Genomic DNA, 72,089 nt, shown 5'->3' on the forward strand with positions numbered 1-72,089 from the left:
TTATCTTACTTGATAATAAATAACTTTTATATGTTCTTATACTTGCCAACACTTATTTAGTATTTTATCTCAGTGTCCATACATGGTGTATCTATGGTTCCCTGGATCAGGAGAATACTTTTTTCATAGAAAGAACTCAAAAGAGAGCTATCTTTCTCTGCTTTTGGAAACAATTTACATAGCCTCTGTATAAGTTTTACTTAAAAGTACTGATATAATCCCTTTAGAAAGTCATTGGGTCCTTCTGGCTGTTTTTATTTTTATTTTTTTAATGATAGCATTTGTTAATAATTTATTCAGTTTCTCTACTCTTGCTCCTTATGTCCTATCTTTCCATTACAACTGCTTAAACTGAAGCAAATTCCTAGAGCTATCTTATCCTAATTGGGTATTCAAATCAACCCCTTCTTCCTTTATAATGGCCTATGCCAATAGGTCTCACTGAGTGTAGTAACCTGCATTCTTCACACTGTTCAAACTAATTTGTTTTTTGGTGCTTATCTCATGCTCTCAGGTAGGCGTCCTCTTCAATTTGTCCAGTTTGGTGCTTGTGTTTATTGGTTTTGCTGAACTGTTTTTTTAAAAAAAATTCTTTGTTCTAAGGATAACTTACTGGGTGGCAACAAGGAGAGACATATTTAGAAATGAAAGTGCAAAAGCAAAAGATACCAATGAGAAAAGCTAAAGAAAGTTGGGGGATGAAATGAAGTTGTGAGTTTTTAGAGGAAAGATAGGACATGTTTTAGAGTATAAATATTTTAGTGTACAAGTAAGTCAAATTTTGAGCACTAAGGAATAGATCAGAATCTGGTAAAATACTCATGTGAGTCTGATTGAAATCACAGGACTTTTTAAGGCTGAATGTACCGAATGAGTAATCAAACTTGGTTTTAGTTCACAAGAATTTACTTATATGCAAACATATGCAGAGATAAAATCAGACTGAAGCAATAATCATAGCAGATGCCATAGACACCTTGCCATTTAGGAAGTTCAAAGCACAGAGAAGACGAAGGGGAGGAGGGCTCTTGATATTCATGACTGTACAATTATTGTAATAACTATGCTAATTTAAAACACATTATAACAATAATCATAATAAAACTACTTTGAGTGAAAGTGTTTTATGGAAAGAAGTGGTGAAAGATTAAAGGCCACATAATGGCAAATGCATAAAGAATTTCAAATGAGCACTGAGAAGATTCACTCGTATTTGACACAAATCACTAATCCAAAGACCTCAAGCTTTCTGGAAATAATGACCTCATTACACAGCAAAAAGGAAATTCTGTTCTGAAAGTCATTTTCCCCACATAGGTTGCCATGTTGTCTTCTGATTAATTCAGAATAACATATAATGGAAGATAAAGAATGAGCCACAGCCTGTTTTCCATGATCTAATAACCTGCCACTAAAAGTAATCAGATATGCCTCTCTACCACTCAGGCTATCGTTAAGTGATATGAAGACTTCTGATCTGGAATTTTTAAATCTGGGAGCTCTGCACAAAGTTCAGATATTTGGGAAGATTCAGGTGTTTGGAAACATCTACATTGTTCCATTGCTATTTGAATATTTAGGGTCATGTAGATAAAGGAAAATATTTACTTCCTTCTCTTCTTGAGCTGCCAAAGGGGTGAAGGATATACTGTTCATAACTGCTCTGGCAGCACAAAGCTGGGTGGGAGGTAGGATTTTCTGATACTTTAAAATTCAGATAGACGCTGCATAAATCATTCTAAGAGGTGACCGAGAACTGGTCCATAGCCCCATCTCTGAGAGGGTTGTTAGAGGAAAGGAATCTACTTTAAACTCAAACTGACATGGGAACAGTTAAACTTGATTTGTGAGCTGTTCAAGTGTCATCTTTTATTCTTTCTGAAGACCTTAACAACTTGAAGGTGAGAGCAAAGGATGGCAGAGAAATGGAGAATCATTTATTTTTTCTGATGTAGAAATTAATGTTAATCAAAATACTCTCTCTAATGACTTCCACGGGTCTACTAGGTAGGACATAAAAATGCTCAGAAAGTTCTGACATATTAGGTCACTTTTTCCTTTCAGCCCTGGAGAAAATAAGGAGTTCTCTGCATTCCCTTTGTGTTGGCTGGCCCTGCACCTGTATGCTTAAAAAGGGACTTAGTGGCTTTTCATAAACATCCTAGAACATCTGGAGTTGAATCAAGGAGTTGAAAAGGAATGTAGAAATCATTAGACCAATTCCCTCAATTTACAGAGGAGGAAACAGGTGACTTCCCTAAGATCACAAATGGGGCAGCTAGAAATAGAATCAGGCCTTATGCACCGGCCTTTGTTTTGACTTTGAATTCCTTCACAATGCCTGATGACTTGCTCCCTTTCTCAAGATTTTTCCTGGGTCTATTTCTTATTAATGAATAAATCTATCCCAATATCTGTTTACATAAAAAATTCCTCTAAATTACAAATATAGAATAGCAATTTATTTGTTTCTATCTGGATAAAAAAAAATGCTCTCACTTCTAAGAGGCCTGAATGCTACTGTGAATGAGAGAAGTTGGAAATAAAGGTAGGTGGGAAAACCTAGAGAGGGTTAGGAATAAATTTATTTTTCTCAGGGGGCTACTTTGAAGGAGGTCATTAACATTTTGTCCCCATTTCATGTACCCATATATATGCATATATATGTATATACACATGCAAACACACACATACACTTGTACATGAAAGGCTTATGGAGATTAGAACAGTTTTCTAAACAGCCTCCTTCTTTTCTGAGCCACTTAGTAATCTTACTTCTTGCAGCAGACTTTCTAATTTCAATTTGGAACTTCATTTTTACGTTTGATTTTCATATATTTAGGTTTTTCCCTGGGGGAATTTTCTGCTCCACAAGATGAGATTATAGGGGGGTGCAACTTTAACAACTGATTTCCTCTTTCTTTGGATGGTGTGGGGCCTGCCAACAGGCACCCCTGGGAATGAGGATATCCTCTTAAGTTGGCTTTGATGGTTGTGTGGTAGCGGCCCCTTTGTACTAGTCTCCTGGATAAAGGACAGAGGATTTCTTAGGCATCTGCAAGTTACTGGACAGTCCTGGAACCTAATCTCCATAGAGAGAACGTGGGGAGTGGGGAGAATTCTTGGGTAGTAACAACCTCATATGGAAGAGAGGACCGTGCATGTAGCTCTGCAGTCAGGAATGTAGCAATGGGGTTAACTATGAATTGAAGAGGGAGAAAAAGACCTGAATTTTGGCCTACGCTCCTCCTGTGCGTGTGTGTGTGTGTGTAAATATACATACATATATATTGCATGTATGTATATATGCATACCACCACACCCAGAGATACATGTAATATACACATATGTGTCTATGCATATGTATGTATATATGCATGTCTCTCTGTGTATATATGTATACCACACACAGAGATGCATGTAATATACATATGTCTATGCATATGTACGTATATATGTATGTCTCACTGTGTGTATATAGGCATACCACCACACACAGAGATATATGTAATATACATATATGTGTCTGTGCGTATGTATGTATATATGTATGTCTCTCCGTGTGTATATAGGCATACCACCACACAGAGATACATATAATATACATGTATGTGTCTATGTGTAGGTATATATACATGCATGTCTCTCTGTGTATACATGTATGTACACGTACACACACATATATAATGCCACAGAATCTATGCTTTTGAATTGTGATGCTGGAGAAGACTTTTGAGAGTCACTTGGACAGCAAGGTGATCAAATCAGTCAATACTCAAAGAAATGGGGCAGCTAGGTGGTGCAGTAGATAGAGCACTAGTGCAGGCATCAGAAGGACCTGAGTTCAAATCTCACCTCAGATACTTGACACTCTCTAGCTGTGTGACCTTGGGCAAGTCACTTAACCCCAGTTGCCTCATCCTGGATCATCTCCAGTCATCCTGATGAATATCTGGTCACTGAATCCAGATGGCTCTGGAGGAGAGGTGAGGCTGGTGACCTGTACAGCCCTCCCTCACTCAGAACAAAGTCACATGCAAGTCATGTTATTATTTCTCTGATGGTATGGTCTTCTTCGGCAACGAAGGATGAACACACACTCAAATAAATTAACTGTGACTATTCATTGGAAGGACAAATACTGAAGCAGAAGCTTATATACTTCATCCACATAATGAAAAGACAGTACTCATTGGAAAAGACCTTGATGTTGGAAAAGATTGAAGGCAAGCGAAAAAGGGGACTGCAGAGGATGGCTGGATAGTGTCATGGAAACAACAAACGTGAACTTGGACAGACTCTTCAACATAGTGGAGAACAGAAGGGCCTGGCATGCTATGGTCCATGGTATCAGGAAGAGTTGGACACAATTGAATGACTGAACAACTCCTGTGAGTTATTTGAATTGTCTAAAGAGAAAGAGGGTTGCCTGCTTGGTTACATCAAATTTGTTTTCGTTCTGGGGATGTAGGAAGATAGGGAGGATACAAATCATTAGTATAGTACCCTAAGCCAAGACTCCTGTATGGGTCCCTGCAATGATGAAGAACCTCACTGGAATGTTGCGGGTTTGGCTCTCTAGCAACCCCACAAGTATTTCCTTTCCATGAGAAGTCCAACACCTTAAGACAAAACCTTAAGTGTGGAGGTCTCAATATATCCATGGGATGAAAGTCAAACTCATTGGAGAAGGTGGAAAACTGTATTATTTATGAGCTGCTATGAGTCCTTTGCTTTCAGCATTCAGTTTGTGGGGTAAAACAGAAGCTGTCCTGAACCCATTTTGCATTGCTACCTTGAATCCTCGCATGGAAAAGTGACCTTTTAAGAATTTATATCTCTTGATACCTAGACACAAACTATATATGATATCTCTTCTGAGATTTATCAAGGAAACTCTGGGTGGGTACCAAATGAGACCAAGAGACATAATTTTGTGGGAGGGGGGAAATTTTTGTTAAGGCTGAACTTGATGTGTGTAAGATCTGAGCCTAGAATATTGCCTAGGGCCAAGGAGGTACATACCCAATATGCTGTTCCAGTGTCCATACAAAATTGTGCTTTTCTTTATGTTGAATTCATAATATTCATCTCCAACAAAGTGACACATCATGTTGTCTAAAAATTTAAGACTTAAAATCACCTGAATTTTTTCTGCTTAACCATCGCAGAAGAGCAGCTGTTTCCACAATGAGTTTCAGTGACATCTAATGAGACATAATACTCAGACTTGTACATTCAGGGTTGAGTATGACAGGATTCACTGTTTATCTCTGACAAAAGCTGAATGGTTTACCTCTGTGAAAAGATATCTTTTCACTTTTTTTTATAGAGGTAAGTGTCAACATCCTCATGCAGTGCCAAGCACTATAAACAATTAGAAAATGCTCAAATGTTTGAAGAATCTGGAGTCTTTGATAAACTGCTCTGAGAAGAACTAGAAAACTCCAATTTTCAGTACATGGAAGACATGCTACTACTAAATTCACTGGGAAGAAAACTATTAGTCCTTCCTTAATTCCTGTGCCTTTCAACTTCTTCATTTAAAAACTCCAGCAGAAGCCACTAGGGCTCAATTCTGTAAGAAAATCCCATATAATATAGACTGCTTATGCATTGAGATCATTGACTTTCCCTGATGCCACAGTGCTTTGTGCATTTAATAATTCTTAAAGGAAATCTCACTACTGTAGACATTTCTCTGCTGGTTCTGATCACAGTCCTTTCTATGCCTTTGTAGGTAATTTCTGTGAGGTGCTGGTGCCAAAATATTTACTATCTGCCAACCAACTTTCACAGGATCAAAAATGGAGGCTAAGGAGTCATCCATTCCAACTTCCTTGTTTTACAGATGAGGAGACTGAGGCCAAGAAAGGTTTAGTGACTTGCCCAAGGTGACCAGGTAGTGTGTGGTAAAACCCAGGTCTCCTGACTCCAAATCTAGATTCCTCTCTATTGTACCATATTGCCTCTCAATCTTCTTCTCGCCTTTTTCATATGAAGGAATTTACTGAGCATCTCCAAACTTAGCTATTTTGGCTCTGGATTGACAGAGGACCTATAAAACTGTGCTTTTTCTCTGCTTTTGAGAAAGTCCCATACCATAACAGAGCATCAGAACAGGATAGAATTTTACTCCAGGACATCATTGTGCCTGCTTTAAAAATGCTGGGTTGGACAGTAATAGACTATCCTATGGTGCTTAATAGAGTTCTGTGTGTTTTGTCAGTGTTCATTAAGTTTAATGAACAAAAAGGATGCTTTGAATTACAACTGTATTTATCAGTACTTTTAAGTTAACATACATTTATTATGTACCTATTATGAACCAAAAAAGCATAGGTAGCTCCTTTCTAATGATATAGATTTCCAAAGCTCTTCTTCCAACACCCACAAGAAAATAAGATAGCCCCTTTAAAAGAGTTCATGCCCAAAACAATCCTGATGATTTGAATTTCCTGTCAGAGACAGAGAAGAATGGATTTGAACACTCACTTAGCTCTGTAATCTTGGATAAATACCTTTCCTCCGAGCCTCAGTTTTCTCATTTATAAAAGGAGGATATTAATATCATAGTATCTCATTTGATCTGTATCACAGCTCTGCTATGGTTGTTCTGCAGATGGAATTATATAATGAATGTCAAGCATTGGGAATATTTTTTAAAATTTTATTAATTTGTTTTTAGTTTTCAAGATTCACTTCTATTAGATTTTGAGTTCTAAATTTTCTCCCCCTCCCTCTGCACCCTCTTCCCTAAGATGACATGCAATCTGATATAGGCTATACATATATAATCATATTGAACATATTTTCACATTAGTCATATTGTAAAGAATGAGACAGAGAGAGAGAGAGAGAGAGAGAGAGAGAGAGAGAGAGAGAGAAACAGTATGCTTCAATCTCCACAGGTTCCATAGTTCTTTCTCCGGATGTGGACAGCATTTTCCATCATGAGTTTTTTGGAATTGTCTAAGATCCTTGTATTGCTGAGAAGAGCTAAGTCCATCAAAGTTGGCCATTGCCTGTTGTGGCTGTTACTGTGTATAATATTCTCCTGGTTCTGCTCCTTTAGCTCAGCATCAGTTCATGTAAATCATTCCGGGTTTTTCTGAAGTTTACCTGCTCACCATGTCTTATGGAACAATAATATTCCTTTACATTTATACACTTATTCAGCCATTCCCCAGTTGATGAATATTCCTTCAATTTCCAATTCTTGGCCGTCACAAAAAGAGCTGCTATAAATATTTTTGTGCATTTGGGTCCTTTTCTCATTTGTATGCCCTGTATCAAAGGGTATGCACATTTTTGTAGTCCTTTAGGCATAGTTCCAAATTGCTCTCCAAAATGGCTGGATCAGTTCACAACTCCACCAATAATGCATTCGTGTTCCAATTTTCCCACATCTTGTCTAACATTTATCATTTTCCTGTTTTGCCAAGTTAGTCAATCTGACAGGTGTGATGTGGTACCTCAGAATTGTTTAAATTTTCATTTCCTTTTTTAATCTTTAAAGCATTAAGTAAACGTCAATTATTCCTGTTATTATCTTTTCATCTCTTTTTCTTTCTTCTCTGTCTTGTCAATACTTTCCCTCACTCCAAACAGTTTGGGAAGGCTCAGACTTCCCCCAGTACAGTACTCATTTCCGTCCTGTCCTCCCTAGGCTATTAAAGTCTCTATCCTCCAGATCTTTTTTTATCTATTTCCAATAAAGGCTTTGTCTTATGGTCCCCAACTCCCCTAAAAACTAATCTGATAATTTCTGAGAAGACAATTCATGCTCAGTTAGCATTAAATGAATGATTACTTTAAGTGGAGTTTTTAGTTTTTCTAGGGAAGATAGTGCCTTAACCCAGGAATGACTCCTCAATCTTTTGGATTGACTAGACCTAATAGTCTGGTAGACTAGATAATAGAATCTAGAGATGACTAAAACTTTTGAAAACATCTAATTCAATTCTCCCATTTTACAGATGAAGACACTAGAGATCCAAGAGGGATGATGTAAAAATAACAATAGCTAGCATTTATATAGCACTTTGAATGTTACCCTGCTATCACTCCTGTTAGCCCTATTATCATCCTCATTTTATAGATGAGAAAACTGTGGTTAAGACATTTAAGTGACTTTTCCAGTGTCACACAGCTAGCAAGTTTCTTAGGAGCAGTCTAATCAGCACAACACCTCGTTAAATGATTTGCCAGGATTTGCATTCAATTTCACTAAATTCAAATCCTACCTAATATGTGTGACCTTACGTAAATCACAACCCTCCCTGCCACTCAATTTCCCCATCTATAAAATTAAGTGTACGTACACATGCACATTTGCAATTCAAAGAATACTTTGTTCCTTTATAGGCTTAATGTGATTTTGCAGTCATGAATGATCTAGAAAAAGTATGGAGCTTAAGGTAACTGGGTATTAGATTTTTTTTTTAAAGGATAAGATGATTAAACAAAAGTCATTTATTGCTCTACAGAGCAGAACAGATAAATTCGAATTCTTTAGTTCAACGACTTTTAAATAAGCTCCACAAATTTACAACCTAAGAGGCTAAATTTATGCATCATTATGTTTTGATGTAATTGGTTTGGCTATGGATTACCTAAAGAGGAAAAAATACTTATGTTGTTTGATATATAATATATGCTTTTAGCCCCATGCTATAGCAAATATCTTTGACTCGTTTGTTGTCCGAGAGCTCACGTGAATACTACCGAAGATTTATTTTGTAATTTTCAACATGCCAACAGAAAACAGGCATTTGACCATCTCTTTGCCATCACATTGGAATAAATTGCCTGTTGATGTAAAATGGTTGCCAAGGATAGAAACTTTCCTATGATTGATGGCTTAGGTGTTAAACACACCCTGTGTTCCTGTGTATTACTTCTTGTATATATTGTGCAGATGAACATCAAGGCACTCACTCCTTTCCTTGTCTTTTGGTTACCCTTGGATTTGAGAAGTGTTATTACTATTGTGTATTGACTGTCTGACATAAAATATTATGAAATTCTAAAATTAAAGGATGGAGTCCTAACTGCTGGATTATCATATATAGAATTTGAATAGGAAATTTCCTAATTATTTATTTTAATAAAGCAATTCTTTTAAAATTATTATTTTTTTAATTTATGGAATAAAACAAGCATTTCCATAACATAATATAATAAAAAAGATGATTACACATTAAACTGCAACTCTATTATATACAACTTGCTCCTCCTTTTAGATATACAATAAAATTCTCGTGTAAATTTCTTTGTTTTCCTTGAGGTTTGGCCTGAGTAAAGTGTAGACATCTCCATGCCATTGAATCAACAAGCAGTAGGTCCTGAAGACAGCTCCCTTAGTAGGAGGACTAGCCCTCAAGAAATCTCACCTCAATTTTCACCTCACTCAAGGTTTCAAGAAATTTCCACCTTAGTTCTTAGTACATTTTGTTTAATGATGAGGTTAGATGGGTTAACAGTTCTGTGATGAGAAATCCCCTTCGAATAAGATCATGCCATGTCCCTTAATTAATTGACTGATAAACATTTATTTAACCATCAATAGTTATGTACCTAAGTCCGATAAGTATTGTTATTTTTCACCTTTCAAGGTTCTGGTGAAGATCCTGTAAGATTATACACACACACACATATAGACACACACACACACACACACACACACACACACACACACACACACGGCGCTTTGCAAACCTTAAAGTGCTATATAAGTGTTAGTTATTTTGACTGTGCCAGATGAAATATGATCCAGTCCATGCCCACAAGAAGTTCATATTCTACTCATGGATAGGCACTAGACTTGTGATTTAATTGATACTGGTAACTCTTGAATGAGGAAATTCCCTCTTTCAATGCAGCTAATAGTCTCCAAGAGTTCATTGAGTTCTGTGTGACCCTGGGCAAGTCACTTACCCCCAGTCTTTGAGAAAGTCCATGACTGGCCTAGGCCAAGGCCAACATGCTGTAGTGGCAGGACTTGAAAGTAGATCTTCTTGGTTTTGACTGTATCCACTTCTCTGTGGCTGCTTACTTAGAAGTATATAATCTACTTACTTTGAAATATTTAAGAAAGGGATAGGTAATATACAAGGATAACTACAATAAATGGTGATAATTAATCAATCAATCAACAAACATTCATTAATCACCAGTTATATTCTAAGCACTGTGTTACAGGCTTGGGATACACTGACAGAGAAAAATGAACTCTGAAGTTTATATTTCTTTAACAAATGCAAGGGAGAAGTTGAGATAAAAGTACAAGCTATTTGAAGCATTTCTCAGTTTAACTGGGGGAGATTAGGAAAACTCTTCATGAGGAATTCTCCCCCAACCTTGACTTTAATGATGGAGGTAGAGGATTACTGTCTTCTTGTACTGTGCTATTTCACCTTAATTTGTTTTTTACACCTTAAGTTCCAGTCAAACAGGACTACTAACTTCTCCTCGATCTAGGTCTGCACTTTCTTTTTTGGGGGGTGGGGAGAGGGTTGGTGGCAATTGGGGTTAAGTGATTTGCCCAGGGTCATACAGCTAGTAACTGTCTGAGGCTGAATTTGAACTCTGGTCCTCCTGACTCCAGGACCAGTGCTGTGTGCTCTGCACCACCTGACTGTTCCTAGTCCTGTACTTTCCTAGCCCTGAATTCTGGCATGCCATTTAGCACAACTGAACCACACTTCCTCCTCATCAGTGACAAGCTAAAGTGTCACCTTCTTTCAGGGTTGGAAGCTTATCTTTGAAGCTTTTCCTGATCCCTCAGGTAAAAGTTATGCTTTCCCCCTCATGTGTTTCAAATTTGAATGATTTTTAGATAAAATTTAATTTATGGCTTTAGTTTTTGCATCACTTATTTCTGAATATAATCTTCCTGCTGAGAAAAGTTAAAGAAAAGTTAGAAGGATGAAAACAGAAAAAAAAAACCAGTTATGGATTTGTTAATTAAAAGTACACTGATAATCTTGGAGATGAAAGTTCAGTATTTAAAAACTTCCTGTGGCTTTCCATTGATGAAAAAATGGATGGTAATAACAATTACTGATATTCCTATATTGCTTTAAAGTTTGTGAAGCCTTTTTTTATACATTATTGCATTTAAGTTACATAGCAACCCTACTAATAAAATTTCAGGTATCATCTACATTGTACAGATTAGAAAACTGAGGCTAAGAATGACTGAGTAACTCCATCATGGTCACCCAGCTAGTAAATGTCAAAGACAGATTTGAGTCTAGATTTTTCCTGACTCTGATAAAAAATGCCTAACCCCCAAAAGATCAGGAAATTGAAAATGTATACAAAATAAGGGCATTGTATGAATGTAGGAGGAGTACTGAGGTCCAGAAAGGGCTCAGGATGGGATCGATAGACAGACAGATGATGGGTAAAAGCAGCCTCATGGCACAGTGGATAAAACACTAGACCTAGAGTCAGGAAGACACGAGTTAAAATCTAGGCTCAGACCCTAGTTATGTAAACCTGGGCAAGTCATAACCTTTGTCCGCATTCGTTTCCTCATCCACAGAATGGAGATAATAACTGTACTCCCCTCCCCCTGCACAGGTTGTTGTGAGGATAAGGTGAGATAATATTGATAAAGTGCTTTGGAAACCTTAAAATGCCATGTAAATGCTAGCTATTATTATTATTGTTATTAAATACTTATGTTCTGGGCACTGTGCTAAGTGCTGGGGATATATATATATATATACACACACACACACAAACAAACAAAAATAAATAGTGTCTATGCTTTTGAAGATTACATTCTAACGAGAAAATTTTAGGTCTTGTGGCCTTTCCCCATCTCCCATAATGCTAGTGGCTTCGCTCTGTTGATTATCTCCAATTTACCTCACCTATAGTGTCTTTGTACATAGTTGTTTGCATATCCTTTCCCCCATTAGACTGTGAATTCTTCAAGAGCAGGGAACATCTTTTGTCTTTCTTTGTATCCTCAGTTCTTAGCACAGTGCCTGGCACATAGTAAGCATTTAATAAATACTTATTAACTGATTCAACAAGTGAGATATCCCTTCATGTTTTGTGCCATCTGAAAATTTGATAACCAACCCCTTCTATGCCTTTGTTCAAGTCATTGATAAAAAGAGCACAGGTCTCTAGAGCCTTCCACTAAAGACTTCCCTCCAACTTTGACTCATCAAGGGCTACTCTTTAGGTCCAGTCATTCAACCATATCTGAACACAGTTGTCTAGCTGACAACTGTGATGTATAAAACATTAGAGAGACACAATTTCTGGGTAATTAATCATTTTATTAGTCATGCTGGCATATCATTAGTACAGGGGGTCAGTGACACTCTCAAATGCCAAAGACCCCTCATGGAAACCACTCAACACTTATATACCCTTGGAAGAGTGGGTATTCCTGAGGGTGACAATTTATTCTGATAGGCTAACAAGTAATGAAAGGGAATGGATATTATAATGAGAGGTGAGCTTGTTCAATGAGGGGATGAGAGACAAGTCTCTGAATGAGGGGATGAGAGACAAGTCTCTGATCACTCAGTTTTGGTCAAAGTGACTTATTTATACTCATATCTCCCATCTAGGGTAATCTAGACAAAAGGGAGAATCCACGTTATCCCAGACCTGAGTAAAACACAATGGGCTAGATTCATCAGTTCACCTAAACTAAAATTTCTTTACCTTTTGAACAGATCTGAATTTTCCCTCTCATTATCAGTCCTGCACTTCAAAGACTGTTAGAACCTACAGGGATTGATTTTTGAATGAGAAAGCAGTAAAGAGTAAAAACTTTAGTCCTAATTCAATAATTGGTTATTAATAGGAAAGAAATGATCATTTTTCTCTGTTTTATCTAAAATTATTTCATGAGAAACTTATGTGTTTTGCTAAAATCTTAGTAAGATATACCTACAACATTATCCTGATCTACCAACCTAGTGATTCCCTATCAAAAAACAGGGAATTGGGTTAGTGTGGCAGTTTATTGTGTATCATTTTTGTATTGGTCCCACAGAAGCTCATTAATATATACCTTGGATAGATACATGAAGTACATAAATATTTCCATTTCTTTCTTGGCTTAGAATAAAAAAAAATTATTCCTTGGCCTGCTACTGTACCCCTCAGATTGCTTACACCATGTAGTTTTAATTGTTCAGCCTTGGTGTTCAATTACATCATGTTGTTGTTTGATCATTTACAGTCACGTACAACTCTTCATGAGTCCATTTAGAATTTTCTTGGCAAAGATACTGGAGTGGTTTGCCATTTCCTTCTCCAACTCATTTTACAGATAAGGAAACTGAAGCAAATACGGTTAAGTGACTTGCCCAGTATCAAACAACCAGTAGATGTCTGAAATTAAAGCTGAACTCATGTCCAGGCCCAGCTCTCTATTCACCGCACACATTGTAATAACCAGTTCCTAATGGGTCATTCTATCAGTATTACATGCTGAATCATGCTTCTTGGTATATAAAAGGTCCCCACCCCCATTTATCCTGTTTTCCCAGGCACAGCTGTTGACCCTGAACAGTGTCTGTGTATTTCCCAGTTGGCAAATGCTCCAGAGATAGCTGTGCCACCACATATCTCAAAGGTCAAGTGGTCTGTGACATGGTGCTGACTACATGGGTAATGGTAACTTCATTTCTATATATAGCTTCCCTTTGCCTTTGTCAATGCTAACCATTCAGAGTAAATGTTCCTTGCTGCTATGTTCCTTGGCTCAGCTTGCATTCCCTGAAAAAATTTTGGTTCAATTGATATTGTTTGATAGAGTCAATGGCTGCCATCTGAGCCTTTATTGCTTCCTTTTCTAGACTTTCATTTACCATCCCCTTTGATGATATGTTCTATCATTTTGCTAGGCATGGAAAGTCAAGCTCACTGGCCTAGGGTTTGCAGACTTCAGTCTCTTCTGCCTTTTTTTTGAAAACTAAGAAAATCAATTTTAAAATAAATTTTTGAAAATTAATTTTTTTGAAAATTAATTGAAAATTAAGAGAATTTGCTCTTTCCAGGTCCTGAGGTAACTTTCTTAATCAACGTAATCCTTTGATGATTATTGGTAGTCCTTAGCAATCAGTAAAACCTTTAGAACCATTGGATATAGTTCATTTGTATCTGGTGAGCTTAGCTCATCAAGAGACACTATGGACTTTCTTTGTTTTCACGGTTATCTCTTGTCTCAACTCTCTATTGTCCATTTCTTTTCTGTTCTTTCCAGAGCATTGTATCTGGCAGAGAAAACAAAAATACGTTGAGTTCCACTTTCTCTTCATCATTCATTTTCACCTACTCTGATCAGTGATTCTAATCTCATCTTTGGTGGTTCTCTTTCCCCCAAATACACTCACATCCCTTTTTGTTTTCCTTACTATTCATCACTAGAGGGAAGCCACTAGCATTATGGGAGATTATAATTTTTTGCAGCATTGTTCCATCTTCCCACTCATCCTCCATGTCATTTTTGTCCATTTTCAGTTAAAAGGGTCTTTGAAAAATACAAGTTAATTCATAAGTTCCCTAAGAATTCACCTGGATCTTTTTAGATAATTCCTATTTTCATTCTCATCATGTGTTTTTTTCTTTGTTCCTTCAATTAATTTAGTTCTTGAGAGCTTTGTGTCTTGGATAATTCTGTAAAAGAGTAGACCACCAGATCCTTCTGGCCTCTTCTCTGAATCTTTTGCATGGTGTTCTTCTAAAATCTGGAGTGCACGTTAGATGATGCCAGACATGCTACTTTTCTCTATTGTTTCTACTTCAAAAATTAGTGATTTTTTTTGCTAGAATCAGTTCTTTTTCAAAAAATTTGATTAATTTGTTTTCAGTTTTCAACAATCACTTCCATAAGTTTTGAATTTTCTCCCTCTTCCTCCCCCTTCCCTACCCAAGATGGCATGCAATCCTATATGGGTTCTACACTTACATTTTTAGAATCAGTTCTGCTCATAATAGATCTAGCTAGGACAGAATTATTAGAATGTCAATTCCTCTAACTCGCTCCACTATTTTTTTTGGTAGGGCCAGATAATCTTATCATTAGGGCAAGCCAAGAGTATATGCGCTGTATTGCTTTTGGCGAAGAGAAAGATCCAGCAGATACCTGGAAAGCTGAAGGTTGTACATGATTATAGCATCTTATCATACCAGGCTTATTTCAACTTTCATCCATGTGGTCTGAATTATAACACATTGATGACGTTGTTTCTCCCTGTTGTCCTCCATCCAAATGTGCTCCGCATGGATAAACTTTCTTAATATACAATGCTACTCTACCATCCCCTTCCCCTATCTGCTCTATTCCATTGAATAAGGTATGCCCTCTCAGAGATGTACTTTAGCTAAAAGTCCTATCCTCCCAAATCTCAGTATTATTTTTTTTCTTAACCCAGGGTCTTCTGGGTGAATTTCTTTAAAAAAATAAATATTATATGTGTATACGTATATGTATTCATGAATACTCACAAACATATATGTATTTATATTTACATACACCTACAGAAATATATTGTATTTGGCATCACCAGACTGCCGAGGAGGCCCATGATACTAGAAGGTTCAGAATGTCAATGGGAAGAGCCTACGGATGAGGACAATGGGAGGCTGGCCTCTCATCAGCATGGCTGGACTCCAACACATCTTTGGTGCCTAGGCCCATGCCTTGCACATAGCAGGAAATTAATAACTATCTCTTGAACTGCCCAGACAATATGGCATTTGAGACAAGACCCCAATTGTTATTTCACTTAGGGTGGGGAATTCAAAGTGAGGGAGCTCCCCCTACTGATGCTGATGGCATCAGTTCCGCCCCTCACAGAGTTGCCTGGGTCACTGAGGTAGCAGGTCTATGACTTGCCTAGAGTCATCTGGCCAGCATGTGCCAGGACCCAAACTTAGGCCTTCCTGACTCAGAGACTGGCTCACTACTCATGATGCTGTGTCACCATCTTAAATCAAGAAAGGCTGCAGAAAACATTGACCAGTGCATTGTGATCCTACCAGCCATCCTAAACCTTAAGCAGGCACCATCATCATTTTATCCTTTATCAAGGATAAAAAACTTGGAATAAAATTCTTTCAGAGAGAGGGCCTTCTAGTTAAAGTAGATTTAGACTCAGAACCACAGGGAAACGAGGTCTTCCCAAACAAAGCAGGTCCTCACTGTCTCTTATCTGACTCCAGAGTGGCTGCTGATGGCTTTACTGGGCGAGCTACCCAGAGTCATGACTCGTGGGGCTGGTGCTGGGTTCAAATTCCATCTCGGATGTGTCTCAATATCCTTATTTGTAAAATGAGACGGGTAAGGGAGATAGCTTCCAATTACCCTTCCAGCTCCGCATCCGAGAGAAGTCAGCTATCAAAGACTACCCCTCCACTCAAGTGGAGAATGTTTGATTGACCCTGGCTACTAGAGGCTACTAGAATGGAGAAAGCCCTCAGAGCCCAGAACAGCACATCCAAGAAGGACCTTCCTACGGAGAGTGCTGGGACTACACCTTCCCGTTACCCCAAGACCTCAGCCTACTAACTAGGGCCTGGATGAGAAAACTCAGACCCAAAAAGTGGGAGTCATTCATCCAAAGTCCCCCAGCACAGTGGTGGCAAAGCTAGCCAGGCTCCAGGACTCCTGGAGACCCTCTACCCCAAGGGCAGCCTTTGGGACATGGACGTGCTCCCTCTTTCCCCTCACATCAGTTTGTCCAAAGCAAAATTTTTATTTTCTATTAGGGGAGAGAGGGAGAAGGTGTGAGGTGTTCTTGACTGAAGCATGACAAACACTGGCCCAGGACATCAGGGAAAAAGGTTAGAAATCCCAAAGGGATTTTTTTGTTGTTGTTCAGAGCACATTACAAACATATTTACAAGATGCCAGGCTGAGATGCTGTCTGCAAATTCCCTGAAGGGATGGACTCTCCAGAAGAGCCCCAGCCCCCCAGGGTTCTTAGGTGGGCCAGTCACTAGTAGCTGGAGGGCATCCTGCCCCACAGGCCGGGACCCCACACAAATAGTTTACTTGATCTAGCACTGTTTGTGTGACACAGCTACACCTGGTACAGGATTTGCATTTCTCAGTGGGTTAGGCCCCCAAGTTCAGTCTCCTGAGGTGGTCGATCTTCAGCTGCCCAGGGGCTCTGGTGAGGACTTCAAAGTCCTCACTTTGGGCTACTGAGTAGCCCAGAAACTTTCCACACCAGCTTCTTGCTCTGGAGTTTGCTACTGATGTCCTCGCTGATGGTCAGCCAGTTCAGTTTGGGAATGAGCAGCTGACTTAGAAGGAGACAACACTCATCAATGAGGGTCTCATCAGTCTCCAAGGGGTGGTCTTTATCCCCACAGCAGGACCAGAGTTTTGTCAAAAGCTGAAAGAGGAGAGGCATGTTGTCCTGGGTGTCAGAGGTCGCAGTGTAAATGGGCATGCAGCTCAGTTTCTATAGGCCCTGGATTCAAATACCGATCATCAATCCTCAAAGCATGCCCAAGGAAGTCCCATCGTGCAGAAAGCTGTGGCCTGGGTGGACAGGAGAGCCCTGGTTGGCAGGCTGGCAAATAGGTAGAGCACAAACTCTCCCATCCACTGGATGAGCTGCTGCAGGGACTTCAGAGTTATCATTTCTAACACAAACTCTTCTGTCTCCAGGTTCATCATCACCTTGTCAATATCTATGTTGGTGATCTTGGTGCAGATTTCAGTCAGCGGGTCCCCAGGACTATTGTCTGGTGTGTTCAGGAAGTGAGGCCTGAGCTGCAATTTCAGGGTCTAGCTGATGGCAATCAGGAAGAGCTTGTCACGGTAATCACAGATCCAGATCAAGTGCAGGGAAGCTTTCATGGCCACAATCCCAGTGGAGAGCACCTGCTGGAGAGCTGTACTTTTCCTGGAGTTTTTACGCCAGGTTCTGCACCATGTCAGGCTGCACATGCAGCAGGATGTCCCACCAGTCATAGCTGGTCACCATGCAATCCTCCAGCAAGAAGAACAGATGACACAGGGACATGTTCATGTCCAATGCATGACCTATGGAGGACTAGATGCGGAGCATGCTCAGCTTTCCATGGTTATTGATGCCTACAAGGTCCAGTGAGGTCCAGGAGAGCTGCATAGCTTTAAAGAGGATGGAGGGACCAGTCCCTATGCTGCCTTTTGATGGCTTGTTAGTCCACTGGGCCCTGGGTGGAGGAGTCATAGAACATGGCTATTGTCTGCAGGGATGCTGCCATTGTGAAAGGCCGGTGCCAGACTTAATCCTGGGCAAAATTTGGTGTCACTTGCCACTTTTGGGTCAGTATTGGTGAGCGAACTGAGCAACTTGGGCAAGGCCATGGCAGACAATCAGATTATTGGTTGCTGAAAGAAACCGACACTTGAGGATCATCATCATTGTTTATCTCCAGCCACAGGGGAGATCTGCTGGAAGATGTTCACAGGCAGGCGATCCTTTCCCAGGGACCTGCACTGCACTGTGCTGTTCATCTGTCTGGAAGCACACAGCAGCACCTGCTCTGACATGTCTCTAGCAAGGAATTTCAGGTGTGTGATGGCAGGATACTTCTCCTTCCAGTCTGGATCTGTCGTACAGCACATGAAGAGAGATTGTGGAATCTCAGTGTCCATCCTGCACTTCTCATTCACTACACTGGCATACACCTTGTAGACCTGGACAGGGGAAGTGCTGCCATCTGCCCCAGCTGGTGAGGGCAATGTGTGCCAGGGCCACAAGGCAGCACAAGCAACATAGGCTCTCTGTGGAGGTCAGCCCCTATCCATTGGTCTTAAGCAGGGGGACAGTCACCAGCCCACTGATGGTCATGGCAATCCAACTCTCCATGGGCTTCCACCTAAAAGCATCAGAGAGGGGGAAAACTTGACTTGAGAAAACTTGTTGCCAGAACTTGAGGTACCAGGCTTCTCCACATGCAGGGCAAAATTCATGCCCTTAGGTACCTAAGACAAAGACAATACAGTATCACCTTCCACCATGTTGCCCGCTTTGTTTGTCCAGTTATTAGCTAGATGGTCCAACATACTCCAGCACTTTATGTGCCCATGGGCATAGGAGTTAATGGAGTACACATTAGGGGTGCTGGGTACCAAAATATGAATCGTGTGAGTCAAATCTTTCTCCTCTTCATTTTTCAGGTCTGAAGGTTTTGGCAGGACTAGACACAGACCAATGAATGGAGGGGCAGTGATTTCTTTGGGGCCTTTTCTCCCACTCACAAACATGAGCCAAATCCATCACACCCCTAGATTGTTCTCCTGGGTCCCCAGTCTGGGGTCCCTCAGATCAGATGACAAACATAGCAGGTCCTTAGCTCTGTCCAGCTCTCTGTGAATTGCTCTGCTCTGGCTCCTGTCCCCATTGCAACCTGAGCAACTGCTCCAGCCTCCTCTTGTTGACCAGACACACAAGGAAACGCTGAGACCAACCCTAATCTCAGTGTTATCCATGACATTAAAGTTGCCTCCTAATTATTGTCTCTACTTCATCCTCATGTATGCTTTATATATTTGTCTACAGACATCTGAGACCATCGGCTTTATTCCTGAATCTTTCCTTGGATTTTGTCCTGGTAAATTACTATCTCCACTCTTATTTCCTAGCACTTATGCTCGTCTACTCTTTTTAGGATCTATCTTGGTAGATATACTGGTACATGTTTCTCTCTCACTTTCCCTTTTCAGTCATAAGCCCTTGCACCTAGCTTTTCAAGACTCCAGATAAGTATAGTTTTACCAGTCCTTATTATATGCACTCCATCCCTGGATGGAAAGTTCCACATTTCTCTGTATTAAGCCATGGGCTGAAATTAGAAACCTTGCTTTTGGATGTCTTTTTTTTTTTTTTAGCTAGCTGTTCACTTCCCAAATTTCCATTTCTCTTCCCAAACCCCTGCATGCAGCTGGAAGTAGTGATGAAAACACCACCTGCATCTCTAAGGCTGTTAGTTTTTTGCTTTGGACTACATAATCTTTAGTAAGTATTTCTACATTCTCTTTGGCAGCATCAATTGACCACTGATGAGTCACCAGAAGTAGTCATCAGCCTTACACATCTTGGGTAGCTTTTCCTTCATGCGTTGGCTATATGCTCTGGCCAGACAGCAGACTTCTCCATCACTGGGTGTAGAGGAGCAAGAAAAATAACTAAAGCTATTTACTATGTATATATTTAGGAAGGTTGTGTACATATGTAGGAAGAATATATACTCCAAAAAAATCTATACAATTCATGCTCATGTTGCTGAAGTAAAATATTTTAAAGATAAGCTTCAATTCAATTCATTTATTTAGTTTGTTCCCAACCCCAGCAACAGTGATTTCTAGAGCATGGATCTGACACAAGTCAGAGGATTTCCCTCAAGCTATGTATACCTAATGACTATTGGTCCTCTTGGGGATTCATTTGTGGACAAATGATATTGCCAAAAGGACCTGTTTGGCATTCAAAGCCTTTTATAGTCTACTTCGCCCACTCCCGCCCCACCTTTCCAGTCTTCTTACACCTTACCCTCCAACACGTACTCTTCAATCCAGTGACACTGGTCTTGCTCTCCTACAAAATAGACACTCCATCCCTCAGCTCAGGGGAATTTTCTTTGGTTATTTCCCATGGCTGGACCACTCTCCCTCCATCACTTGACTATTCACCTTCCTTGCCCTCCTTTAAGTCACAACAAAAATCCTTTCTTTTATTGGAAGCCTTCCCCAACCATTCAATTCTAGAGCTTTTCCTCTGTTATCATTACTTCCTATTTATCTTGTATGGAGCTTGCTTTGCACATATCTGTTTGCATGTTATTTCTAGCATTAGATTGCAAACACCTTGAAGGCAGAGATTGTCTTTGGCCTCTTTTTGCATACTTAGCACTTAACAGAGTGCCCAGAACACAGTAGGCATTGAATAAATGTTTGTTGATTGATATCATCACTAGAAGGAGTTTCTTTTACTAATGATCTATTCTGCAGTTTCTAGTATTTGAGAATTAGCTGGGCTCACTGAGAAGGTGAAATGACTTGCCCAGGATCATACAGTCATACATTTTTAAGGACTATTGGGTATATTAATAAAAGAAACATAGTAACACATATGTGACAGGTAAATTATTTCTATAAATATCAAAATTTATCTTAGTTATTGATTCCCCCTCCTAGTTCCCAACATTGAGCTTTCAGAATCTATTTTTAACAGGGCCCTGCCCTATTTTCTCTTGAGAGAATTTATATTGAAAATTAAATTCTTTAGTCCTAATCTTTATGGCAAATGTAGTTCTAAGCCGTCATCCAAGAAAGTAGACTTCTAGCCAAAAGGCACAATCAGAAAATTTACTTTGCCTGTGAAAACAAATCCTTAATAAGAGTTTTCATTTATTTGCCTTTTCTCTCTTAGTTTCCCATAGCTTTAGGGAGTTTCTTACTAATTCTTGCCATAAGATGTCACTATTTTACCATCATAGGATTTGAAATGTTTTGCTGCAGATAGTTTTGCCAAAAATTTCCTTTGCCTGATGTTTTAATAACTTATGTTAGTAATACATGAAGGAGATTATTATCTGGATTTTGTTGGTAGAAGAAAAGCAAAGATTTCCCTTGGCAAAGATCAGATCATAATGATGTTATCATATAGGCCAGAGAAATTTCAGGGACTACAAGTCATTTATTTTCCCTCAATTAGTCATGGTGATCGTTTGCTTCATTGCTATAAAATATTTAGTTTATTTATTCATTCCCTCTTTAGATTTGTGAATCACTCTTTCATTTAAGCAATTTTCAAAAATAAAAAAGTTCAGGTCATCATTTTTCCAGCAAAATTTTGAATGAATCTAAAATCAGTCAGAAAAATAAAAGGTGATATGTGATGAATGACAGTGAAGTCACATCGTGCAGGTTCCACAAAACAAGTTAACTCTCAAGATAGGTGACATAACTTTAGAGAGAATTATTTCACAGTCCTTCTATATTATATATTCACCCAGAGGCTGAATGAATGGTACTGATTCATCCATTCATTTTATTAACTTCTTAACAACTAAGGAATGGCCTCAACAGAGGCTTCCGCTTGCAGGTAAGGAGACCATTTTCAATTTTTTCCCCCATAAATTTTTAACGTACATTTAGAAGAATTCAGAAGTCAGAGAAAGTCACTCTGGGCATTGTATGTCACAACGTATTTTTTTTCCTGTCTCATACATATTACTGAGTTATGTAACAATGTGGTTCGCAATGATATTATGGCAATGAAATAAGCCAATGACATCGCAACATTTTCAATATTAACAAAACTGCTAACGTTAGTCTAAGTGTTTGATTCTCCTTATACACCTATAAGTAATGTAATAGGGATACCAGCCAATGGGAAACAGTTCTGAGGGCATGTACAGGAAGAGGTTTCGTCACTTTGAGTCTGTAAGTGTGATTATATATAATAGAGGGATTTGTCCCCACTTGAGAACATGTGTGGGTGTTCCTGTTTGCTTACTGAGTGGTGAAAAAACAAAAACAACCACAAAAAAACTACCAAATCTGAATAGTTATTAAGATAGAAATGAGAGTACATATCACAAAAGACCCCAGTGGAGAAATTCCATCGTTCTCTTTCCCAGTGGCAATGAGAGAAGAAAGGCTATTAATCTTTGGTAGGAAGGGAGGCTTTAGATCTACTCACCTGTCCACCTCCCTCAGTCAACATGTGACCATGAAGACATGGTGCCTCTGTTTCCTTGTCTCTTTGTGTTTCTTCTTGTCAGTTCTTATATGAATGAGGCCCAGGATGGAGCCAATTCTGAAGTGTGACCTTGTCCAGCAATAGATTGACCTCACAGCTGAGACAACATATCTTGCAAGTGAGTGACTTATTCACTGAGTATGTCACTCTTGGAAGTGAATTCCAACATGGGAAGAATGTTTGTAGCTACCATTTTAAGGCTGAGACCACTCTCTCCTCTACTCAATAAATACCTTTCATTTCTAGGTTTCTTTTCACCTCCAGGGTCAAGTATAAACGCCTCTGTTTGAAATTCAAAATTCTTCCCAAGATGATCCAGATTTACCTTCCCAGATTAGTTTTACATCACTCTCTTTTGCACATTTTAAGGGTCAATCACCCCGGCCTTCTTCCTGTTCTTCACATCCATACTTCACTGGCTGGCTTTCAACCTTTGCCCTGACTGTCTCCAATGCCTGGATTGTACTATCTCTTCACCTCCATTTCTTAGAATCTCTTAGTTTCCTCCAAGATTCAGCTCAAGCAACACCTTCTGGATGAATTTTGACTTTGACTTCTCTTCTACTGTCTATCAGTCTTCCCTTATAATAGCTCCCGTCCCAAATTTACTTTGCATATGCCTTGTATATATGTGCATGCACATGAATGTATAATGCCTATGCATATAAATATCTCCCTCATATAATAGAACATAAGTTCTTGGAAGACAGGGGCTGTTTTTGGTTTTGTCTTTGTATCCTCAGAAAAATTCCTGGTTTATAGTAGATGGTTAAAAAATAATTTTTAATCAACAACTAATACAAAAACAGCTGCTATTCTCATGGTGGGATTGATTGCAGTTGAGCTTGGGTTAGAATGTGGGAGATGGTATGGAGGAGGGAAAAATGTGAAGGAAATCTAAGTATAGGTACAGTCATTTTGGGAAAGAGGTCTGGCATGTGCCTCGATGATTTCACAGGATTTGTGGGGAGGAGTTGTTCATACTTCATTTTCTAAGAGGATCAATGATATCATGGGGTGATGTCTTGACTTAGTGTGAATTAGATTAAAATAAAGCAGAGTTACACAAAGTCATCTGCCTCCCTCTCTCTTCCAGAGTCATCAGAAGTACAGTGGCAAAAGAAACGATCAGTGTTGGCCCAGGATGCCATGGATGATCTTGGCATCTTTGATATTTGCCCAAACTCTAAATGCTCCATTGTACCTACTTCAACTGCCTTCATGGCCATTGAAACAAATTGTTCTCATCTTCCCATTCCCTGGGAGCAGTTTTCATGTGCTTGGGGTAGACATCCTACCCAACGGGGTTGAGGTCTGTCAGTTGCCCTAAACCTGGGTTAGCCCATCTGCCAAGATGGTTTACTGGGGTAAGGCTGCTATGCATGCTATAGCTTCTTGGAGCCAGAAGTGAATGTTAGGTGAGAAGTGGACACCAAAGGAGGATGAGCAACCCTGAAAAGAGCTTGGTGAGCCCTCACACCAGAGGTGCTAGTCCTCCTTGAACATGCAATACATCCCTGGAGAGGAGTAGGTTGTGATGGGGTCCTCCTTATTTTACAGAATAAGAAACCAAGACACAGGGTGGTTGTGATTTGACTGATGTCACACATAGTAAACATAAGAGGTAGGATTCTAATCCATGTCCTACAGAAGATGGTGCTACTACATTATACAGTTCTGCCCTGTACAATTTTATTTACAGAAGAAAAAAATCTTTCAAATAGCAAGTGTAACATAATTGAAAATGATCTCCCTGTATCCATTATCTCTCTTCACCAAATAATTCTATACATAGCTACCCGTTGATCTAATCATATCACTTGACCTGCTCAATAAGCTTTGGTAACACCTTGTTGTCTAAAGGATAAAATACAAATGTCTCCATTTTGCATTTAAAACCTTTTTTTTTTTACTAGCCTGCTTTCTTCATAGGCAGATTACACATTATTCTCCTTCACATATGCTACATTCCAGCCGAACTGTCCTACTTTCTATTTCTTCCCTGTACATAATATTTCATCTCCAATCTGCATGTATTTACACAGGCTTCAATCACCTCCCCCACCTTGGAATGCTCTTTTCATTCCTACTTCATGGAAAGCTTAGTTTCCTCAAGGCTTAGTTCAGTTCCCACGTCCTAGAAGAGATCTTTGTTGGTTCCCTTAGATGTTAGTGTTCCCTAAAATAACTTTGTATTTCTCTTTTATGTATCCTATATTTACTTATCTATGAACATTTTGTATCTCTTCCTCTCAGTAAAATGTAAGCTCATTTAGAGGTAGAAAGCAGTCTTTTTTACACATGTATACTCTTAGAACATAACACAGTGGCTGACCCATAGTGTCTCATAAATGCCTGTTTATTAATATTATATTTTTATAAATATAAATATTATATATTTTATAAAATGTTGACATTTTCCATTTTACCCAATCTTGAACATTTCTAAATCTATTATTGAAAAAACATTTTTTGTTTTGTTTCGCTTTTAGCTGCTGAGTCATTTGCATTTCTGGAGTAATTGTATTGAAGAGTATCATTGAAACATTTCAGTTTAATCCCGAGTTATTGCATTGTGCAGTTAGGCATTACACAATTAACTGGAGTAGTGATACCTGCAGTCTAATGTGTTCATATCGCATTAAATCCATAAGTAGATTATATAACCAAGGAAAAGTGAACTTTCTCCAAATTCTCACATACTATACCTTTAACATGGTAACAAAGCTATCTGTGTATATCTCTACCATCTATATGTCTATTTATATGTGTATGTATGTATCTGTCTGGAAGAGTTTAAGAAAACTCTGTATCTGAAGACAGGTGGCACAGTGGACAGAGTGCCAGGCTTGAGGTCAGGAAGACTCATCCTCCTGAGTTCAAATATGGTCTGAGACATTTACTAGCTGTGTGACCCTGGTCAAGTCATTTAATCTTTTTTGCCTCGTCTGTAAAATGAGTTGGAAAAGGAACAACAAACCACTCCAGTACCTTTACCAAGCAAACCCTATCAGATACAACTTGTTCCTATACAACTGAAACAACTGAGAAACAACAAAATATTTGAAGACTGAAGAAGCCTTAACTACTATTGGAAGATGATTGTGATATATTATCTTACACTTTTCCATTGCCTCATCCAATGTAAATATGCTATTTACCTGGATTTTATTAGCTCTGTGCCCCTTGGAGTCCCTTTCATTTCAAGGGCTTCAATTTGGAACTTGATGTACAGGATCCACAGAATCTTAAAGTTTAGGCTTTCAGTATCATGAGGGCACGGATTGTGTATTCTTGGTATAAATCCAAACCAGTCATAGTGAATCATTTCTTAGGTATTTTTCCATAGTGTCTTTAATAATATTTCATATTATATTTTCACATAAATATTAATAAGTGATATTCACATAAGATACTCTTTTTCTGCTTTATCTTTCCCTAGTTTCAATAACAGGAACACAGTTAACTCATAAAAGGTATATTTGTGTGCGTGTGTGTGTGTATGTGTGTATGTAGACAATTAAAATAACAGAGATTACTCTTTAACTGATAGAATTCATTCATAAATTCTTTATTTTTAAAGAGAGGACTTGATTACTTGATCTATAAACTAGTTTTTAACTAAAATTCTATGATTCTGTGAATGTGGCATAAAAATGATAAAAACCACCACTTAGACTATGTTAAAAAAATTACTTTAATTATACTATAGTAAGTTATATTACCTTCAGCAGACCACACAATGATTTCTCCATTTTTCCCTCATTGGCAAAACTATATTGCATCACATTTTAGTAATACTTTTTTTCTATCCAAAAATAAAAATGAATTCCAATATTTAGATTTGAAATCATATTTCCTATGAATTTCTAGAGAAAATAAGGTATCTTGTAAGATGAAAGAATTGATGAGGAGACCCTTTTTCAAAGGGGTTGATTGAGAAGAGAGACAGCTTTGGAAGAACCTAGCCCTTGAGAGGGAAATCACCCCTTTCTGCTTTAGGAGTGAGAAAAGGAGCTCTCATCCTTCCCATCAACTATGGCATCTTGCATTGGACCTGCTTACCCAGTAAGAAACACTGCACCTATCTGGAAAAAGTATCACAGGTACAATTTAATCATCCAAGGCACAAAAATAAAGCTTTATGAGTTGAGAGTTAGGTGAATCTGTCTGTTAGGAGTTGAGTTGTGGAGAGAAGACTTGGGCATCCTAGCTGAGAAACTGGACTAGCAAAGAAGTAAAATGAGAACACTATAAAACAGAAAAGAACATCAAGGTTCTGTAGCACTGGACATGTGAGTTACTTGTGCCACTTGCATTCCATATATGTGTGTTTCTGTAGTACGGTACTCTTTGTGCCTGTCCAATTTTCCCATTGACACCATGTTTTACTATGAGAGAATATGCCCCAGGTTCATGGAGAAGGCAATGTAATATTTTGTTACTATTTTTCATGCTATGCCATTTTAACAAATACCTTTAATCTGAGTTAATTATACCCTCTGGCTAACTATTAAAGTGAATACACTAATGGGGGCTTATGAGTTAAAGTTTTAGCGGTACTAAGTCTATGAGTTCAAATTGGAGCTGAACTTGGACAGGGTGGAGGGACTACAGTGTGAGGACTTGTCTAGGATATATTTAGATGCCCTCTCATTTTCAGGGACTCACCAGAGAAAAATTAGTATTTTTTTTTGTTTCATTTTATCTTCAAAAAGGAAATGGATAATCAGTTTTCCAGCATGTTTCCTTTACAAGTCTAGACATTTTCTTTGGGATATTTTATATGGCTAAATGTTTAAATACTGATAACTCCACCATTATTACATTCTTAATATAATGGTACCTAGTAATGTGTGGGATCATCTATATTAGTTTTAAAATTATTTTGCAGCAGATATAGACTGTTTGCTTTATTGTGACATGAATCTGGACTACTTGTCCCATATCCTTATTGACTTTAGGTCTATAGGATAAAGAATGCCTGATGGCCTAGAAAACCTGAATAATCAACCCCCAAATGCTTAAGCCCTTTTGGGAGCCCCATACCTCTTTAGGTTTTTTCCAATTTTGATTGTTTTTTAAGTTACTCTGCTTGTTCTCACAAGAAGTGCTTTTACTCCACATTTTGCAATATCCTCTGTGTTTCAGGAATCAATTGGAGAAATTTTGGGTGCCCTATGTGTTGCAGAGGAACTCAGAGGAAGTTTTATCCAGGCAGTTTGGATTTTCACATGAAGGTGAAGGGGGCAATTGCAGTCCACCTCAAATGTTGAGACAAGAATTTCCTTCTGAGCTAGGAAGCTCAATTCTCTTTTATTTATTGTCTTTGGGTTAGACCAGGGTGATGTAAACACCAAGACAAGTGTTTACAGCAGATGTAACCTAAGAGAATTGTACAAAATGGTGTATTTGTTTATTGAATTTTTCAGTCATATCTTTGGGGGTGACTACTATATGCTGCTCAACATTTATTTTATCAATATGTGTATAGGCAAATAGATGATTGGTGTACCAATTTTCGAATAATTCAACAAGCATTTGAAGCATTCTTCATGAAGATGGGAGGAATAACGTACTGGATGGCAGAGTCAGAATAGAAAGGACCTCAGCAGATTAGACTGATGGATTGAATCTAATAAAATGAAAATATATTGAATGCCAAATCATAAACTTGGATTAAAACAACTAAAGAAGAACAAAGTGAAGAAGGCAAAAGGGGAGGAAGGTAAAAGTTTGTAGGAGAAAAGATTTGAAGGTTTTAGTGGAATAGAAACTTAGTCTGAGTCAATAATATGATATGGTGGTCAAAATCCACTAAGAAGTTAGTCTACATTAAATGATACAGGAGCCAGAGTGAGGAATGGTACTGCTATTTTCTGCTTTGGCCTTAACGTATCATGAGCAGAGAGTTGTGTTCAGATCTGGGTGCCATATTTCATATTTTGGGAAGGTCACTGACAAGCAACCAACAAGAAAGCGCTTATTAAGTACCTGCAACGTCAGAGATTGTTCTTGGAACTGGAGATACGTAAATGAATATGAAATAGGTTCTGCCCTCAAGTGGCTTATATTTTAATAAAGGAAAAATAAATACATATAGGGCTGTAATGGGGGCCACTGCATAGAACATGCATGATAATAGGTTTACTGGGGCCAGAGCATAGTCTCATCCCCACATATACTCCATGAAATAGCACCTTACATAGGAAAATACAGACATAAAAAGTTCACACAAAGAAGCCTGGGAAGGGAAGGCAGTAGAGACTGGGATACTAGGAAAGGTGGCATGTCTGAGGCTGCACTGTACCTGAGTTTTAAAAGAAATTTTAGAAAGCAGAAAATTGAGGGGAAACATTTCATAGACACGGTTTATCAGATAAAGGTCTCATATCTCAAATATATAAAGAACTTTGTGAAATCTATAAGGATATGAGTCATTCCCCAATTGAGAAATGGTCAAAGGCTAAGGGCAGGCAGTTTTCCAATGAAGAAATCAAAACAATTTATAGTGATACGGAAAAAAATGCTCTAAATCTTTATTGATTAGAAAAATGCAAATTAAAACAACCTTGAGATATCATTTTTATACCTATCATATTGGCTAAAATGATTGAAGGGTAAAACAACAAATGTTAGAGGGGAGGTGGAAAAATTGGGACATTAATACATTGTTGGTGGAACTATGAATTGATCCAATCATTTTGGAGAACAACTTGGAATTATGCTCAAAGAGTTATTAAAATGCTTATTCCCTTTGACCCAGCAATACTATCACTAGGTCTGTTTCCAAAGATGATCAGGGAAAAAAGAAACCAATTATTCTAAGAAGTGGAATTGAGGAGGGAAACCGTTTGTGGAAAGAGGGATACCAGCTGCAAAATCAAAGAAACCAGAGATTTAAGTGTTGGGTGTGAAGCTTAGCAAGAAATCCAGAGGTGGTGTTATAGACTGATAAGGAAGAAATGATGAGTTATCTGTATTGAAGAACAGATAGGTACAGGCCACACAAGGAAGAACTTCAAGTGTCAAAGGTAGGAGTAGATAGATAAAGCATTTATGAAGTAATTACAATGGGTCAAACGCTCTACTAAGCACCGGGCATACAAAATACAAGCAAAACCAAACTAAATAATCCCTATCCTACAAGGATCTGGCATTTTAGTTGGAGAAACCAACATAAAAAGCAGATAGAAAGTGGGGATGAGGAGAGATACAGGAGGAAGGGCTCATACAGAGGGGCAATGATATTGCAAGTGAGTTAGAAAATTCTAGAGTAAAAAGGGCTACAGTGAATGAAATTTATATTGATTCTAGAGATAAAAATATAGCTACTGGAATTTACCAAGTTGGGGTGCTAGAGAGCAGAGATTGGTTTTTTTTTCCTCTTTATTATTCTACCGTTTAACACAGGACTTGAATATTTTAAGTGGTTAAGAAATGTTGGGCTGTTAGGTGGTGCAGTGGATAGAAACAGACTTGGAATCAGGAAGACTCATCTTTCTGAGTTCAAATCTGGCCTCAGGTACATACTATCTGTGTGACTTTGGACAAGTTCACTTAACCCAATTTGCTTCAGAATCCTCATCTGTAAAATGAACTGCAGAAGGAAATGACAAACCACTTCAATTTCTTTATCAAGAAACCCCAAATGGAAACACAAAGTGTCAGATGCAGCTGAGGAATGACTGAACAAAATAAGATGTTTGTTGAATTTTAACTATTGACTTGATTCATTTGAGATCTTTGTTCAATGACCAGAGAATTAATAAACTATTGGAGAGGACAACATATCCAAATTTACTTATTTATCTATCATAAATTTACATTTATGGTATAAATTAAACTCAAAGATAAATGAGTTACAGCAAAAAGAAAGGTTTCACTTCTTTTTTTCCAATTGGAAGAGATCATAGTATCATGGATTTAGAGCTGAAAGAAACCTCTAATCCAACTTGGATTTCAGATCTGGTTTCATTCTGTACATCCTGTACTCAAAAGAATCATGAAGCCATTTCCTTTATGGAAAAATGCTCAACATGAATAGTAATAGCTCATAGTAACAATAGTAGACATTACAGAACCTGGCACAGAGTGGGTATTTGATAAATGCTTATTGATGAATTATAGTAATAGGAATATAATAAAACTGATCAAAGAAGCATCATGACCTCAAAGTGGATAGAGCGGTAACCCTTTAAATCAAGAAGACCTGAATTCAAGTCCTACCTCAAACACATACTGCACAACTGTGGACAATTCATTCAACCTCTCAGTGCCCCTAAGAAACTCTCTAAGGCTCTAATTTTCAGACCAGATGCCCAACTGCCATGGTATAAAGAATCTCCTCACTGGGAGTTGCCTATTACAATAAGCCACAGAGTCAATCATCCCCATATTTGGCTGTCAAAAGAGTTAACATCTACTACTTTAAGATTTACAAAGCATTTTACATATATTATCTAATTTAAGTTTCACAGTTACCCTGTGAAGTGGGTACTGCAGGTATTATGTACATTTTACAAATGAGGAAATTATGACTTACAGAGATTTGTTGACTGTAGTCAACAAACTGTAGATTTGTAACCTATGGTTACACGAGGCAAAGGTATCATCAGGAAGATCTTTGGCAGATGTAGAAGCAGAGATATTCTACTTACTAAACTTCTTCAAACTAACTCAACGTATATTTTTAAGTCCAATGATTTCAGTTCAGATGTGGAAAGACCCAAGGTGGCCATCAATATGCCGTAGCACATAACCAACAATGACTTGCCCAAAATGTGGTGTGAGAGACTCAGTGGAGGATACATATTACTAGAAAAGAAAGGAGACTGAACAAGGATGAAAGCTAATAGAAGAGGGTCTGCCTGAATGCTACACTGTTATCTTCAGAGTATTCAAGGAGCCCAAGTAAAGCTTCCATTACATTGAGTAGCTACTTAGTGGAAGATTTATAGAAAGTCATGGTCAAGAATCACAAAGAATTCATGACTTGAAATGACTCTACCCATGGCTGTGGTGAGACACTAGGCAAGTTATATAGACTACTTAGGGGTCAGTTTTCTCCTTCATAAACTTAGGAGGCAGTGGTCCAAGATGAGTAAGGCCCCTTCTGACTCTAACATTTTATGATTTTATGATTTCCTGTTTTGTTTACCCTCTGAAGCTGTGGGAAGACAGGATGTGCATAGGAGGGTAATTAGCAGTGTCCTATGCTGCAGCAATGTCCAGGAGGGTGAAAATGGGGAAAAGCATCCCATTGAATTTAACAATTGGAGAACAGAGAGAGAGAGAGAGAGAGAGAGAGAGAGAGAGAGAGAGAGAGAGAGAGAGAGAGAGAGAGAGAAAGGGAGGGAGGGAGGGAAGGAGAGAGAGAGACAGAGAGAGGGAGAGAGAGACAGAGAGAGAGAGAGAGAGAGAGAGAGAGAGAGAGAGAGAGAGAGAGAGAGAGAGAGAGAGAGAGAGAGAAAGGTGTGGACGTGTGTGGGGAAGGGAGAGAGGCAACTGGAATAAGTCCAATGGATAGGGGTTGAAGGGGAGTGAATAGGGAGAAAGTGGAAACACTGAGTTTATACACTTTTTTTTTTTTAAAGAGTTTTGTTTTTCTTTTAATTTTTAGTGTGGAGAGGAGATACGAGAGAGAGAAAATAAATTCTTTTTAGATGAACTGAATTTAGCTTAATTAAAAAAAGAGAAGCTTAGAAGTGAAGGGAAGTGAAGAGATGAGACAACAGAGGGATTCTAAAAGCAAAGGCAAAAATATGTCTATTTTTAGAATTGGGGAAACCAAGAACATTTTTTTTTTTTGCATTTGAAGATATTCTTGTTTAGAGGTTATGGCTGCTGGGCAAGATCATGAAGAAAAAGAGAATTTAATAATGTTGGTATTGAGAAGGATCAACAAATAACAGGGGTATTCCTTCTTGTTTGACTACAGGAAAGAAGAAAGTAGGCAATGATGCCAGGCAGTTTTAAAGAATGAGTCTGAGGGAGTTTGGTTTGGATTGCTTCAATTATAATGAGCAAATTAATGAATGAAGAAAATTAATTTGGCACTGAATATGAAGAACAGATTGGGTAGAGAGAGAGAGAGAGAGAGAGAGAGAGAGAGAGAGAGAGAGAGAGAGAGAGAGGTAGAAAGGCCTATTTGAAGACTGTTGAATGGATAGGCAAAAATTCTGTTTCTGTCTGATACAGGATCACTAGAAAGAATTTCAGGGTCCAAGGTGGAGACACATGATCATTTCTCTCAGTCCCCATGGAAGTCACAATGTGTTCTCAGTTTAAAAATTATGCCTTTGAACTACACATCATAAATTTCCTCCTAGAGGGTGCGGCTCATAATAAAATAGTGCTCCAGGTTCAGAGAGGACATATCTTTCCTGAGGCCCTTCTCTGACTTCTTAAGAAATTTCAATTAGATAAAATTCTTGTCTGACTAACACAACGTCTCCCCCCAACCCTGCCAAGGAAACTGGTAAGGCAGTATGTCTTTCTTGATATTCCATGCCATGTTCTTGGTTCTTAGTGAATTGAAAACAAAAATTTTCCGACCAAAGTCTTAGGTTACAGACTATGTACAAAGAATATGGCTTGTATAGATCTGTGGGTAATGGAATTACCAAGGCAGGAGGGGAAAAAGAGAAGGAATGAAATTATGTTTCTGAATCTCTGGTTCGATATATAGAGGTACCAAATTCAATGATTAGTGCTTCTTGTTCTCCAACTGCTTCGGCACTTAGAAATCAATAGTGTGCTCTACAGTGGTGGTTATTAAAGTGTTGGGGTCTGGAAGGAAAAAAGTTATTTTGATAAAAAAATTAATTTCTAATGTAGTAAATATTAATAGATATAACCCACATAAACAAATACTCTTTGAAGTCCTCAGTAATTTTTTTTTTAGGAATGTGAAAGGGTCCTGAGAGCAAAAGGATTTAGAACTGCTGTTTTACAACACGCTATTGTAAAATAGCGTATTGTAAAAAGAAAATGAAAATGTGTGGAATGGTAACTCTTCTCTCAGATACAAATGCAAGCAAATGTTTTCCTGCCTCCACAATGAAATGGGAGTTTTTTCTCCCATGAAACTATTTTTCAAGACAGATTTATGTCCTATAAAGTTAATCTTTTTCATTTAGGCCAAAGTCATTTTCAAGAAAACCAAGGATATGTGGTGAACCAAGGATGCATTAATTCAGGAAACTCCTGCAGCTCTAGCCATTGACATTCACAAAGAGGATTCTTTGTTGACCAGTGACATCAGGCTAACGACATGAATACCCACCATTAGTTTTATTGGCTACATGGATTCTAGATTTGTGTAGCTCTGTGGCTATCATAACATCTATTTTGATGGATGTAACCAATATTTTTCGCCTGTACATTTCTAGCTGACCTCTAAAGTCCTGTTGAGCTCTCAATCTATGGTCCCATGATCTCTCTATTTTTATCACATAGTTTTGTTAAATATGTGCTGTTCTGTACCTGTTAAAAATATATAATCAGGATGTTCTTTTTGGCAAATGGTGAAAACATCTACTTAAAATGAAAATCAGCAGACTAAGGGGAAGATACGTATGAATTAACTTACTTTTCAATTCAACATCATCTCCCAAACAATAGGTTTAGGATAGTAAATAATAATAATAATAATATCAAAAATAACTAATAAATTAAAACCATTTTTTTTGTGGTTCACTTTTTATTTCTAGAAGTGTAACTCTTGAATGCAAAACACTTTTAGTGCTTTTGGGCTTAAATTCTGCCAATATGATGGTGAAAACTCTTACTATCCCCATAAAGGATCGGAGTCAGAGAGAGGGTCATACAGTTATTGAGGGTCTAAGGCAGATTGCCAATTTAGGTCTGAAACGTAAGATGCTTTAATTTCTCACATAGTAAATATTAGTAAATATAGCCCACATAAATAAAAGCTCTTTAGGTTCCTTAATAATTTTTAAGAATATAAAAGGGTGTCGAGAGTAAAATATTTGAGAAGCCCTATTCTATATTATTGTAGCTATTAAAAATAAGAGGAAAAATAAGGTGTGGAGCCATTAGTGACTATGCCACTCCCCTGCTCAACAAACTTCAGGGACACCGTACTAGAATTAAGGGTAGACTCTTACGTGTGGCATTTAAAGACCTCTTCAATCTCTATTTCTGTCCTTTATTAAACCCCTTCATGAAATCTTTGGTTCAGTCAAATTGGCTTTCTAATGTTCCTCACATACTGAATTTCATCTCCCATCACATCATCCCAATTCCTAGTGCCTCCATCGCAATTACCTTTTACTTATTTGCATATGTTTTGTAGAGAGTGAGTGTCGTATGTTGTTCAGTCATTTCAGTCATGCCCGACTCTTCATATGGGTTTTCTTGGCAAAGATACTGAAGTTCATTTGCTGTTTTCTTTCTCTAGCTCATTTTACAGATGAGGAAACTGAAGCAAACAGGGTTAAGTGACTTACCCAGGGTCACACAGCTAATAAGTGTTTGAGGCTGGATTTGAGCTCAGGTCTTCCTGACTCCAGGCCCAATGTTGTATCCACTGGGCCACTTAGCTCCTAGTGTGGTATGATGTGGTTCAAGCCACATCTCTGAGACCCTGAACAAGTCACTTAGTATCTCAGTGCTCAAGGCTAGGAGTAGGCAAACTATAGCCCTCCTTGTTCCCCTCGCCCTCTTATGGCTCACCATCTGTTTTTGTACAGTCAATGTAAGAATGGTTTTTATATGCTTAAATAAAGTTTTGTTGTATTTTAAAATGTTAAAAAACAAGCATCCTTAGCTTCCCCACCCTAAAAATAGTGTCAGCAGGTCAGATTTGTCCCTCAGGCCATAGTCTGTGACCCTGACAGGAAATTCTCTAAGACTGTAAGAAGTGATAAAGGTGCCAACTTCCATTGGTAAAGGAAATTTACTCAGCTGGGCATTCCCTATACCAAAGATATCACAAGTCCAGCCTCTGTCCTTATTATTTCACACTTACTTATTTTATATACACTCATATCTACATGGTGTTTCTCCCTTATAGAAAGTAACTGTTTAAGGTTAGGGACTGTTCCATCTTCATTTTGTATTCCCAGAACTTAGCACAGTTTTTGGCACATAGGAGATACTGAATAAATACTTGATGTTTGATTATTGACAGAATAACTTGTCAAAAGTGGACAGTTCTGTGCATCATGGTTGTGGTAAATTTGAATTGACAAAAAAGATTATGGCACCAGAGATTTAAATAAATCTGTCCAGAAAGCTTAGGCTCACCTCAATGAGCAAAGGGATCTAAATATCCCTTTGGTAGCATCCAACTGCAAAATTATTGACTAGAATATGGAATGAAAACTGAATTGTACTTAATTGCATTGCCAGCACTTAGGAAAACTAATATCGAGATTTTAGTGAAGAATCACACTATATGTAAACACAGTCACATTTTAGGATGAATTTGGCATGGCTTATGAGGAAAACCCATAGTCCTAGGGTCAAAGAATGTCTGAACTCATTAACAAAGATCAGCTGAAGCACACCACCAGGCAATGACACCCAAGATGCTCAGAGACACAATGCCATCAGTGGATCTTTAGAAGAAACTACAAGTGGGCAACACGGTGACACAGTGGACACAACTTCAGAACTGGAGTCAGGAAAACCTGAGTTCAAATCTGGTCTCAGATACTTACTTGTGGACAAGTCACTTAACCCTAATTGCCTCAGTTTCCTCATCTATAAAATAAGCTGGAGAAGGAAATGGCTAAACTGCTCCAGTATCTTTGCCAAAAAAACACCCAATGGGATCATGAAGAGATGGACATGACTGAACAACAACAAAAATGGTATGCCTTGAGAAAAAAACACTTAGAGGAGGACATGGTATTTGTCTTCAAGTATATGAAGGGCTAATGTGAAGAGACTTGTTCTGCTTGGCCTAAAAGGGCAGAAATAGGTAGGGTGGAACAGGTAGTTCTATCATCATATTTAAGCTTAGAAGTAAGGAAAATGGTTTAAACCAGGGGTAGGGAACCTGCAGTCCTGAGGCCACATGTGGCCTTCTAGGTCCCTGAATGTGGCCTTTTGATTGAGTCCAAGTTTTATAGAAGTTTAGATTTAGTCAAAGGGCTGCACTTGAGGATCTAGAGGGCTACTTGTGGCCTAGTTCCCAACCCCTGTTTTAAGCAAAGTGGGTTGGATTTCCATGGGAGGAAGTGAATTACCTAGTGATGTCAGTTTTTAAGTGGAAAATGGATGACCACTTATAGGGGGTGCTCATGAAAATACCATTATTTAGGTTTGGGCTGTACTAGTATGTACTGTACTAGATGGCATTTGAAACCTTTTTCAGGTTGATGAGTCTGCATAGGAAGGATAAGTAATTAGTTCAGGGTCACACAAGAAGTAACAAAGCAGGCATCAGGGAGTTTCATCTTGTGAAGGAAACAAGACTGGATCTAGAGTCAAAAACTCCCAGTTTTCCTCCCAGCTTTGTTCTCACAACCTCTGGGATTTGGGGCAAATCACTTACCCTTAGCATCCTCATCTGTAAAATGGGAATTAGACTAGATGATCCCTGAGACCTTACAGCTCTAAAAACCCTGATTCTATTTTGTAGCTTGAAGATGCATAGTATGTATTTGAATATGCTTGGCTATTTTTCAAGGGCAATACATCATAGACCATTAGTGAGACTAAGAAGAAAAGATTTTATTCATTAAATCTAGTTTGAATACTTGTTTCTAAAGTGTCACATACAGGGATCATTAGCAGTGGGAATACAGACTTTCATTGCCTTGGATGAGCTCTCTCCCACAACTCAGGAAATAATTATTTGCTTCTAGTCTTGCCCCAAATTAGCAATATTAGTCTTATTTTGACTGCAGTCTGTCCCAGTTGTAACTAGCATAGTGCCACTGAAATTCCTGGGTTTTATGAAAGCCAGTTTGGAATTAATTATTTAGTACTAGGAATAAATTTAACTTGAAAGTATGTAAATTCAGACTAGAGAATGATGACATAATTTAAAATATTTTAACCTTTGTACATCTAAAAATAAATCAGAGAGATGTAGGATATGTAAAAATAGGAACTTTCTATACTTACTAAAGATTTCAAATTAGTACATCTTTAGGCAAATTTTAACCTAAAGCTTAAAAAGAAGGTGCTTGAAGTGTAAATAGAAAATAATAAGAGAATTCAACCAAATTGAATAGAAAATGGAATTTTCTTATATTTTCTGATTTCTTTTTATCAACCCTCAATTTGTCATCCTAAAACTATATTCCTATGGAATTAATTCTGTGCTCCATGCAGTAATCATATTCTTGGGTAGTGTGATCTGTATCCACATATGCAGAAATATTCAAAATTTCTCAAGAATCAAAATGCCCTTTGAATAGCTTCAGAATTGCTCTGCAAAGCTCTAGGATAAATAAAATATTCTATAAATAGGTACACATTTGACAGAGTTTCTTCACCTTTTTATTTCTTCCCCTCCACCCCCTCACCAACAAGTATGATAGCTATGGACTTGCCATCTCTTTACTCTCCATCCTGCCAGCACTACTTCCTGAGATGTACAGGATTACATCCTTGGTGATGTAATTCACTCTCCTTTGGAAATACCACATTGGGAGCATGCTCTTCCATGTTGGGTGAGTCAGTCAATGAAAAATCAGATGATTTTTTTCCCCTCGCGGTCACCAGATTTCAGAATGTTTCGCATCTCATCCTAACACATGTACTTTTGTCATCTCCTTTCCATTTCATACACCCTTACCTGCTTTCCATTACTGGTAACAGTAATGAAATCAATTCTGCCAGTGCTTCTAGAAAAGGGCATGTCACTGTAAGCACAAGCAAGGTGGGATTTTTATTGTTTTCTTTTTGGGGTTCAGTTTCCCAGATTCAGGCTAACTTATGAACATCTGAAGGGTTGACCCTGATAATTTACAGCTGTGCTGAGTTACATATTTCATACCTACTGGCTCTGAGCCAATCAGGGGCCATGTCTTTGTTACATATTCTGAGAGGTTGGCATTTTGCTTTGGAGGCTCACTCATGAGAAGGACCTTTTGATTCCCTGGAGAGGACACTAAGTAACCATTTGTGAAGAGCCCCCGACTACTCAGATGTTGGTGCCCTTCCTTTCTGGTGGTGTATGTAGGTAGATGTGTTACTTTGTTCAGACAGTTGGAGCCCTGTCTATTGAATCCCTGTGCTAATTTCTCTGCTTGTATCTATACTCACTTCTTTCTGCTTATCTGTAATTAAAGTAAGATTGTTGACCCCTTTAGATTTTCCTTTAGAAAAGCAGATGAAAGAACCTGTGCTAGCAGCCCACCTTGTGTGCTAGTGTGGTTGCTACTATAGTCACGTCACCCCCTCTTTCCTCTCACCCATATATCTCCATTCACATCCCTTTATAGTAATTTATGTTTGTTTGGATGTAAGTTTGGGTATGAAACCAAAAGTATTCTACCTCTCTCCTTTAGAATATGAAAGTTAGTCAAAATAAGTCACATCTTCTTTTCCTACTACAGGGCAGTTCCTAGGTTTCTCTGTGTATGTGTCTAGAAAGGGTTGGAAGAGATGGATGATCCTAAATGACCTGACAGTCCAGTCTTCTCCCAGAAAGCAAAATGGTGTCTTGGCTTGTTTTAGCCAGAGAGATAAAGAAAACCTCAGATTCAGGTTAGTTCTGCCTATGGGAAATTTCTTCAAATAACTAAATCAAACGGTAAGATTTCTCTGTCTCAGTAAAGGACATACAATGACCAAAAGCCATTTAGAAAGAGCAGAATTTATATATAGTTAAGCCTTTTTCACCATAGTTTTAAAAGTACCACTTAAAAGAACAGAGCAAATACAAAAACAAACCAGCCAAAACAAGCTTAAGGAAATCTCTGGATTGTTATTTGTCTTTTCAGATACAGAGAGGAAGAAAGGAGGAAAGCAGGATCAAATCCTTTTAGATTCCTGTCTAGGTGAAGTTCACTAACAATCAGCCTCTTCCTACCTTCTGGTCGTAGCCGTCCCATCTTTCCCGGGGAATAAGCTCACCAGCTGATCATATGTGTTTTACATAAGTTCTTGCCACATTGCACACGTAGCCAGTGCTGTTGTTACTGCCACTGTCAACATCTGCAGACTCTTTTGCTGAGGCGTTTAGTTTTATCTTGATCGTGTCTTCAACTATCAACTCTTAGAGAGAGACAGTGAGTCTTTTTCTTGGGTGAGGTGTAGGGAGGTGAGAGAGGAAAGGCAGAAAAGAGTAAAGACAACTTGGACTTTTTCAAATGATTTATCTTGGGGAATCCACAGAGCCAGGCTCCATCTCAAAAGCCTTCTAAAAAACTTATGGCTTCCTAAACCAAAACACCTTTTACTGGTCATCATTCCCTTATATGTATTGTCTCATAGTACTAATGTGTAAAGTCCTTGAGGGCTGGGACTTTCTTGCTTTTGTATTTGTATTTCCAGTGTGTTTTTAATTGATTAACTAGTCAACGAATTCATAAGAACGTCCTCATTTTATAGATGAGATAACTGAGGCATAGGGGAGGATAAGACACTTGTCCAAAGTCACTCAGATAGTGTCAGAGGTAGGAACTGAATGCAGATCTTTTGACTCTAGAACCAATGTTTTTTCCACTACACTAGTTTCAAGCATTTTTACAAAAGTGATTAATTACATGTTGCACTATAGTGGGTCAAGGGATCAGAGTTACGCATAAATCTGATACTTATCCTCTCAGAATCTCACTACTAAAGAAATTCAAATGGACAGAATGTACAGTTCCAAATCAGAGAATGGATGCATTAAAAGATTAAGGAAACTTTATGGGTAGTTGGACTAATGGGTAATTCCATAAATAGGCAATGGCCAGAACAAATTTCTGAGTGAGAGTTTTAATGGTGGTTTAATTGAGGGCAATCATTGGTTAGCCTAAGTAACCTAAGCTTTGGAGAAAGCTGCCATTAGGAGGTGACACAGAGTGCAGACAGGTAACCTTCAAAGAATGTGCAATGCATAGATCTTTGCAAAACAGGCTACACTAGATCTCTACCTAGTCAGTAAAACAGACAGGACTAGATCTTTGTACAATTGTCATTATCACTTACTTCTAAGTATGAATGACCATAATGAACTAAAGAAAATTTTGTTTCACAGCCAATCACTGTACTTCAAGTGGTATGTAAACATAACACCAATTGCCTAGTTTTCTAATATTTATTTGAAAAGGTCTTTAGGCAACAGTCAATGTGCCTTTAAAAAGGGAGTGTGAAGATAAGGACATAATCAGGAAGGATTGAATGACCTGACATTCCATGTCCACGTCGGGGGATTTATCATCAAGTCAACAAGCATTTATGAAATGCCTGTTGTATATAAAATATTATACTAAGTGCTAGGGATACAAAGATATTGTATTAGATGATACCCAAAGACCCTTCTTGCTCTAAGGGATTTTAGTGGAGGAATAGAATTTTAGAGTTGGCAGAGACCTTAAGGAATCATCTGTTCTAACTCTAGCTGTGCAGTGGATACAACCCTGTCAGGAAGACCCAAGTTTAAAACTGACTCCAGACCCTTATGAGCTATGTGTCTCTGGTTAAGTCACTTAACCTCTGGTTCCTGGCCTGTAAAATGAGTGTGATCATAGCATCCACCTCTTAGGAGGGTTCTTGTGAGTATCAAGTGAGATAATATTTGTGAAACACTCAGCACAATGCCTGGCATACAGCAGGCACTTAATAAATGCTTGTTTCCTTCTTTTGCTATCTGAAGCCAGAAGCATTTACAACAACAGTCCTCTATCCTCTGAACATCTCTGGTAAAGGTTATTATTTTATAATACTTCTACTCTACTCCTATGTTAAATCCTCACAAACGAGGGTACCATTTCCTAAAGGTCTTCACTGATACATTATTTTGCTCCTACAAAGGTGGGCTTAAAGCTTTATGACTAAGTATATCATATGCCCACTTGGAGTTTAAAATATGGCAATTTCCCTAATACCTACTAACTCCCCTGGTGCATTTTAATTCAGCTTCTTTCAGAGAAATTTTTTTTTCACTCAAGTCCAACACTTCTTAAATTATTTGAAGTTTTTATAGCCTCAGTTGATTTAGAGTGTAGTGTTAATAAGGCCAAAGTCACCTTTTCAGTCCCTGTTGGGATCAGTAAGCTTCACACAGACACAAATTCTGTACCTCACTAAAAGTCCGCATTTCTAATTCCAGTCAGACGTCTTACCAGTGTTTGCCATTAGTCATATGAGGGATGACATGAAAAAGTATGAGTCTTTCAGCACAGAGAATCAGTACAATAGCAAAGGTATAAAGCACATAGCCTGCTGATAGCACAAATTAGGCATATAACTTTGTAGGTGAAAAACTGCGTGTGAAATGATCAAAATTAAAAAGTGGGACTTAAAAAAGCCCAATATTCTCCCAATCATATGCCATATAATGGAAACAAAATTTACTGTATCTGATGCAAAATTTCACACAAAGCCTTCCCTCCTTGCATTATATTTATTCTTGAACTAAATAGCGAAACAAAAACCCTCATGAATTACTATTATTTCTAAAGAAGTTACTCCTTTCCCTTTTGCCAGATTTTGGCATGAACTCAATTCCCATTAGAGACAGCCTTGGTTAAATTTTTCCGTCCTTTGGCTCGTATGAATTAGCTGGTGTATTCCCATGCTTTTCCTAGTTGTCTCTTCCCTTCTTCCCACATGTCATGTCAATATGGAAACAGGAAATCTCAAATCCATTGATCCAGGCATACAGCAACTCAGTTTTTAATTTAATATTAGCCATCAATGGCGACCATGCTCTAGCACTAAACAGTCTTGATATTTTACTTTACTTTTACTTAGAATTGTGTTTCCTTTCATTAATCCAAGAATGTTAATCACTTTCCCCTTTATTCTTTATCTTAGCTATCCCTTCCCATCCACACCAATACAATTTTATTTATTGGACCTGCCTTGTGATTTTATTGGCACAAGGAAACCTTAGGTGAGGAAACTCCCTTTTCCAGTGCAGGTCAATGACTGCTTGACAACTTAGAGTCTTAAAAGCATTGTATAAGAGCACCAAGAGTTAAAGTGACTTGATCAGATGTCCGAGTCAGGATGAGTAAGAAATAGCACTTGAGCTCAGGCTGTCTTGATGGTGAGACTGACCCTCGATCCCCTCTGCCAGATTGCCTTTCCCCTCAGCCACTTTAGAAGATAAGCTAGAGGAATCAGTTTTCTTTTCTTTCTCTTCAGCAACACAATCATGGCAAGTATAACCTACAAAGACTATTCAAAATTGTGCAGAAGTCTTCCCCCTACAGAAATTATCTGTCGTGACTCATCATTTGGATGACTTCAGTCATTTTTATACCAGGCTGTCTAAGCACTTCATTAATAATGATTTGTACTATTGAAAAGTTTGAAACAGATAAGTTGTGACACTATCCAGACCTTATTTATTTTCAATTTTTAAAAAATTAAACGCCAAAAGGAACAGTTTAAAAACAGTTTTGCTTCTACTTTGTGATCCAAAAAAGCAACATTTTATACACCAGAGCCCCAGAAACAGAACTAATCAGCAGGAGGAAAATACTGGGGTTACCATTTGAAAATAAATATTTGCATCTATTATAATAGGAAGGCCTTGCATTTTATTGAATAGAGAAGGTAAAAGAAATAAAAAAAATTTCCCTTTGAGTGACATGCCAAATCTAGAGATTTGTTAGAAATATAGTTTAAATAATAAACCATAGGTGTTTCTATTTCCTTTTTCTTCATTTCAAGTGAATTTTCCCTCACCCTTTGTCAGGGAATTGGCACAAATTCAGTTCTCATTAGAGACTGGCCTTGACTTAGTTTTTTCCTTTATTAAACTTGATATCCTGTGACACTATTTTGAGAAATTTTTGTACACCAGATATGGTATCCAACTACACATATACACACACAAATACACACATACACACATCATAACATTATGCAGACTCTTAAAATTAAAAGACTTCAAATATTACCTAGTCTAGTGTCTTACCCCATTCTGGGATCCTATCTTCAGAAATCCTGACAGATAGCCTTTGATCCTCCACTTGTGTGTTTCCAGTAACCAAGGAGGAGCTCACTACTTTGTGAAGCAGTTCTAGAAGGCTGCTCATTAGATTTAGCTAAAATATAACTTCCACCCACTTACCTTAGTTCTGTCATCCAGAGGAATGCCATTTATTCCTTTTTTCATAAGATAGCCCTTTAAATATCTGAAGAATCTGTCATGTATCCCTCTAATCTTTTCTTTATACTAAACATCTACACTCCCTTAACGACTTCATCTGACATTCTCCAGATCTCTGACTCGGTTAATTTTTCTGCTTTGGATGCTCTATAGTCTGGAAGTGCGCACAGTATTACACATATGGCTTGACTGGTGCAGAATACAGAAGGGCTATTACTTTCATTGGTTTGGGTAATTATTCTATTAATTCAGTCCAAGATTGTATTAACTTTTTACACTATTTTAATGACACAATTCAATAACCACTTATTAAAAGCTGACTAGATTATTGCTCTTGAAGATACCAAAGACTGTGATATGAACAGGATTGAAGGCATAACAAAAGAATGCCAGGTAATAAGCAGTTGCCATTTGGGGGCAGAACACCTTGTTCAGTCCCTTCTTAAACTGAACCCCACCAATAACTTCTTACTCATTCTAATAGCGAAGCTGGTTCTACTAATACCCAAGAGTCAAAAGACAAAGATCAGGTTGCAGGGAGGTGTGATTCTATCTATCTATCTATCTATCTATCTATCTATCTATCTATCTATCTATCTATCTATCTATCTACCTACCTACCTATCTATCTTTTAGTTTTCGTCATTCACTTCCACAAGATTTTGCATTCCCAATTTTCTCCCCATCTCTCCTCTCCCCTAACCACATGACATATACATTCATATTAAACATATTTTCACATCAGTCATGTTGTGAAGAAGAATTAGAACCAAAGGGAGAAAATATGAGAAAGAAGAAATGAGAGAGAGAGAGAGAGAGAGAGAGAGAGAGAGAGAGAGAGAGAGAGAGAGAGAGAGAGAGAGAAGGAGGGAGGGAGGGAGGGAGGGAGGGAGGGAGAGAGAGAGAGAGAGAGAGAGAGAGAGAGAGAGAGAGAGAGAGAGAGAGAGAGAGAGAGAGAGAGAAAATAGCATGCTTTGATCTGCATTTAGACTCCATAGTTCTTTTTCTGGATATGAATAGCATTTTCCATCATCAGTCATTTGGAATTGTCTTAGATTCTTGCATTGCCAAGCAGAGATACGTCTATCAAAGTTAGTCATCGCACAATGTTGCTGTTACTGTGTAGAATTTTCTGGTTCTTCTCACTTTGCTCAGCCTCCGTTCATGTCAAGTCTTTCAAGGCTTTTATGAAAGTCCGTCTGCTCATCATTTCTTATGGAATAATGGTATTCCATCATATTCAAAACCCATAACTTGTTCAGCCACTCTCCAACTGATGCATCCCCTCACTTTCCAATTCTTTGCCACCACAAAAAGAGTGGTTATAAATATTTTTGTGTATCTGCATAGTGCTACTTCCCTGAAGGAGGTATCTCTTGAACGACACGTTGAAGGAAGTGAAGCATTATTTCTCTTTATGTAGTGAATGCTAATTCCAGGCATGAAAGATGGTTTGCAAATAAAATGAGATGAGAGGCTGCAGGATGAGAATAAGGGATGGCTATGAATTCAGTCTGGGAGGAACAGAGACTGTATTAGGAGCTATGTGCCCCTGGGCAAGGTTTTCAATCTCAGTTTCCTCATCTCAAAAATGGTTATAATGATACTTGTAGCACTTGCCTCAAAGGCTTGTTGTGTGGGTCAAATGAAATAAATTGTGTCAAAATGTTTTGCAACCTTTAAAAAACCATTAATTAGGCTGAATAAATATATTAGGGATAGTCTTTGGAGGAGCTTGTGTGTCAGGCTAATGAATGCATTTTATCATGATAGGAAATGAGAGCCATAGAACGCTTTTGATATTTCAAAAAAGTATCACAGTCACTAATGTGCATTAGGAAAATTGCATCAGTGACTGAGATATTACCTATACAGCACAGTGCATGGCACACAGTAAGAGATTAACGTGTGTTTGAAACATGAAGGAGAAGGGAGAGACTGTAATAATGGGACTACATGACTTTGGGATAGGGTATTTGAAAAACAGTGAAGGTTTAAATAAGTGTGATGGCAGTGTGAGTGGAAGGAGGGAATGAATGTGAGATACACCACTGAGAATGGATCATTTTACCATAATAATGGAGTCAGGATATTGAGGTGTGGGAGCAGGAAGGCAGCAGGTCCTTCTGATCCCCAGGATGAGAAATCAGCTTTAGTCATACTGGGAGAACAACTGGAGGAAGCAGCTAGAAACACGAGTACCAGTGACATCTGGACTAAATTGTCTCTTACTCTAACTTCCGATTCTATTGTGTTAAACAGAGGGAGAGTGGTAGAACAAGTTAAGACTTTTGGGGGAATCTGATTACCTGAGTAATTTTCTATGGGGTTGTTCTGAGGTGTATTTATGTACTCGATGAAGACTTATGCACTGTGCTTCATTTTAAAATGTCTGCGGTTTTGGAAACACAAAACATGTAAGATCCAGGAAGACAAGACTTGGCATCTGAATGTAGATAGGATAGGAAGAGAGAAGAAAGGCACCAAGATGACTCTGAGGTTTTCAACTTGACTGCCTGGGAGGTGGGTGAAGGAGGGGGCCACCATTCCAGCAGAAATGGGGAATTTGGAAGGAGTACCAATTTTTTTGAGAAAGATGAACAGTGCCATTTTGAATGTTTTGAATTGGAGGTTCTGTTGAAATATCCAGAAAGACGTCCAGGAGAGGGGTTGGAAAAGTGAGACTGAAATCCAGGACAGGCTAGGACTGATGATACAGATCTGAAAATTGTCTGCAGAGGTATGATAATTAGAGCTATAGGACTGGATGAAATCACTATGGGAAAGAGTGGTCAAAGAAGGCTGAGGACAAAGCCTTGGGTCATGAGAGAGTCATGTAGCAGAAATCAGAAGAGGAGGAAATCAAAGCAAGGAGGTGTGATGAAGTGTCAAACTGAAGTTCCCATTAAATAGTGTTTGGAACAAAAATAAACTAGATCACTTAGTAGTGAAGCCATTCCTAAGAATAGAAAGACAGCTTTGAGGAGATTCTGTGGATTTTTATTGCTCTTGGCATATGTGCTGCTCCACTTCATAAACCTTTATTTCTGCTGCTAGATGGTGTAGTTTGTAAGAGGGCTGTACTTGGAGTCGAGAAGACCTGAGTTCAAATCCTTCCTCATACTCTAATGAGTTGTGTGGTCCTGGACAAGAGGCTTGACTTGCTTCAGTTTCCATGTGTAAAATGAGAATTGTAATAGCTCCCTCACAAATCTGTTGTGACAATCAAATGAGATAGCATACATATAGGGCTTTGCAAACCTCATAGCACTATATAAATGCTGGCTATTTTTTCGCAATTGATTCTTAACTCTTTGGATGATTTTTTAACCAGTTTGGATGACTAGAGTTTACCCTATGTGCTGAGGGCATAGTTTCATTAGAAGAATTCTCATTTGCCCCATTCGAAGTAAATATTTAAAAGTTACCCTTACTTTTAGTAGAAGGCATATGACTGGCCCATATTTTCTTTCTCATTAATATGCTCAGTCAACTGGCAAATATGATCTTTTGACTCATACTGTCTCCTAAGACAGTAAATACCAGAGAAGAGAGTGACCTAACATTGTAAAGCCACAGATTAAAATGAAAACAATTCAATAGAGGAATGTTCTGCATTTTTCCTAGGCAAACATTGCTTACAGTCTCCATGGAAAGAGTCTGTTCATATAAAACTTATATGGGTTGTACTATATATAGGTATATAATATAAAAACTACATGTAGGTTAATATAATACATTCACACATTCATATATTACACATATGTCTATAACCTCATGGAACCCATTGGTTTAAGACATACTAAGTCTGGCAGCACAAATGATAACAAGTAACTAACATTTATATATGGCACTTTAAGGTTTGCAAATCTCTTTTGGTATATGTTATTTCATTTGATACAAAATAAAAAGAACTCATTATAGCTTATTAAAGGATATGAGTGTATTTTCAGAGTTTTCCTGGGCAGATCATACCCTGTCATAAAACATCCCTTGGAAGAAAGGCCTGGAGGTAAAATACTGAGCAAGATGGATTATGGGACTAATCAATATGCCAATGCTTATATTTTGGTGTCAAATGTCACTCTATTGCCTTATTAAAGTTGTCATTTCACACATCAGGAAACAACATAGAATTGTGTTTTCAAAATGCCCCCAGATATAAGTAGCAGCATTTTCAGAGGAAAATAGCATATAAAAGTGGGGTCAAACTAGGTTGCATGGAAATAAGCAAAGGTCCATGAGACAGATCATAACTGGCCAGAGATTTTTGATTTCCTTGCTTCCTTGAGGGACAAAGTGTTTTTTGAAAGCCATTTTTTCCTCTAAGCTATTCAGGAATTTTTTTCCTTTTTTTAAACTGTGATATTCTAGTCACTAATAAGACCTAACCAGGGCATCCTTAGTGAACATATCCAAGCCCCTGAGTTTAAAAATCAAGATCTCTGAATAAAGAGTCTCTGATTTCCCATAGGCTAAGATGCCTTGATTCAATTTCCTTTCTCACTCAGTACAAATTGCGCTAACATCCTGCTTATTTGGACATCAGGCTTTTGGCAATCACACTCTTCTGGAAGGCAACTGGAAACAAAGTGAAAAAGACACCGTAGCAGCTCTATTAGATTATGTTAAGAAAGCTGGGGCACATTACCCAGGAGACTCTTCCCTCACCTTCCCTTCTCTCCTCCCAGCCCCTCCCACACCACCTCAGAGGGAGACTGATAGATGCACAGTTTCTGACAAACTTGTTTGTCAGGTTTTCTATTCTATGGCAAATTAAAAGCAACAAATTAGAAGTGGGTTGAGAGGCAGCTTCCTGCAGGCACATTGGCAGCAATGAGAGCCTGACACTGCAGAGGGGAAATAGAAAGTAAGGCAGATGTATAACTAGCAAGGCGCCGCAATCTGGGGCCATTTAGTGTAGTAGCAAACTGCTCTACACGACTCGATAGTTCCAGAGGGCTGGCACAGTTTTGCAGCAAAGTACAATAATGACGTTCATAATTATGTCCCTGAGTCATCAGGAAATGGTTAATTTCCTCTGTTTAAGAAGGCAGAGAAATACATCAATTCAGTTCAGCAAACATTAAATGATTACTATGTGCTATGTATGTGGGGTGTATGGGGTGTCAAGGAGGACTATCATTGTGGGTATGATGGGCTGCTGAGCCCTTTTCAGGGCTGCTCATCTACCTTTGGTGTCCACCTGTTACCCAACTCTCACCTGTGGCTCCATGAAACTGTAGCATGCACAGTGGCCACAACCTAGTCAACTGTCTCCATAGATGGGCTAAACAAGGTTGAGAGTAATTGACAGGCCTCAAACCTGTGGGTGAATTAGGGGAAATGTCTACCCCAAACACATGAAGACTTCCCTGAGGGAATGGGTGGATGAGAACAATTTGTTCCAACAGCCAGGAAGGTGACTGAAGCAGGAACAATGGAGAACTTAGAGCTTGGTTAGATATCACAGACACCAAAGTCATCCACTGTATCTCAGGCCATTTCCAGGAGTTGGGATTTTTGAGGACTCCGGACAAGAAAGTGATGCTGACAACTTTTCGCAGGTCTGCCTCACTTAAATCCATTTCACATGCAAGTTAAGACATCACCCTGTCATGTCATTGGTCCTCTGAAAATAAAGGATGAGTGACAATGTTCAAGGCCCTGTGCTAGATACTAGGGCAACAAAGATGAAAAAAAAAACTTCACAGTTCCTGCCCTCAAGGAGCTTACATTCTCCTCAGGGTGGTTGGGAGGGAATATGACAGGTCCCTAGATAAGTAGAATACATACTAGACAGTTATGGGGGTACAGGAAAGATCAGAAAGTGTGCTAAAGGAAGGAGAAAACAGGTATGGGGAGATGGAGATCAGCTAAGGTTTCATGGGAGAGTATGTGTACAACATATTTTAGAAATGGGCTTAAGAAAGGCTCAAGATTAATTATCTGAAAAATCCACTTAAATGAAAAGAGTTCATTCCCTAATGCTAGATAAATGAACTACTTACTCTCCTTAATTTCCTTTTGAGCAGGTAGGGCAGAGATAAGATGCCAGAATAGTAGGAAAAAGAATAGCCAGTTCCCCCACCACAGATAGAAAATGAATCAGGCCTAGTCCTAATTGAGAAATCCAAGAAAAAATAACAATGACTAATTTTGCAATCCAGGTAGGCAGAGAGAGAGAGAGAGAGGGAGAGGGAGAGGGAGAGGGAGAGGGAGAGGGAGGGAGAGGGAGAGAGAGAGAGAGAAGAAATTTATGGACACCACGGATGGGATCTGGCCAAGACTGTCTTGGTTGGGATAGGTGATAGGGAGAGAAGAGGTCTCTGATATAATTTAGAGGGACCTAAAGGTAGAGTTACATGGTGAAGAGTGATAGTGAACCCTCAGGCTGTATACTGAATAAGAAGCATGTTCACAAGCAAGCAGAAACTGTGTGGCTTGAAGCCCAGGGGGTGAAACAGAGTATCAGTTCCAAGTAACCTGATCTGAAGCCTGTAATGGAATAACCAGGACAGGAATCCCACATCAAAAGGAGGCATTCAGTTCTACCACATGGTACCATCAAAGCTTTCCAGAAGGCAGATAATGACTAAGTCCATAACAATCTACTGGTACTGCCAAAGTGGCAAGCCCATGGGTGTGTTGGTCAGATCTAAACTAAGGTGAAGGAGAGCTCAGACCAGAGGGAAATATCAGACTTTGGCCCGGATCAGACTATTTTAGGAGCACTGAAAGTGTTCAGATGTCTAGTCAGAGCTGTCCTTGAGATCCTAGGATAATATAATCCTCAATACCATGTGGTAGGTGAAAGATGAAATGACTGAGGAAACAAAGATTTGAGCTTCTAAGCACTTCAATTTATTAAGAAATGTATGCTTAATTGCATAACAAGGACCAGACATAACAAATTAGGACCTCCTCACCTTTGGTACTCTACTCCAAATATAGGGAGACAGATTTTTATGTATTAAAAACAATTAAGCCCAAATAAGACCAATGAATTAAAAGAAAACAATTAACCAGAGTACAAAATTAGGTAATCTGAATTCTAATTGGAGAAAAGATTAGGGATTTACCAAGCTGGGAGGGGGAGAGTGAACAGGTGTAATTTATTGATATTTAAAAAATAAAAGAGGTGTCCCACTCTTCCCAGGTATCTGTAAACAATCAAAGGAACCTGGAAACTGATTGACCAATATGAGACCAGTTTTCAGATAAAACATACAGATTGCTTGAATTGTATAATTGTATAATCATGAGAAAATTCTTTACATCAGTCTTCATATCTAACTGGATTTCTGGTCAGCATTACCTAGATCCCTAGTTAAGAGCCAAGCAGTAGGTAGGGTGATCTAGATTCCAGCCATGCAGGGTTAGGTTCAAAGAATCCAATAAAGTTTTCTCATAAGACTGAAATTGGTCTAGACCCCAAAACTGAATAGAAGTGGAACTGAGCTAGCTCCAGAATTGAGACACAAGTTGGAGTCAGTGTGGTTCACTGAATTACCACAACCCAAAAAAGGAGCAGAAAGACCAGCCCAGACATTCCCTACAGAAGTGCACAGAGCCTGGCCCTAACAAAAAGTCCAAAGGAAGGAAGTAAAGTAGAAGAATAAACAGATAGTAATTTAACAAAAAGAATCTCACCATAAAAAAGCTATTATGGTTAAAGGGACACCCAAGTCATAAACCCAGAAGAAAAGAAGGGCTCACAAACATCTACAAGTAAACCCTCAAAGAAATATTTCCTATTGAAACGGAGCAGTAACATACTTATTTATATTGGATCAACATGCTTGTTTTCTTTGAAAATACTTTCTAAATTTTAGTTCAGGACAGACTTTTCCTCCTGCCTCCCATATACTAATAATGATTGAGACTTAGTGCCATAAAGTTTAAAACATACATTATCACATTTAAGCCTTACAATAATCCTCCAAGGACAGCACTACAATATTATTTTCTGTACTTTATAGATGAGTAAACTGAGGGTTAGATAGATTATAATGACTTGCCTATTTTTCCAAAATATTGATTTACCTTTTGAGGTTTCCCTTGTGTATGCTTTTAAAGCCAAGGTCAAAGCAGAGGAAACAAAGAGATATTGATAAGAAAGTATAAATTTCATAGCTGAAGAACTAATTATCACACTGACACAGTAAATTTTAGAGGTAGGATTTAATCCAGACTTTCCTGGCTTTTAGGTCCAGTGCTAAAACCCAGTACCATTCTCCACTCCTTCCAGCAAATACCATGCTAGGCCATATGGGAGATATACATTTTTAATTAGATAGTGAACAAAAAGCTCTTTTTTTTTTTTACATATATCAAAGTTACGGCAATCTCAGCTGAAATGTGTCTTTGACCCAATTTAATTTTCATTGAGAAGATTGTAATTCACTTTCTTTCACTTTGGCTAATAATGTGCCTCTCAGAATTGTTTAACTTAGATGAAGGCAGAAAAATAAAGGCATAATAAAAACAGCATACTTTTTAAAAAGTTACCTTAAGCTATTTATGTTTGGGGATAAGGAAGTGGGTTCATGACATTAGTTTCATATGTGAAAAATATTCCTATCAAGGATCTGATTATTCTTTAAAATATTCTACTCATTGAAGGGTAGTCTTGAGTACAACAGAAATTTTAAATATTATGAGACATAGAGCACTGTCACATATATCCTTTTCCCTTTTCTGCCTTGTCTAGTTTCAGGGAGTGAATGACTTTATATATGTGTTCATATACATTTAACATATGTGCATGCACTTATGGGGTATGTATACTTTCACATACTTTTCTTGTGCTCTTGACACGTAAGTCAACATATAGATCTATACAGCTATATATTAAAAAGCATTTATATCACTGTCTTTTTCTCTCTAAATGACAAATGGTGAGCACTGGAGCTGTAAAGCTTGCTTTCTTTGTCAATGACACCCTCAAGGTCTCTGTGCTGCATCCTGCTTGACCTTGGTTTAAAAGCACAAAGAATGGAAACCTTGAAACCTTGATCACCAAGATTCATTCCGACAGATATCAGATGCCACACAATAGGGAGGCTGAAAAAAATCCACATTTCATTTTGGTTTCTTAGAGAAATCGCTCTTAGTATTTTAAACCAAATATTTGAAAATGCAAATGTCTTTCATTTTATGCAGGAATTACTATTCTGTTGCTTAACATTCTTTCTGAGGTAGTCATTTTGGATCCTCCCACATTATTCTTTCTGGCTAAACAAAACCTATGCAACCTTGTGAAACTAACACAAGAAGATGCTAACGTTACTGTGATGTATTTATTGAAGAAATCCCAATGATGAAAGTTTAGCAAAAAGCACTTAACATTTGGACAAAATTGTTATGAGATTGGGATACAGTCATATGGTCCAAAAATAGATACATATGTCATTTTTGCTCTGGAAATGTTTTTGCCATCTTAGACAACTGATCATTCAGAAATAGAATGCTATGGCAGCCAGGCTTCTATAAAATTAAAATAATTTATTGTTTCCCTCTTCACAAGAGAGCATGTAAGCCTCATAGGATGGGAAGCTGTCTAATGAAATGTGTGATGCAGTAGCACATAATAGTTTTTTCCCCATCCCCAAGGAAGTTGGAGTTAGGGCTCTCCTTTTAATTCCTTTCTTTCTTTCAACTCTCACAACAACTCATTGTTTTCCTGAAAATTAATCATGGCTCGTTAAAGAGTCATCAAGTATTCATCCATAGACACAAGAAGCCTCATGGCCAAATATGTAAATATCAGCCCACCATCACTTTGGAACCAATACAGAGTCAAAAATGAAATCAGAAAATGACATCCTCAGGGTTGTTTATATAAATAATATATGAGTGTGATAGCATTTAAATTGCTGAATAGTGGGGTGAAAAGATCAACAATGTTGTTGAAATGAGATTGATGCTTAAGGATGTCTCTTGAATTCATAGTTTCCCTTGCATTTCCTCTGGTGCCTGTAAAATATTGAAATGTTTTTCTAACAGGTCTCCCTACTGCCAAACTCTTCTCCCTCCAATCCATTCTGCATGTTGCTGCCAAACTTTATTAAGACACCACTTTTATCAATCAAAGATTTATTAAGTAGTTCCTGTATGTGACATATTGGTTGTATGCTGGGAATCCCTCTATAGGCAGGCAGCTGCCTGATCACCTTAATGTACTTGATGAGGTAACCCTTCTCTTGGAACTTTGACTATATCTTCCCATATGGGCTAATGATGGATTTCATCCTCTATGAGTTGGTTATTATCCACTACGGTGCAATGAAATTTTTTCTGAGATTCACTTCTTTGTACTTTGAAATGAAGACAACAGTCCCTTTTTTGCTTTCCCCTTAAGCTTTTCTCCCAAAAAGATTCTAAAAGCAAGAGTGTTAAAAATGGTTTGGGGCTAGGGACTACAAGCTAGTTGCTTCCTTGGGGGTAAAAAAAATCCATGGAGATTACATGTACTTGCTCAGGTGACCTCAGAGGTGAGTGCCTGAATATGTTGAGTACCATCCCCCAACAGAATAATGACAACATCTCAACTAAATAGCAGCTTTGGAGACGGGGGGAACCATATGACCATGGCCAAGTTCTTCAGGGTTGCCTATTAGTTCTAATTTAGAAAATTCCAAAATTTGGCCTTTTTGCTAGACAAAGGGGGATTTCTTGGGTAGTATACACCAAAAATCTAGTCTTCTAGTTAGATGGTCTAATAAGGATATCTATGAATACTTGCACCAGCAAGTAATTTTAAATTTGAGAGTTCAAGGGTCTGACCTTGAGAGAAGGGGGAACTCTTGTCTTTTAGTAAGAGAAGAGGATTGCACCCATGGCCCATAACCCTGGTTGGGACAAATGGTGGTAAGTGATAAAAGCCACAATATGGAAGAACAGGGACTTTGGACTCAGTTATTAAAATGAACTATTCAGATGGTCTGGGTCCAACAGAAAAGAGGGTCACTCCTCAGTCTCCTCTGCTGGATTCTCATCTGGATCATGCCTGCTAACTCTAGATGTTCTGTGGGGTTCTGTCCTAGGCCCTCTTCTCTTCTCCCATCATTTGGTGTTCTTAGCGGCTTCCGTGGATTTAATTACCATCTCTATATTGACAGTTCTCAAATCTACCTCTCCTGCCCTACTCTGCTGCCTCTTAGACTTTTTGAACTAGTCTAGTAGACAACTTAAATTCAACATATCCCAAACCAAAGTCATTATTTCTCCCCTCTAAACCCTCTCCACTTTATTCCTTTCCAATTACTATAGAGGATAATGTCATTCTTCTAATCCCTCAGGTTCACAACCTATGTATAATCTTCAACTCCTCACTATTTCTCATCTCCCATAAGCAATCTGTTGTTAAGACCTATAGATTTTACTGCTGCAACATCTCTCAAATACACCACTTCCTCTCTCCCCTGGCACTACTACCACTCTGTGCAGGTCCTCATCACTTCAAGTCTGGACTATTGTAATAGCCCGATGATTGGACTGCCTGCCCCTAGTTCCTTCCCACTCTAATCCATCCTCCATTCAGTCACCAAAGTGATTTTCCTAAACTGCATGTCACTCCCTTACTCAATAAACTCCGGTGATTCCCCATCACCTCCAGAATCAAATGCAAACTCCTCTGTTTGGCATTAAAGACTTTCATAACCTCGCCCTACCTTAACTTTCCAGTCTGTTTCCACCTTGGTGCCTGTGACATATTCTTCAGGCCAGTGACACTAGCCTCTTTGTTGTTCCACAAACAAGATTCTCCATCTCTCAGCTCCGGCCATTTTCTCCTGCTCATTACCGCATACTGGCTTCCCTGGTTTCCTTTAAGTCCCAGCTAAATTCCCTTCTTTTTAAAATAGGAAGCATTTCCCAATCCCTCTAAATCCTAGTACCTTTCCTCTCTTAGTCATTTTCTATTTATCCTGTACGTAGCTTGTTTGCATATATTTACTTGTTTCCCTCCTTAGATAGTGCCCTCCTTAGGGAAGGGAATGTCTTCGGTGGTTTTTTGTATTCCCAGCACATGTGCTAGACACTAAGTGCTGGGAATACAAAAAAATGTCTATTTCTTGAATGACTCACTATTTCACAGTCACAAGTGAGCTTTCATTCCAGGAAGGCATCCAAACCACAAAGTTGTGTTATGAGTCTGAGTGCAGCTTGTATCTCTGTGGAAAAACCATTGTATACATACTTCATAAAATAAATAAAAATTTAAAAAGAAATCATATTAGAGTGTTGGTTGTATATAAACCCCACATTCAGTTCCTTTCTTTGGGAAATCTAAACCATGGAGTAGTGATATAAATCTGGAAGAATTTTAGATCCTAGGAAAATTGGGCCATCATTGGAGAGTGAGGAAATTATAGGAATTATTTATGGACTTTTGCAAGCACTTTATGTGTCTTCTGCGTTTGCTTATGAACTCCTGTGAGTCTTTTAGTTTTTTTGTATTTTCTCTGGAGTCAAAAAAAGGCTGTTCTGTACTTAATATTTCCACTGCTACCTTCAGTATATGGGATTTGGGGGACCATTTTACCCACATCTGTGCAGACTTAGACATGATCCAGCAGATTTTCTTATCGTAAACTTTGAGCAGGTGCATATGACCTACAAAGCAGTCATCTTTTGGGTCCCCACCTACAAACTGGACTTACTTCAAATCTAATACTTGGGGATGTTTAGATATAGATTGCACATAGAAATATTAGATGTGGGCATTTCCTTTAATGACGTAACAATCTCCGTATTGAGACAGGACATATACCTACAAATAATACAAGGTAGCATATGATTGATATCAACTGTGATACATATAACAAGTATCATTGATGTTTAGAAGAAGAAAAGATTCCTGAAGGCGAATTATTGAGGCAGACTCCTGGAAAGAGGCGCACTTGAAGAGAAGTTCACCTCTGGTAAGGCTTATATGATCCAAATAGAAAGGGGAAGGGATTTTAAGTGAAGAGCAAAATTGAGATAAACTAAGAAGAAAGAGAAGGTAATTCTACATAGAAGAGACTATATTATGCAGAAATCTAGTCAGTGACCTGCTAAAACACGTCAGTGGCTACATCTTGCTTGACTACTGCATTTTTAAACCAAATTTGCCTACCACTGGCCCTAAACATCCCTTCTACATTCTGACCTTCTCGTCTTTGCTCACTCTCCAGCCCAAAGGTTATCCTTCTTACAAACCATATCCTATGTATTCTTCAAGGTCCAATTCATATTCAACCTCTTCTGTGGAGCCTTTCATATTAGCCTAGCCCTAGTGATCTTTCTCTCTCTGAATTCTTGCAACACTTATTCATATAATCTATTTAACACTTACATACTGGCTTGTATAATTACTTTTATCTTTTCATATGTGTATTTCATCTCTCAGATTATACTAGAAGCTCTTTAAGATCAAGGACAATATCTTAGGCTTTTACTGAATCCACAAAAGTTCCCAGAGCTTTTCTCTCTGCCTCTCAAAATATCCAAGATTATCGATCAGTCACTGAGTCAGTTTAGGACACCAAGCATTCTAAATCTCGGTACAATGTTCACTCTACTGGAGACAAAGCCGTGAACCAAGTGACTGCGATCAGCAGATCTTGTACCCTGTAGGCAGGGAAGATGGGACTTCTTGTGCTCTTCTTGGTGAATTTCAGCAAACTACTTAGACTCATTATCAATATTTCAAAAAAAAATTATACAATTATGTTCCTTTCATTTTTAATGAATAGAGGAGAAGGTTGTCTTGGATACTGGGATTTTGCCAAAAGCAGGAAATTTAGAGGTACAAAAATTTGAGAAATATATTTCTTCAGATCAAGCAGTTAATTAAGATTACTATATTAAATGTATTCTTAGCAGGTTAAGATAGAAATAACTCACCTATCCTCACAGTTTCCTTCTCCCTTAATGTATTCTAGGAGGATCAGCCTTTTTTTTTCCATCTTTCTCATATAAAAAAGAGCAATAATTCCAGGGTTAGTTTTCCTCCATTACTGTGAAGGGAAAAGAAGTGGAAAGGAAGACTTTCTGAGGCTTCCTCAATGGCGTAGAAAGTGGGACCCCAAGTCCTTTAGGTTGGCCTAGGACACCTCTAAGGTCACTTCTAACTCTGGGAGTCCACTGGACTAAACCACAACAGGTAATCCTACTTCCGGCTCAGTTGAATTTGTCTTAATTCTTCTTATACTATTCCTGTATCACAAATTCCCATGTTGATTTGTAGGTCCATTTCAGCTTTATTTGTCCCTGTTGACACTATTTGCCCTCTGGAATAGATGCTCTGGGTTCTACAATTGCTAGTAGCAAGAATAATTATCTACGAATTAGATAAAATCAGTAAAATACTTAGGTCTTGTCAGAGAAAAGTGGTCACAAATGAAAATACATAATTGCCTAAGTCTTTCCTTATCTTTTCATATAATCTTAAATTGAGACATTTTGAAGATTTCATGTTTAGACTACTAAAAATTTAAAACAAAAGCTAGAAAAATAGAAGTTATGTGTATGGGTAATGGGGAAAACCAACTTTAGATTAAATTAATAAGAAAATGACCCAGAAATATCTTTGACTCCTTGTTCCCACACATTCAGTCAATGATCAAATGCTACTGGCTACTGGAAACTTCAAATATTTATTTTTTTGCGATCTCTTGTTTTCAACCCGTTCCTTGTGTACATTTAGAAAGCAGTTTTATGTGGAATTTATCCTTTGAGTACTCAAAGGATATTACCAGCAGCCTTTTGGATGTAAGACAGCCACTCCAGCCTGATATCTCCCCCTACCTCCTCCTGGGGATCATGGTTTCACCCCTTTCTTTCCCTCATTCTGACCCCATTATTGGTAACTTTAATTGCTCTCACACTTGATCTGGGCTTGTCTAACCTCCTGCTTTGTGTCTTCTTGCCCACAGCAACTTTGAGGATACCAGCTCCTTCCTTTGATGACCCTGAGGGTTTGCCTTTTTCCACCCTGGACTCAGATGGCACTGCATTCTGCACCCCACGAGGATCACTCCCCATTCAACCTATTTTGGTTCCTGAAGTGGACTCTTTGCCCCTGTTCAGCAGGAAGCAGCTACTGAAGACAATGACTTTTGCCCCTTTTCCCCAAAGAATTTTCCTACCTAGTGGTTGAGTGGGGAAATAATGTGGATAGAAACAGTGCCCTAAGAGTTAAACAAAATATTGGGAATTGACTTTGTGAAACCCTTGGTTTATTTTCTAACCTGAAGGTGCCCCAAAGTCTCTCCTTGCCACAAAACTTCAATCCTGGACCATAAAATTCTCTGTCCCCACCCCTCATCCTGGGGAATAGGATTTCCTTATCTTGTGCCCTTCATAGTCCTCACCCTGTGCCTTTATCTTGTTAGACTTCTTTATCTTGCAAGACTGACCCTAAATCTCTAACCCTCCATAAGGAAACCCTAAAATCATCCTATATAAGTTTGATCCTTTTCCTATACCATTGCCTTTGTTTAACTCCTTGCTAAATCTCAGGCCCACTGCTTTTGGTTCAATAAAGTTCCCAATGGCTACAAAAATAAAAAGATTTTTTTTCTTTTTACTGGCCTGCCTGCCGTCTCTCTGTCCCAGGTGCTGTCCTTGGCTGCTGCATTTTTTCACTCCTCCTGCATTTGGGGTGTTGGGGAAACAAAAGTTCTGGTGTTTTTATTTCTAAAAATAATTCAAATATCTCTTTATTTTTGAACATCCATCTTGTTCCTGTATGGTTCAGCTTAGATTTGCACGGTTGGTCACCCTGGGCTGTATCCCGGGCTCCAATGCTCTTTGGAATACATTATTCCATTGCCTTCTCAGTTTTCATGTGGGTACAGAAGTCTTGCTTTATTTGACTTCCTTTTTCTTTGTCTTTAGAAGTCTTTCTTCTTATTGCTTGCAGACTCATTGTTTCTGAATTGAATTTTTAAATTTAACCACTATATGTCTTGAAGTTTGCAACCTTGGGGTTTGTTTCTTTCCTGAAGGCCAGAAACTTCAAATATTAGAATTAGACAAGATCTAAGAAATTAGTCTATCTCTTTCACTTCATAAATGAAAGAACTGAGGAGGCCAACTCATTAAGTGACTTGCCTAAATTCACACAATGGTAAAACTGGGACTAGAACCCAGTAATCCTGACCCCCAGGCCACCACTCCTTTCCTTATTTTACATTGTCTCTTTTAGAATATTTCCTGTCTTCCATCCTTTTTTTCATCAATGAACAACATCTTTACTATTTTGTAATGGAAAGATATGCAGAATGTAACATCCCATTGTGCTTATGAGTTGTTAGTAACATCCTAATAATTCTCCCTTTTTCCTGCTCTTACCCATCCTACACACTGTTGCCAGGGTATCTTCAAAATAAAACATCACAAACTTGAAATTTTAGGGATGCCCTTCAATGGGGAATGGATGAACAAGTTGTGGTATATGATTGCCATGGAATACTATTGTGCTATAAGAAATGATGCTCAATGATCTTAGAAAAACATGGATAGACTTGTACAAAATAATGGAGAGCAAAATGAGCAGAGAATATTGATTGAACATTGACGAATCAAGAGAACTTTGGATACAATAACAGCAATATTGTTTTAAGAACAATTTTGAGTGAATAAGTAATTTTGACTATTATAAATACCCAAATTGCCTACAAAGGACATATGAAGGTAGATATTACCTGCATTCAGAGAACAAATTGATAAGTAGAAGTATATAGAGAGAGATTTTAAACACACACACACACACATACATATACACACACATATTTATGCCTAATAGAAGTTATCTCTGAGATGGAGAAGGAGAAGGAAAAAAAGGAAAAACATATACATTATAACTTTATTACATATTTGAAAGGAATAGCACTTTGTACATAATAGATTTGCAATTTCATATGCAATTATCTTTTTTATTATACTTTTATGGAAATGCTTGTCATTCAATAAATTAAAAGTAAAATAATTTTTTTAAAAAAACCCACAAAATAAAGCTATTCACATCATGCCATTCCCTTGCTCAAAGTCTTCATATATTCAATGTCTGTAGGATGAAATTCAACATCCTAGACCAATAATCTAGACTCTCAGAATTATGGGCTTGTTATGAAACTTGAATTTTGTGGATATTGTTTTTCATAACTGAATTAATTTACTATCTAGTAGAAGTATAAGCCACAAATGGATAGATATCAAAGATACATTATATTTTATAGTAAGTGCATTAAAGAGGTGCAAAAGAAGTCTTTCTCAATTTCCCTTGTTTCTAGGAGCCACCTTCCCAGATGTAATTCATATTTTTTTATACATGCTGTCTTCTCTAACCCCATTCCTACAGAATATAAGCTAACCTCGTACTACATGAAGCAGAGATCTTCGTAGTTTCTAACAGCAAACACTTCGTTTGAGTAGATTCAGAAGTGTATTAATAAAAAACTATATAGGCAGTGGGATGTTTTTAATGTGTTATGAAATGTGTAAAGACAGCGGTGGGGTGATTCCCTCCTTCTCTGATCTAACCCAGCTAATGTCATCACTGCATGTAGTCACAATGAAGAAGTCTTAAATGAATCAGAAAGATGAGTTCATGCTTTACGATCTCTTTTTTGTTAAGTCTGAAGCTAACTAAAAGTTCAAGAAGAAAATAGTTGTTTGGAAAATCAAACAAAGAGATAGTCACCTGAGAGAGGAAAGACTTTGCCTAGGATGAGAGGCAGAGAGACAGACATAGAGAGAGACAGACACACAGAGAGACAGGCACACAGAGACAGAGAGAGACAAAGAGAGGAAGGGAGAGAGGGAAAGAGAGAGAGAGAGAGAGGGAGACAGAGAGAGAGAGAGAGAGAGAGAGAGAGAGAGAGAGAGAGAGAGAGAGAGAGAGAGAGAGAGAGAGAGAGAGAGAGAGAGAGAGAGAGAGAGAGAGAGAGAGAGAGAGAGAGAGAGAGAGAATATGGACATGGACATCTAAAGCAGTTTTAGAGGCAGAGAAGTCCATTGGCTATAGAATTTCCAGTAATGGGCAGTTATGATGTAAGTTCCCTATGTATATGCCTCACCACTATGATAGTCTGATAGTCCTTTCTTACCCTGGACTCTGTATACTTGTGTGACAGTTTGCACCAGACATTTTTTGGGAAATAATTTTAGTGACTATTATTCTTGTTATACCATCTTAGTAAATCCTTGGGCTGAAAAGTTTCTCAATATGGCTGACTATTAGTGGGAAACACCCTGATAGAGGGATTTGAATGTCAGCAGAATAAATCTAGGGCCCCAAGTTGACCCACAGAACATGGAGAGCAGTACCAGCCACTGTCTGGGCCTCTGCCAGTGATGTGAGTAGGATTTGGGAAAGCAGCCCTGAAGGGGATGCTTCAGATGCAAAAATGCACATGGCTGAGCTAGGGATGTGCCCATTGAGTATGTACTTTCCTTGGTAACACACAGGGGCAAGCCTGCGAAGAGGAGGGAGAATTTTGATGAGAAGGCATGGCAGCTCTGATTACTTCTGTGAGAGAAATATACCAGTGTAGGTAGAATAAGCATATAACTCTGACCCAAATATGCCAATTTTCATTTCGTAGTATAATGAGTAAAACTCATTATATGAGTATGTGAGTATACATTATGAGCATAACTCTGAAAGAATTCAACTAATGGGTTAGTAACTGAGGGAATGATTTTAGTTCTGACTGAAGCAGCTGCATGAGAGTGGCTTGAAATTGTTCTGGGAGAAAAAAATGTGTGTGTGTGTGTGTGTGTGTGTGTGTGTGTGTGTGTGTGTGTGTGTGTGTATAAATTTTAGACAGAATGAGGGCAAATCCAGGCTTAGGAATGATTTTACCTGAAGATAGTACCTTAAACCCAAGTTAATGAGATCTAGGTTAAAAAGAAACCAGTGTTAGGGTACCAGTTTTGACCTGGACTGTAGGATAATAGTTAGGAACATCCCTGAGAAGAGAGAAATTTCAGCCTTATCAGATGGTGTATACCAGTCTAGGTTAGGAGCTGATTGTAGCTCCCAGAATAACACCTTCAAGGAGAATGAAGGAAAATAGATGACAATGAGCTCATCAGAATACCGATGACCACACGTTACATGTGCTAATGCTTTATAAACTATAAGACACTTTTCCATACTTTTTAAAAATGATTCTTGTGACAGGCTGCTGCAGGATTATTTTCTATAAATTCCGGAAGAGAAAACTGAGATTCAGGGACATTCAGTACTTTGTGTCATCCAGTCAGTAAGTGGCAGGCTTTGAAATAAACCAAATGTTTTTTGCCTCTTTGTATTGTACTTTTAACTCACAGGGAGTCATTGACTTAAAGACATTAGCTGACAGGGGCCTGGATTTAGAAGAAATGTAGCTTTATCAGACTAGTTTAAAATAGGGCCTTAGATCTTAGATTTAGAATGGAAAAGGACTTTAGAAGCCATTCAGTCCAATGGATGAGGATATGCAGATACAGAGAGGATAAGTGATTTACCTAGGGTCTCACAGCTAGAGTTTGAGGCAGTATGTGACCTTAAATTTTCCTGACTCAGAATCTAGTATTTTATTCATCATTTTTGGATGGCATAGGGACTAGATGTATGATTTCACTAACAGTGATCAAGTGACTCTATCAGTGTAGAGGTTGGTAATTTTTTTTCGCAGTTTATAGTCTTAGAAATTTTTCTAACTTGTCCAGGGTCACAGAGCTAATATGTCAGAGGCAAGACTTGAAGTCAGTCCTTTGTGGGTTCAAGTTCAGTTCTCTATCCACTACACCTTAATAATTCTCAAAGTGAGTACTCCCAACCCATAAGCCTGAAACTGAGAGTCTCATGTTCTGCTTATTGAGATCGCCACACTCCTGGCATCCATATAGATTCAACCAGCAGTTAACAAGCAGGGGCTGAATTAACATCTCAAGTAACCACAAGAAACTGAATTCCTTTGAATAAATGATTGCCACCCTCCTTCCCCCTTTCCCTCTTCCCTCTTTCTAATCTTCTGATACCTCAAGCTGTGGTTTCTTGAAAGAAAGTATGTCCAGGATTTAAATTAGGCTTCTTCCATTTAGTATGTCCAAGAAACAGTTAAAGATGAGATCTCACATTTCAACCCGTTTTTTGAAAGACAGCCCAAGATGAGGATCCCTCTTTCTGCCAAAGAGACCTCAAGTTTAGCCAAGCAAATTAACAAACTTATAATGTAGGACAAGGAAAGATGTACATTTGGTCAGAAGACTTAATCCAATGGCATTCTTTGGTACAATACAGACATTGCCACCACTGTAGCAGTAACTGATCATGTAACTGGCAAGTGGGCAGCCAGGTGGTGCAGTAGATAGTCTTGGACCTGGAGTGAGGAAAACCTGAGTTCAAATCTGATCTCAGAAGCTTACTAACTATGTGACCCTGGGCAAGTCATTTAACCCTGTTTGCCTTAGTTTCCTCATCTGTAAAATAAGCTGGAGAAGGAAATGCCAAACCACTCCAGTTATCTTTGCCAAGAAAACTCCAAATAGGGTCATGAAGAGTTGGATATGCCTGAAAGCAACAACTGGCAAATGGCAAGTAGATGATGCCGTGGATAGAGCTCTGGGCTGGAGTCAGGAAGTCCTGAATTCAAAATTGGCCTCATATCAGTCACTAGTGATTACTGCCCCAGTATCATTTAGCCAATTAACACCAATTAGTTTTATAAACAGGTATTTATTGGGAAGATATAGCAAAAACAAAGAATAAACATTTTCTTTTAATACTTTGAGGCACACCCTCTCCTCTACTATCTTCCTAGGAGGCATAGGCTCAAACTTGAAGCAGTTTCTAGATAGCCTTAATGCCATATGGCCAATGGAAGAAGTGCGTTCTCTCTGGGCTTCTTCTAATTCACTCTGAAAGAAAGGATAAATGATTATTTCCCCCTTTTATTAGTAACTAATTATTGAATCAGGACCAAGGTTTTTCCCCTTTTCTACTTCATCCAGAAATCAACCAGTATGGGAAATCTTTCTCAAAGACTTACCCAGGCTAAGATCCAATCAAAGACAGTAATATAAATTCTAAGTTTAGGAGAATGGGTAGATTCCTGCTCACTGTATTTACACACATAGTTCTGGGAAAATGTGGAGTCTCTCTCTCATCAGACAGGTGATAAAGAAATTGATTAGTTTCTTTGACCAAAAAAACCAAAGTCATGAACTCCCAAGATCCTCATTAGAATGAGCCCACATCTCATTATAATATTCATTTTCTTCTTAATTGTTAACCAATCAGAGTTGGTTGCTACCCTCAGAAATACCCACTCTTTCAAGGGCATGTAAATTTTGAGTCTACCACCATGAGGAGTCTTTGGCATTTGAGAGTGCCTCTTTTATTAAAATATTAAGATTATCACTAAAATGACTAATTACCCAGAAACGATGTCTCTGGAACTTTTTGAACATCACAACTTTTAAGGTGAGCCTGGTCACTCTTTGGGGCTTTGTTGGTTAGACCACAAACTCTAGTCCCTAAACTTCTTGCAACTTGCTTTTCTGACCTCTTGGTGCTCATAAAACCACTGTTTCTTCTATTCTCCCTAAAAACAGGAAAGAGAAAACAGCATGAGGCAAAGAACATTGGCTATTTATTGGCCTGGGTGAGGAAGACCTGAGACCTCTTCCCACCCAGAGGCTTTTGTCATGTTTTTTTTATGCAAATCTGGAAAGTAAACAAAACAAACAAACAAACAAGACTAAATGAAACAAAAACATCTTGACAGATCAGGGTCTTTTCAATGAGTTCTCAGTTTTTGTTGAGCAGCCAATCAGAAGGCTCTTCTTGCTTCCATGATGAAAGACTGGAAATAATACCTGCACCTGCTCAAGTCCACCTGGAGACCCCATCAGCAGAGCATGCTGCAAATGTTTATAAGGACTGGGCTCCTTGGTTACTCCACCCATTTCATTATTCTTGGGCATATAATTAAACAAAAGCTTGAAACTCACTTTCTAGTCTTTTAAGGTTTCATCTTTTGAGGGTTTCATCTACATCTGTATCCTCAAAGTATGAGTTTTAATACTGAGTGAATACCTTTGTACCCTTCACTATCACATTCATTTTATTTCCCATCAATTTCTTCTTCTTTTTGATAATTATGTTTCACTACCCATTCAATTATCTTGGTTATCAGTAAGACAAGTAATCCCAAATTTATTTAGCACTCATTGTATAGCTAGCTGTCTTCCTGAAATGTGTTGTTTAAGTAATCATTAGTTTGATGGATTAGTTTGATGACAAGTGACGTTTATATTGCACTTTCAGGTTGGTAATGTGCTTTCGAAAAATGCATGTCTTTGTTTACCATCACATCTTCTACCCATTGAGTTTACCTTTGTAACCAAGATTTAAACTAGAATTGTGATTTCATCACTGGTCTAAGAAGACTCCAGTGAGGAAACTCCTACCAATGCAAATCGTCCCTATGTATAAGAGTTTTAGAAAAGTTAAGTGACTTATCCAGGGTCACATGGGCAGTTTGTGTGTTTGTGTGTATTGGGAGGAAGGGTTGCTATAGTGGAATGTTGCATACACTTTCAGATGAGGTCACTCTGTCTTTAATTTTATTAATTATTTTACTTTGCTACAAGATACTGCTTCTCAGGGCAGAAGAAATCTGTAAATATCTGTAATGTTCAAATAGAACATGTTAATAATTTTTTTTTAAAAGAGAAATACTTCAACAGTGGTTTTCCTGGCTGTGGATCCAGCTTGCTATCCACCACGCCACATTTTCTGTTATGCAGAAAGCAAAAATTAGAAGAAAGTTTAGTAAAAAATCAACCATGTCCTAAAGTATAAATACTGTTTCAAAACTCTTATTTAGAACCAAGCTTAGTTATTAAAATTGTGCAGCCTTGTTATATTTCATTTAGATATTTTATTTACAGCGTTTTATTCATTACATATATGGTTTTTACAGGTCCTGTTTAATTTGCTCTACATAGGTTCATAATGTCTCCCTGTTCTCTGAATTCTTCACATCTGTCATCTCTCAAGGCAAGAAGCATGTCCATGAATCAGAATTTGTTTAACCATTCATCAATTGATAGACCTTTATTTTGTTTCTGGTTCTTTGTTATTATATATAAGTATTTTTTTAAATTTATTTATTTAACTTTAAACATTCATTTTCACAAAATTTTGGGTTCCAAATTTTCTCCCCTTTTGTCCTCTCCCCCCACCCCAAAACACTGAGCCTTCTAATTGCCCCTATCACCAATCTGCCCTCTCTTCTATCATCCCTCCCTTCCCTTGTCCCCATCTTCTCTTTTGTCCTGTAGGGAAAGATAACTTTCTATACCCCATTGCCTGTATTTCTTATTTCCTAGTAGAAAGAAAAGTACTCGACAGTTGTTCCTAAAACTTTGAGTTCCAACTTCTCTTCATCCCTCCCTCCCCACCCATTCCCTTTGGGAAGGCAAGCAATTCAATATAGGCCATATCTGTGTAGTTTTGCAAATGACTTCCATAATAGTTGTGTTGTGTAAGACTAACTATATTTCCCTCCATCCTATCCTGCCCCCCTTTGCTTCTATTCTCTCTTTTGATCCTGTCCCTCCCCAAGAGTGTTGACTTCAAATTGCTCCCTCCTCCCATTGCCTTCCCTTCCATCCTCCCCCTCACCCTGCTTATCCCCTTCTCCCCCACTTTCCTGTACTGTAAGATAGGTTTTCATACCAAAATGAGTGGGCATTTTATTCCTTCCTTTAGTGGAATGTGATGAGAGAAAGCTTCATGTTTTTCTTTCACCTCCCTTCTTTTCCCCTCCACTAAAAAGTCTTTTGCTTTCCTCTTTTATGAGAGATAATTTGCCCCATTCCATTTCTCCCTTTCTCCTTCCAATATATTTCTCTCTCACCCCTTAATTTCATTTTTTTAAGATATGATCCCATCCTATTTAATTCATTCTGTACTCTCTGTCTCTCTGTGTGTGTGTGTGTGTGTGTGTGTGTGTGTGTGTGTGTAATCCCACCAACTACCCAGATACTGAAAAGTTTCAAGAGTTACAAACAATGTCTTTCCATGTAGGAATGTAAACAGTTCAACTTTAGTAAGTCCCTTATGACTTCTCTTTGCTCTTTACCTTTTCATGCTTCTCTTCATTCTTGTGTTTGAAAGTCAAATTTTCTTTTCAGCTCTGGTCTTTTCATCAAGAATGCTTGAAAGTCCTCTATTTCATTGAAAGACCATTTTTTCCCCTGAAGTATTATACTCAGCTTTGCTGGGTAGGTGATTCTTGGTTTTAGTCCTAGTTCCTTTGACTTCTGGAATATCCTATTCCATGCCCTTTGATCCCTTAATGTAGAAGCTGCTAGATCTTGTGTTATCCTGATTGTATTTCCACAATACTTGAATTGTTTCTTTCTAGCTGCTTGCAATATTTTCTCCTTGACCAGGGAACTCTGGAATTTGGCCACAATGTTCCTAGGAGTTTCCTCTCCACACCCATCTCGCCTCCAGATTTGCCCAGCTAGTGCTTAGGGGCTGAGATTCAAATGCTGCTTCCCAGCATCAGGGCTTTTGGCGGGGGCAGGGCTGCTATTCAGTGTGAGATTAAGTTCAGGTGCTCAGGTTGGGGCAGGGCCACCACACAGGGTTCAGTTCCCTCAAGGGGTTTACAGGAGACCTTCAACAATGGATCTGAGCTCTTGCCTGCTTTGGGAGCCCCTGTCTGCTGCTTCCTCCACTGCTGCCACCCGAGGGGGCCTAAGTTATGGAGACACCCCACTCCCCTCTCGGCAAGCTGAAAAGACCCTCTCACTGACCTTTGGCACCTGTGGATGGAGGGACCTGTGCTGCTGCTGGAGATTCTTTTCTTGATCTCTGCTCAGATCTGCTCCCCTTGGTGTCGCAGGGCCAAGGCAGGGCTGGGCTCTGCTCTGGGTCCTGGAGTGACAGACCTTTGGTGTCTGTTTTCAGGTCTCTCTGGACCAGAAATCTCCTCCACTCTGTTGTTCTGTGGCTTCTGCTGCTCCAGAATTTGTTGGGAGTTCTTCCTTACCGGTATTTTATGGGCTGTGGGTTAGGAGCTAGCATGTGTGTATCTTTCTACTCTGCCATCTTGGCTCCTCCCACCACAAATAAATATTTTGATATATATGGAACCTTTTTTTTCCTGGCTTTGATTTCCTCAAGGAATATGCTTAGAAATGGGATCTTCAGGTCAAAGGATGTAGACACTTCCTTTACTTTCATAGCATCATTCCAAATTTCTTTCCATTCTGAGTGGTTTGGAACAATCTTTCATGAAGTTTTTTGGAAAAAAAATTAGAGAATTTTTTTCATATCTTTTAAAAATATATTACTTTTCAATTCTGTGAGGTAAGTGCTTCACATAAAATTCCCATTTCACACATAAGGAAACTGAGGCTCAGAAAAGTTAAATGACAATGGTAAAACTAAAAATATCTACTGTTCAAAAATCTTTTCCTTTCAACTTTGGGGGTAATATAGACTGACTTTTAAAAATTCTTTTTCAGTCATTTTATCAAAATATTATATGAAGTTCATATTTTTTTAATGTACCAAGTCTCCTGAACTTTTTGTGAGACCTCAACAGATTTCTTTCCCTTTTAAAAGAAGAACATAAACATGGATGTTAAAACAAACTCTAAGATTAGATCAACATTTCCAAACTCATGAGGTTCAAATAGGTTCTAAACTTAGTAGTCCATATTCTCCTAAAGTTTCCTATCTTGCATCTGTGGTTATCATCGCCTCTCGTGATTCTCACATCTCATCTGTTGCAAAGATGGCTAATTACATCTTACTATTTTCATTTTCCCCCCTCAACCTTCTATTCCTGGACTCTGCTTTTTCCTGATGAGGCAAGGCATATAGTCTATCGTGGTTTTGTAGAAAACTAACTAAACCATGTTGTGTCAGAAGACTCAGGTTCAAGTTGTGGCCCTCACATAATCTCTATTAAATTACAAAATGGTTTTTCTGAAGAAGAGGAATTGGACTTGTTTGTTTGTTTGTTTTCAGAAGGCAGAGGTAGCATCAGAAGGTTGAATGAAGGCAGACTTAGGCTCAATATAAGAGAAAACATTCTAAAAATTAAAGTTTTCAAAAAATGAAATGTACTGATATTGGGGATGATGTGTTCTCCTTCATCAGAGCTATTCAAGTTGAAGCTGGAGAGGCAATGGCTGGGGAAGGTGTAGCTGGGACTAATTATCTGGGTTGGCGTTGGTCTAAGAAAGCCATTACCACCATCATCCTCCCAGATCACGAGTCTGCCTAATTACAAAAATGTCAAGTGCTACTAATTTTCTTGACACTATTTTCCTTAACAGATCTATAATGCCATCAATATGCATACTTTATTCACATTTTCCCAACCCATGATATGAATATCAGTCATGTTGTCTAGTAAATCCTCCACAGGATGAAGGACCTACCTACCCAAAATCCTGTAGTTCATCCTTGAGATCACGTCACCCACGTTGACCAAAGAAAGACTTCATCATCCATGTCTTTCATAGACTTGACCCATTATAAACTATTTCAATCGTACTCTTTCTTTCATTCTTGAATTCTTGAATGGCAGTTTTGTATAGTTAATAGAGTGCTGGACATAAGAGTCAGGAAAGACTGGGTTTTAATCCTACCTCAGACACATCCCATCTCTGTGACTTTGTATAAAGCTTTTTTAGCTTCTAAAAGTCTTAGTTTTCTTCCCTGTGAGAAAGTGGAAATAATATGTAATGGGGTGGTGATTTAGGTCCCTGATTAGATTAGTCTGCCCTCCTTACAGAATGTAAGGGCAGGTAATAGAAATAATGAGATACAGACATGCCTCATTTTGTTGCACTTCACAGATATTACATTTTTTAAAAACAAATTGAAAGCTTATGGCAACCCTGCATCAAGCAAATCTATCTGTACCATTTTTTTCCTGACATCATGTGTTCTCGTCATGTGTCTGTGGCACACTTGGATAATTCTTGCAATATTTCAAATTATATATATAAACACATCAGAGCAATAGGTTTTGGAGAATGATCCCACAGAACACCTGGAACATGGGGTAGCTGACTCTTGGGGGACCCAACTTAGTATCAGGTACTATAAAAAAAAGGCAAAGGGGAATTGATAGAAAAAAAGGAAAATCCAAACAATTTCAATGTCTTTTATCTTTAGGATTCATACTTGCTAAAATATTGCTCTACTAAAGAGTTATAGGAACCCAGAATGACAGCTGGAGAAGATCTGAAATGTTTTAGTCCAACCTTTCTCATTTTATAGATGAGGGAACTAAGATTTGGGGATGGTGGTGGTGGCAGCAGTTAAGTAACTTTTATGGGATCATAAAGATACATGATACTATGTAGATAGTATTGTGGCTATTAAACACGCATGCACACACATACATAGTATTTACTTTACATGTCTATGGTATAAGTATATCTGTAGAGTATATTATACAGACAATAAATGCAAGAATCAGAATTTGAACGCAGATCTTTTGATAGTGTCCTTTCTACTGTAAAATAAATTTAGCATTAGAAAGAAATTGTATACGTACAACAGTGTGCTATTGTGATGTTAGCCTATGATTCAGATTGCCAGCTTTAAGAAATTATTCTTTGTGAATCTTCTAGTTGTTCTCTCCCTGGGAGGTGACTCTATTACTATCGCTAATACTGAAGTTAAACATATTAAGGCTTTATCTACACAGAGCTGCTGGATTGACCATTGTAATATGACTGACAGGAAAAGTCAGTTAAATAAATTAGCTCAATGTGTAGGCACAGCCTATATTTATATTGATAGCCTATATTGTCAGAATTTCTCTAGAACTATATCCAAAATATCCTTCAGATGATTCAGAATTCATGTATTTAGAATCTCTTTCATATACAACTGCCTCTCTTATTCCTCCCCAGCAACATTAATTTTGTAGGGGGATGTAGGCAGATGGTCCCCACCCCGTCTCCAGCTTAGGATATAATTAGAGAAAGTAAGAGCCAGATAGGATGTTAAACAAAGCATTGATCCTTATGAAATGTCCAAAAGCTCTGACTGA

The 72,089-nt window shown here is 38.3% G+C and overlaps 1 long non-coding RNA gene and 1 pseudogene across 1 annotated transcript; one reads left to right on the plus strand and one right to left on the minus strand.

The window, feature by feature from the left end:
* Window positions 1–3,504: 3,504 nt before the first annotated feature.
* On the minus strand, window positions 3,505–32,002 carry LOC140507206 (mediator of RNA polymerase II transcription subunit 16 pseudogene; annotated as a pseudogene).
* Window positions 32,003–33,083: 1,081 nt separating this feature from the next.
* Window positions 33,084–59,584, plus strand: LOC140507210 (uncharacterized). Its single transcript, XR_011968246.1, has 2 exons — window positions 33,084–33,228; window positions 58,932–59,584. It is a non-coding gene; the product is annotated as an uncharacterized lncRNA (long non-coding RNA).
* Window positions 59,585–72,089: the final 12,505 nt, after the last annotated feature.

The sequence above is a fragment of the Notamacropus eugenii genome, chromosome 5 (assembly GCF_028372415.1).
Source record: "Notamacropus eugenii isolate mMacEug1 chromosome 5, mMacEug1.pri_v2, whole genome shotgun sequence".
NCBI lineage: Eukaryota > Metazoa > Chordata > Mammalia > Diprotodontia > Macropodidae > Notamacropus > Notamacropus eugenii.